General features: G+C 32.5%; 9 protein-coding genes across 12 annotated transcripts in view; 6 read left to right on the forward strand and 3 right to left on the reverse strand.

The window, feature by feature from the left end:
• Positions 1–26, reverse strand: part of LOC108220499 (lanC-like protein GCR2) — a 4,101-nt gene extending 4,075 nt beyond the window's left edge. The window contains exon 1 of the mRNA XM_064093475.1: positions 1–26. This exon is cut by the window's left edge and continues 296 nt beyond it. The gene's annotated coding sequence lies outside the window, so the exon portion shown is untranslated.
• A 12,163-nt stretch (positions 27–12,189) lies between these two features.
• On the reverse strand, positions 12,190–14,554 carry LOC108221339 (zinc finger BED domain-containing protein RICESLEEPER 2-like). Its single transcript, XM_017395222.1, has 3 exons — positions 14,518–14,554; positions 12,348–14,380; positions 12,190–12,252 (listed from the first exon to the last, which is right to left on the reverse strand). The coding sequence occupies exons 1-3, from the start codon at positions 14,552–14,554 to the stop codon at positions 12,190–12,192; spliced, it is 2,133 nt and encodes a 710-aa protein (XP_017250711.1).
• A 5,715-nt stretch (positions 14,555–20,269) lies between these two features.
• Positions 20,270–22,024, forward strand: LOC108203663 (AAA-ATPase ASD, mitochondrial-like). Its single transcript, XM_017372674.2, has one exon. It carries the CDS (start codon positions 20,349–20,351, stop codon positions 21,903–21,905), a length of 1,557 nt encoding a protein of 518 aa, XP_017228163.1. The 5' UTR covers positions 20,270–20,348; the 3' UTR covers positions 21,906–22,024.
• A 7,574-nt stretch (positions 22,025–29,598) lies between these two features.
• On the forward strand, positions 29,599–35,589 carry LOC108223362 (sodium/calcium exchanger NCL). The gene is made up of 7 exons (XM_017397568.2): positions 29,599–30,109; positions 31,114–31,299; positions 32,636–32,817; positions 33,400–33,533; positions 33,626–33,902; positions 34,011–34,313; positions 35,058–35,589. The coding sequence occupies exons 1-7, from the start codon at positions 29,746–29,748 to the stop codon at positions 35,304–35,306; spliced, it is 1,695 nt and encodes a 564-aa protein (XP_017253057.1). The 5' UTR covers positions 29,599–29,745; the 3' UTR covers positions 35,307–35,589.
• A 418-nt stretch (positions 35,590–36,007) lies between these two features.
• LOC108222267 (protein trichome birefringence-like 31) lies at positions 36,008–38,222 on the forward strand. The gene is made up of 5 exons (XM_017396189.2): positions 36,008–36,529; positions 36,806–36,977; positions 37,111–37,310; positions 37,457–37,603; positions 37,742–38,222. The coding sequence occupies exons 1-5, from the start codon at positions 36,150–36,152 to the stop codon at positions 38,091–38,093; spliced, it is 1,251 nt and encodes a 416-aa protein (XP_017251678.1). The 5' UTR covers positions 36,008–36,149; the 3' UTR covers positions 38,094–38,222.
• Positions 38,223–41,878: 3,656 nt separating this feature from the next.
• Positions 41,879–47,797, forward strand: LOC108224065 (uncharacterized). Of its 4 annotated transcripts, none has more exons than XM_017398614.2 (7): positions 41,879–42,050; positions 42,653–43,077; positions 43,160–43,212; positions 43,576–43,613; positions 45,393–45,822; positions 46,292–46,544; positions 47,393–47,797. In XM_017398614.2, exons 1-6 carry the CDS (start codon positions 42,034–42,036, stop codon positions 46,493–46,495), a joined length of 1,167 nt encoding a protein of 388 aa, XP_017254103.1. In that variant the 5' UTR covers positions 41,879–42,033; the 3' UTR covers positions 46,496–46,544; positions 47,393–47,797. The 4 variants fall into 4 exon arrangements, 2 of the variants coding, with proteins under 2 accessions (XP_017254103.1, XP_017254104.1); XR_010292261.1 differs by having other exon boundaries at positions 41,884–42,050; positions 42,597–43,077; positions 46,292–46,549; XR_001807356.2 differs by having other exon boundaries at positions 41,888–42,050; positions 46,292–46,549; positions 47,393–47,531.
• A 1,667-nt stretch (positions 47,798–49,464) lies between these two features.
• LOC108223839 (ABC transporter G family member 10) lies at positions 49,465–51,556 on the forward strand. Its single transcript, XM_017398275.2, has one exon. It carries the CDS (start codon positions 49,602–49,604, stop codon positions 51,465–51,467), a length of 1,866 nt encoding a protein of 621 aa, XP_017253764.1. The 5' UTR covers positions 49,465–49,601; the 3' UTR covers positions 51,468–51,556.
• Positions 51,557–51,630: 74 nt separating this feature from the next.
• Positions 51,631–55,971, reverse strand: LOC108223840 (protein DJ-1 homolog B). The gene is made up of 8 exons (XM_017398276.2): positions 55,791–55,971; positions 55,491–55,694; positions 54,911–55,060; positions 54,634–54,816; positions 53,929–54,009; positions 53,365–53,565; positions 53,144–53,284; positions 51,631–51,963 (listed from the first exon to the last, which is right to left on the reverse strand). The coding sequence occupies exons 1-8, from the start codon at positions 55,929–55,931 to the stop codon at positions 51,766–51,768; spliced, it is 1,299 nt and encodes a 432-aa protein (XP_017253765.1). The 5' UTR covers positions 55,932–55,971; the 3' UTR covers positions 51,631–51,765.
• A 10,057-nt stretch (positions 55,972–66,028) lies between these two features.
• The window catches only part of LOC108223970 (probable beta-1,3-galactosyltransferase 14), a 10,063-nt gene continuing 4,271 nt past the window's right edge, over positions 66,029–71,820 (forward strand). Inside the window, exons 1-6 of the mRNA XM_017398466.2 lie at positions 66,029–66,631; positions 67,135–67,287; positions 67,367–67,449; positions 67,546–67,645; positions 69,419–69,532; positions 70,269–70,411. Coding sequence (XP_017253955.1) covers positions 66,288–66,631; positions 67,135–67,287; positions 67,367–67,449; positions 67,546–67,645; positions 69,419–69,532; positions 70,269–70,411 — 937 coding nt within the window. The 5' untranslated portion in view covers positions 66,029–66,287. The remainder of the gene's footprint in view (positions 66,632–67,134; positions 67,288–67,366; positions 67,450–67,545; positions 67,646–69,418; positions 69,533–70,268; positions 70,412–71,820) is intronic.

Here is a 71,820-nt window from a genome sequence, read left to right on the forward strand (position 1 = left end):
ATTTCCGGTGTCTACTTTCTCTACTTATTGTGTGTCTGTTTGGGGACATAAATATAGCTGCCGTTTGGACAAACTTAAAAGAAATGACTTCTTATTTAAATTAGAGAAGTGAAGCAGAAGTGAGAAGTAAATAAGTAAATAAAGTGTTTAGAAAAGAAGCAGAAGCTTTACACAAACGGGTCAAGAAAAGCAGAAACAAGAAGCAGAAGCTGTTTCTGATAAACAAACAGGCCCATAATTAAGCGCATATTAAAAGCTTGTTTTTTTTCAAAAGTGTATATTTTTACCATTTTTTAGATATAAATATTAAAGAATTGTTTCATATTTATCTATCTACTTCTACTTATATATATATATATATATATATATTAGCCCACGTTAGAAGCTGTTTCTGATAAACAAACAGGCCCATAATTAAGCGCATATTAAAAGCTTGTTTTTTTCAAAAGTGTATATTTTTACCATTTTTTAGATATAAATATTAAAGAATTGTTTCATATTTATCTATCTACTTCTACTTATATATATATATATAATAGCCCACGTTCGTGTCAAGCCTCCATCCTGAGCAAATAAATTACCTAGCTCCGAACATGGGACTCGAACCAAGCACTCTTCATTATAATTACACCACTCAAACCACTTGAGCTACACATGCAATTAATTTTTTTACTCAAAAGCATTAAACTCATACATTAAAACTGTTGTATTTATATTCTTTTCAATATCTTATTTATTTGAGATAAGTTTTTGAGAAACATTTATTTGAGATAAGTTATTATTTCAGGTAAGTCTCATATGTTTTTTACATGATAGATTAATATCCATAAATTAATTAATTACTTAATAAATTTAAATTTGAAAAAGAATTTGAACAATTGGGCTCGAGGCATGTTTCAGACTTCAAAAAATGGATATAATTCATATTTGATTAAAATTGGACGAATTCAAATCTAACTTAATACTTTAAACGAGTACCGATACAATATTAGAGAAATTTAAGTCATGAATGTGAAAAATAAGTACAAAAACTAAGATTTCGATGAGCATCTTTGAAAGGAAAAATTGATGGACTTTCAACATGGACTATGTCATATTATTTTTCTTTAATTATAAGAGGTGACTTATCAAGAGATTACAATATTTTGAAGAACATGAAATAAGATAACTGAAATAATATTTTCATTTAGATTACTTTTTATTTTAAACTTATGAACTCAGAATTCGACGTGTAACCAAATCTTATCAAAAAAAAGTATAGATATAAGAATACTGACAAAGACATCAAATTTGGTGTTAGAAAATATGTCTAAATGATGTGATTTTGGTATTTGAAATATTATAACTTGTGATACAAAGGTGAATTTAGGGAAATTCTATGTTGTTAATCAAAAGTCAACCAAATAATAATAAAACGTGTTTATGAGACCTACTAAAAAGAATTGAGTTATAAATTTTACTTGCTTAAAATAAAATAACACAGACAAATAAGTTATATATATATATATATATATATATATATATATATATATATATTAAAGTCTTAAAACTATAAATTTAATATGCCATCCATCAATGTATAACATACGAGTTAAATAAAATGATTCAAACTATAATTAAATTAATTAATCATTTAAAAATTAAACTAATAAAATATAATTAATTCTGAAATGGATAATCTGACGCGATAAGGTGAAAACTAATATCTGATTAAACGGGATTAGAACAAGAATAGTTTTCCATAATCCAGAATATTGAACACCTGATTTGATATTTAACAATTGAACATGATATGCTACATTGCTCACCCTTCAAAGATAAGAGTATCATAATATTTAAAAATGTGAGTTTGCACAAAGCTAAAAAAGTAACTATACGACTAATTAAACTAAATATTTCTTATTTTCATGAACTTCATGGTGCCTAACTGACATCTACTCTATTTTTGCTATTTGAGATGTGGTTTATAACAATTACATGAAAAATTACTAAAAGTCTTAATCAACAAGCTCAGAAAACCAATGATAAAAAATTAATATTTCATAACAAGACAATATTATAACACGCGGTATCAAAATAATAATTATTTAATATTTTAAATTAACAAAAAAAATATAAGGCATTGAAGTACTATATAATTGATATGAAAATTAAAAGGATGAGCCACATCAAACGTGTAGAAATTCTTCGGGTACAATTATAAGGTTAGTAGTTCAATTGATGTTTTTATAATAAATTAAGGTGGGGTCTTTTACATACAATATATGTTTCAATTATTATTTATACAAGGTGTGTGCAATATATGCTAAAAAATAATGTGTTGATGGTCTGTCCATCATATATCACTTAACTATTACAAAAACATACGCTTAAAAAAAGAGAAATAAATATAAAACAACGCGGACCACACATCTTCATCTAATCATGATTTAGGATATCGTAATTCACATGTCAAGAACAAGTTTTCATATTGGATGAAATAATTTAATAATTTTCAACAACAAATTACAGATCTTTTTAATGAGATATAATATATTTGAATTCTAAAAATTTCAGTATTAATTTCGAATATAATTTTGAACATGTAGATAATATGATAGTGGCCTCTATATCCTAACGAACTTGAATATAGAAATATCAGTTCAAATGTTGTTTTTGATCCATAATTTTTTTTGAATATAGTACATATTATTACTATCAATGCTATTAGATTGCAAATGTTACATTTCATATTTACGTATTCTGTTAAAAAATAAGACGTAATAGTTATGCTCGGAATAATATGATGACATATGTTTAAAAGTAAGGGTTTACTACAGAGAAAAATGAAGTTTCACATAATTTTCTTCAGAAATAAGTCCTTATTTGTGAAAAATAAAGGTGGTGTTTGGCTGTCTTAAAAGTCCGGATTCTGTATTTATAAGTTAGAAGTATTTATTCGTCGGTTTGTGTAAAAAGCCAAGAAATACTTATAAGAAGTTGTGAATACTAACTTTTGTTTCATGACTTCTACTTCTTTCTCAAACAATTTAATCACTTATAAGTTTTAGGTTGCTTTTAACTTTCACTTCATTTTTTTACTCTGAGCAGTAATCACTTATTTTAAATTCACCCAAACGCACCCCAAGATTAGCAAATCGATCACATACTTTCTCAGTACTAGGCATTAGGCAAGGATTGCTCCGACCTTCCACATACCCGATTAGTTCCGACTTGTTTGGATATCTCTGAACCCGATTTATGGAATTTAGATCTGGATGAAGATTTTTATCAAATCCGAAAAAGTTTGGATTTAAATTTGGATCTTAAGTATACTGAGTCAATATCCGATTCAAAATCCAAAATCTTTTCCAAATTTTATCTAGACTCCGAACTCGAAAACAATCTGATAATATATGCATATATATCATAAATTATTAAATAAATTATTATCTTACATAGTTTTATGACAGTAATGAATATACATTATTATATACTTATATATAATAAGCGTAAGGGAGATAATTTGGTTGCATGGTTGTATGGTCCATAAGCTTATCATCCGTTGGATCGTATATTGAACAAATAAGCACCATTAGATTTGAACAAAATTAACTTCTGTTCCATAAGACAACTGATATCTAATTACATGTTTATAATTTCTTTTCTGAATCCGCAACAAATTCTGTCTTTCATGTGTTTATGATTTGTTTTAATCCAAAATAAATATTTCCTACCAGTTTTATTTATGTTTATCAATTATAATCTAGAAACATATAAATTTTTAGAAAAATATTTAAATTACATTATAATAATTATAATATAAAATACATATGTATAAATATAATGTAATAGAAGTTGGCGTCACATACAGTGCAAAATATTTTAAAAGATTTCAAAATAAAAATAAAAGTGAGAAGAGTTAACTTACCTTAACAGTAAAATTCTTCAAATTGTGCTCCCAAAACAAATTTAAACATACACGTTAGGGCTGAGCAAAAATCCGAATAAATCCGAATCCGAAACCGAAACCGCTAAAAACCGCTGAAAACCGATCCGTATAAAACCGAACCGAAACCGAAACCGAAAATTTAAAAACCGAACCCGAAACCGATTATTCGGTTCCGGTTATAACTAGGAACCGATCCGAAAAAAACCGAACCGATCCGATTTTTAAAATAATTATAATATTTATATAATATTTATAGTTTATATAGAAATTTAAATTTTAAAAATAAAAACTTATATGTATATTAGACTTAGTTTTACCTATTCGAATAATAGTTACTGGTTAGGAGCTGGGGAGTCAATTGGGTTGGGCCTGTGCTTAATTTTAATTTGGTTGGGCAGTCTGTTGAATTAGGTTATGCTGCTTGTGCCTCACTCGATCATGTAGTCCACTGAAGCCAAAGAAGAATACACACAAACTGACAAACACAGATGAAAGATAGCCGCCTGATAACATAACACAAAGCCACACATATATTGAATCTAATACTCTTCGACAGTCCGACTCGCGCATCGTGAAGCTCGAATTAAAAGTTCACCATGGATGAAAGTATTTTGCAGCAAGAAGCGCCTCAAAATCCATCGACAGATGAAGTGGTACGTTGATTTGATTTTTCAATTCAGTATGATATCGTTTTTTCAATTTATTATGACAGATTGTGCTTTAATTCAGTTTAGTATGAATTACCCTTTTAATGCTCTGTTTTTTGCTGCTTGTATTAGATACACATAGATTTGGAAAATCAAGAAGTGAAGAGTGATGATAAACGAGAGGAGATATGTGATGAGAAGGCCAAAAAGACTTCACCGGCGTGGGATTATTTTGTGAAAATAGCGGGCTGTCCAGTGGGAAAAGAGAAAGCCAAATGCAGTTTATGTAATGTTGTGATAGGATGTTTTTCACGAAACGGCACTTCGGCAATGATGAATCACTTGAAAACGGTATGTCCTAAATCACCGCTTCGTACTAATCTTGATAAATTGCAAAAGACGTTGCGATTTGAAAAAGTATCAAGTAAAGATAAATTTCACACGGTTGAAACTCACACATTTAATCAAGAGAGGTTAAGAAAAAAACTTGCTCTAATGTGTATCAAAGATAATCAACCCTTTAGGATTGTGGAACATGAAGGGTTTAGAGAGTTGATGAATGAAGCGGAACCAAGATTTAAGATGCCAAGTAGATGGACGGTTGCTAGGGATTGTCTTAAAATATATGGAGAAGAGTTAGTAAAGTTAAAAAAGAGTTTGGTATCTCAAAGAGTCTCCTTTACCACGGATACTTGGACATCGATACAAAACATTAATTATATGTGTCTTACGGCTCATTGGATTAATGATGATTGGAAGATGTGCAAAAAAATCTTAAACTTTCCTCAAATTGGAAGTCATAAAGGGGTTGCTATAGGAAAGATTTTAGTTGATTTATTTGCACAATGGGGGATTGATCGTGTATTTACTATCACATTGGATAATGCATCCTCAAATGATAATGCAATTTGTTATTTAAAGAAATTTCTTAGTGGGCCGGAAGCTATATTAGAAAATAAGTTCCTACATATGCGTTGTTGTGCTCACATATTGAATTTGGTGGTGAAGGATGGTTTGAAAGAACAACATGAATCAATTGCTAGAATTCGAAATGCAACTAGATATGTTAGGTCCTCTCCCGCAAGACTTGATAAATTCAAAAAATGTGTGGAAAGAGAGAAGATAAAATGTGATAAGATGGTGATTCTTGATGTAGATACTAGATGGAATTCAACTTACTCCATGTTGGATGTTGCGGTTAAATTTGAGAGAGCTTTCATAAGAATGCTTATTGAAGATGTTGATTATGAAAAATTCTTTAGGGTGAATAATTTAGAGAGCATGGTTGAAAATCCTAAGAAAAAGAAGAAGAAACTTGTTGAAGGTGCTCCACTTTATGATGATTTTGCTAATGTCAATCGTTTCATTCAATTTCTAGGAATCTTCTATGATGTTACAATGAAATTATCGGGTTCCAAATATTGCACTTCCAATGTCTTTTTTGTTGAGCTTGTAAAAGTTCAAGAGGCTATTATTAAATTGTGTTCAAGTGAAGACATAATAATGAGAGATATGGCTAAAAGGATGAAGGATAAGTATGACAAGTATTGGGATAATGTGGAAAATACTAATTTCTTGTTATATGTGGCGGTTGTGCTAGATCCTAGGTATAAAATGAGTTACATAGAATTTTGTTTTGCCAAAATTTATGGGAGAGGGTCTAGTAAAGATTTTATAATGTGTGACAAAGTCTTGAAGACATTGCAAGAACTTTTTGACTACTATATGAGAATGAAAGGACATGAAAATACATCTTCTCAATTTACAACAAAGCAATCGGATGATTCATGGAACGATGATTTTGAAAAGTATATGGAAGATCGGGAGCAAGGGGGGGTGGGAAAATCGGAACTTGATGTGTACTTAGTTGAAGCAAGAGAAAGAAAAAGTGAAGGTTTTGATATTTTAGGTTGGTGGAAGGTGAATTCCACAAGATTTCCGATACTCTCAGAAATGGCTAGGCACGTCTTGGGTATGCCGGTTTCTTCTGTTGCCTCAGAAGTTGCTTTTAGCACCGGTGGAAGGACAATAGATGCTTATCGAAGTTCTCTTTCACCAAAGACGGCAGAAGCTCTGATCTGTAGCCAAGACTGGCTAAGAACTTCGGATACTGTCACTGATTTGAGAGGAGAACCAGAGGAGTTTTTGCAGCTTGAGAAATTGGAAAATGGTGAGCACATTCTGAATTTTTTGCTTTCTTTCTATTTCTAAACTGCTGCATTTCTGAATCTGCTGCATTTCTGAATATTATGCTTGAGAAATTGGAAAATGGTGAGCACATTCTGAATCTGCTGCATTTCTGAATATTATGTTTCATTTGACAGTTCCTGTTAGTTGCTGTTAAATACTTTGTGTATACTGGAGATAAATTGTGTATACTCATCATTTGTGTATACTGGAGATAAATTCTGAATCCACTCATTTGAACAGAAAAGTTGGCATAAGATCATTGGAAACATTGTTCTTGCAAATGCTCAGTACCTGATTTATATGTACTGTTATCACTTATTAGATGCAATTGTCATCTTTCATATCTTGACAATACTCATGCACTTTAATACTCTTTTTTGTTTATCTCTATTTTCTTATGATTGTTAATTTATCTCTGTTTTAATATTGTGTTTTGTTTATATCAATTTTTTCAGATGAGCTAACTGGGGTTGGAGCTTCCATTCAGCACCTAGACATTGACGAAGATTAGCATGTAACTTGCTTTTGAGAATGTAATAGGCGATCCAGGAGGCATGAAACTGATATGCTTTTGAGGCATGAAACTGATATGCTTTTGAGACATGAAACTGATCAACTGAATGTGTATCAATATTTATGTAAACTTTGGATGGATCATGGATGGATGCATAATTCTTACTTAAGTTTTAATTATTTATGTATAATTATTCTTTCTTTTTTTAAGCGGTTTTATAACCGAAACCGAACCGATAGAAACCGAATCCGAGGATTTGGAACCGAAACCGAATCCGAGGATGAGGTTGCGGTTGAGGTTTTCGATTTCTAAAACCGAGGGCATGCGGTTGCGGTTGCGGTTTTATCCAAAAACCGCACCGAACCCGCATCCGCTCTACACTAATACACGTAGTCCACATCACATCACTTAACATACACATCTGATGCTAAAGATAAATGGTCACGTGGTCAGAATACACAATCAACATATATCAAAATTTATAAAAATATTATTGGCAACTTGGTTAACAACTATTAACCATTATTAAATTATATAATTAATATTTAAGAAATAGATATTTAATAAACCTGAAATAAATGTACAATTACTCATGTATTATAAAAATCACACTCCATGAAAATTATTCTCATTTAAAACATAATATTACAAAATTATCATTTATAATAATAGATTAATAAAACTAAAATACATATACATGCACGTACACAACGAACCAGCAATAATAACAAAAAGCATTTAGTCATTAAAATTATCTACTTGCATGGTATAAATACTATACATTTATTAACATATGCTTTGATACTGACAATTTTGAAAAGTAAGCAGGACACTTATATTTACTTATTTAATACCTGTTAATGCATATACCATATTAATTCACACAATTTAACACATATAATTATTTATTCATGACCAGATGCTTTTAAGGGACATAATATACATGAATATTTATTATACATTACTACCTTCTCAACCACAAGAGTATAAAAGCATACAGATTTTCATATGAGTTTTAAAAAATGTAAATGCATCGTATACATATATATATCAATTAAACACTTTCTTCTTCCTTTTTGTTGCTTGATAATCTTCCTATAAATTTAGTTTTCAAATTTTGCCAATAGTCGATTGACCGGGGTGTTAAATTGTTGAACCATCGAAGTGATGTTCCTAGGAGACAGGTGTATAAAACCTACATCTTGCAATCTCCGAGTGTCAATAAAAGGCCATTCTTCCATAAAAAAATGTTCAGGAAATCATTTGGGTCCTTGGATCTGTCAAAGTGCTCGAGGGGAGGAATTTTTAAACTGTGATCGATTTTGGCTAGCTCGATGGCCTCGGGCAAGATGCTTTCCCAGGGCAGTTTGATTCCTGATTGACTTCTAATGTAGTCCTTAAAGAGTGTAATGTCACTTTTTAGTTTGGCTAGGTCGACATGGGATCGCGCCCCCAGGTCGTCGGCCTCACTTTTTATTGGTTCGTTGGTCCGTCGGGGTCTGATCATTAGGCTGTGAGAAACAGACGATTCTCCTTTGGAAGTTTCGAAAGGGGTCCATGTTGAGTCGCTATGTGGAAAATGACAATCAAACTTTAATACGTAAATAATTTCGCACCCACCCAACACAAAATCTTACATTTACGATCCAAAGGTGCGTGGCAAATAAAACAAAGTTCCTTTCATATGAAAAAAATATTCTTAATTTCAAGATTTTAAACTATCGAACGATGTTTTTAATATTTTATAATTAAAATAATCCAAGGATGCATGGAAAACAAAACATAGTTTCGTTTATAATTATAATAAAAAAGAAACCGTAATTAATATGTTTTAAAATTTTTAAATATTTTATGTTTTGAATTTAATTTGTCAAAAAAAATTATTATGATATCAAAATGTGGGAAATATCAAATTCTCGAAAACAGGGCAACAAAAAAAAATAAAGACAAAGCAAAATCGCACAATTCAAATTTCCGCAACAAACACGGGATACTATTCACGATGCATGCATGTATTACTTTGTAGATTGTCAATCAGAGCTCAGTACGTAAATATTATCACACACAAACAACACAACTCTTTATACGAAACCCACTCAAGTGGCTGCCATTTGCAAATTACTATACAAAACAGTGAAAAGTGGAGAAATAATGGACAACAATCTGCCATATACAATGGCACCACGTAATTGAAAGCAAGTTGGAGTGTGAAGAGCTGAAACCCAACTTTCAAATAGTGTTACATGATATAAAAATATGATAAAAGGGATATCTTATTGGTATTTAGGTATTTAGATGTTTGTCAATAAGTAAATTATATGATGTGATATTGTGAGCAGAATAATGAGTACTGAAGAGAGTATCTAGCTAATGTGTGGACCCAAAGAAGAGTGATCCATATCTGACTATGAAGATGAAGAGCTTAGTGACACAAAATTGAAGGATTTTGCTTAGGAGAATCAGCCCTACGAGGATGAAGATGATGAAGAAAACCTCAATCCCGACAAACTTTAGTTCACTGCATCTTTTGAGGAGTCTGAGTGTGAGGAGTCTAAGTATCAATCAAAGAAGACTTTAATATATACTTAAATATATTTCTAGAAAGATAAATTACTTTGGTGGGTCGTGAATAATTTTAAATGATTTAAACCAATTTTCTAGGGTAAACACTGTATTACGAAAAACTGAAAGAGACCAGTTTTATGTGAAGGAGATCAGTTTTATATTGATTGAATTGTTATAGTCGAATTGATTGATTAATTAAGTTATATGTGATGTTCAAATTATTAAAATAGGGATAACAAAGGTGGGCTTTAGAAAAGTTATTGAAAATCCAAAATCATTACTTATTTCATATGGGTCACACGGGTCATAGATATTATATCCACAACTAAGATTTGTTTAGTTAAATGAAATAAAGTGTATTTGTTTATGTAATTATATTTAATTCAATCAATATTAGTTAATGTGAATCGGTAAGTTTCGGGTGATAGGCATTAATTTAAATTATTTATATATATATAGTTGTAAACCTATTTTTGTCATTCAATGGACATCTGTAAAATTGTAAAATTTAAATAAGAACTCGTAAAATTTGTAAAATTTTAAAATTTCTATTTTGTTCAAGATTCAAATGTTAATTGGTTGATAAAAGTTTCATAAATTTTGACGAGTATGAATGATTTTCCTTGTTTCTTCAAAACTTTATCTTTTTCTAGAACTATATGAAATATAAAAACTAATAACTGTAAACTTTTCTGAAAAGCAGATACATGACGACATCAGTGGGGCCCATTTGGTTGTGACGGTTTATGTAAGTTCTTCCTGTTCATATCCTTTGCTGGAATTATATTAAATTTTTTTGCTACCTTTTACCAATGGGGTTGGGAAAAACTGTTGCCCTACAAGGAAATGTTAGAAATTTATCCCCTCATCTCCTTATGCGTATTCAAAAGTCTGGAACGGACCATTTATGCTCAACCAATGTAACTGAAGTGACTCTAAAAAGAATATGTGATGAGTAGATATGAGGATTTGAATTGACACGGGTACAAAAGAATTTAATCACAAGTACGCATCTCTAGAAACATTTTTCTGTAATTTACATGCCGATTCAGAACTCCATGATAAGTAAATTGAATTTTTTATGCTAAGAATGTGTGTGTGCATTTGTGTAGATTCTGTCATGTCATTAGAGTAATTTGCTTGATGACTTCCCTTATGAGGAGGTTTACCGTCGATTCATCAAAGTGGGCAGTTTTTGTTACCGATGATGATGATGATGTAGATGGCTGGATGAGCTTCATCAAGTCTCGTTTATCGGGTTTGTTACAGTCGGTAGGTTCTTTTGAATATAAATTGAATGTATTATGGAAACCTTTTGGAAGCTTTTTTTTTCCATTAAAAATAATAACACGGACGAATGAAAAAATATTACCGGTCTGGTCTTAACTCTCGTGGTTTTACTTAATCAAGTTATAGTTTAAATCAATTTTCCTGAGAAGCACGACAACTTGATTGAGCTTAGATATAATACCTTGGAGCTCGAGTAAGACACACCTGAGGCTTTACTAGGAAACCAAGCAGAATGCTAAATTATTAAAATCTAAACCACCATTACTCTCTAAATTTTGAAACTAATAGAATTATATAATTTAACAAAATGTAAAATGGATACTTAGGGTGAAAACGAGTCGAACATCTTCGAGTATATATGTGGTCGGATTCTACTCGAATTTATAACTACTCGTTTTTATTCGACTCGTATTCGATAATTTTTAAAAAAAATTGATCATATTCGACTCGAGTTCGATTTCTAATATTCGTATTCGATTCGACTCGATCCGTATAAATATCGAATAATTTATATATATCGAACTTTTATATTTATTTGGATTCGATCACATTATATATATTAATACTTGATTTTTTAAAAATAAATATTCGATTGATTTTCATGACATAGATTAAGCCAGGTATTAAGCAGATCAAAACACATTATTCGATTTAGTCTCTTTCAGTACTTATATAAGAAGGCTCAGTACTTGTCAGTATATTACAAGTCATTTGCTGCATGAACCGGGAGCCAAAAACCATGCCTCCATTCCTACTTGAAAACTCCACCAGAAATATAATATTAAAGTTTAAAACTCCACCAGAAAATATAACATGAATACATGCAATCAATTATAACTACATAGAAACATTGTTACGCAATTTATTCAAATATCAAATATTAATATGTCTTGAGCAACACCAATCCAATATTAAGGTACCAACAGAGCCTTTATTACATCACACCAAATTAAAAACTAAGTCTTAGAGAAGAAAATAAAAGCCAAACTCTGAAACTGATAGTAAAATGAGTTGCCCAGCTACAACTTCTTTATTCCTTCATCCTTTTGAGTTTAATCCAACACCACCGAACCAGAGCAACTAGATGAATCAGTTAACTCACCTTCCTCATCATACTGCAAACAAATTAGTATTTGAAAACAATATATTATTACATATTAAATACATATCTACTAGTATAAGAACAACATAATAAAAAATATTATAATACCATTGGATTCAGAGTAAAATTTGAAATTTTGTAATCAGCTCTAAGCCAATCAGAAGTGCAAATCAAGGCTTCAACAGTTTCTGGCTTCAAAGAACTCCTGTACTGATCTAGCACTCGGCCACCTGCACTAAAGGTAGATTCAGAAGCCACTGTAGTGATTGGAACAGAAAGAATATCTTTGGCCATCTCTGACAATACTCTAAATTTTAGAGTATTACTCTTCCACCATTGTAGAGCATCAAATGACTCCCCTAGAGAGCATATGTATCTTCCTTCCTCCAGATAGACATCCAAATCAGATTTTAAAGGAGATATATGATCAATTCCTTGAGCCCAAGTATTAAACTCAGCAATGCTTTTAGTCATATTCTTACCACCACCCAACTGAACTGCAGAATCAATGTTACTAGTAGACGAAATGGAATTGGTGGACATACCTTTGCAATGATTTGTAGCATAGTGATTATACAACTCATGCAAAGTCATGAGAACTAAATCAGCATTTCGTTTTGCTTCTGCATCAATCAAGTATATTTTAGGAAAACAGAAGTGAATCAAGAACATCTTATATCTGGGATCAAGCACAGATGCAATAGCCATCAATAAATTACATTCTGACCAGTGCTTGTCAAACTTGACCTTCATTTTCATAGCCATATTCCTCATAAATTCAGACTCATCAACACAAGTTGAAAGTAACAACTCTTTGATTTTCCAAATCTCTGGAAGAAAGATATTTGAAGTTGGATACTCAAAGCCTGAAAAAATAGTGGTTGCTTCATGAAACACTTCTAAAAACCGAATTACTTTTATCATTTTTTCCCAATCCTCTTCAGAAGGGATAGAACGAAAAAAAGGATCCCTCTCATGGTACCTTGGAAACACATCTTTATATATCAAAGCAGAATCTAGCATTGCATATGTCGAATTCCATCTTGTCGCGACATCTAATGTAAGTTTCTTAACATTAGACAATTGACATTGCCTAGCTATTTCATAGAACTTATGTAACCTGCTTGGAGAACCCTTTAGATACTTCATACTATCTCTGACATTAGCAATTATATCCCCTATAATGCTTAATCCATCCTGAACCATTAAATTAAGTACATGGGCACAACATCTGACATGAAAAATCTTTCCACCAAAATGTAAGTTGCCTTTCAAGGAAAATGAATCTTTCAAATGCCTAGCTGCAGAATCATTACTAGATGCATTATCCAAAGTAATAGTTGAAATTTTATTCTCAATTCCCCATTGGTTCAAGCATGTAAAAATGGAATCACTTATCATGAGACCAGTGTGAGGCGGGGGAATATGACAAAAGTTAATTACCCTTTTCTGTAGCTTCCAATCAGGATCAACGAAATGAGCAGTGATTGTCATATAGCCTACGGTTTGGTTTGAAGTCCACAAATCCGAAGTCAGGCTAATTGTTCTTACACTAGTAAAAAAGGCCATTAACTTTTTTCTTTCAAGGGCATATATTTTCATACAATCAGCTCTAATCGTAACCCTTGACATCGGTTCAAATCTAGGATTTAGACTCCTCAAATACATGACAAAGAAAGGATGCTCGACCATTCTAAATGGGTACTCATGAACAATTATCATTTTAGCCAAAATTTCTCTAACCTTTTCTCTATCATACTTAAAAGAAGTCAAACTGTTCAACTTGCCCTCAGGATCAACACTAGGAAAAGACAACACCTTTTGATTTGTACCAGAAATTTTAGCCAATCGTACCATACGAACATTCAAATGTCTTCCCAGGTGACTAGTTGAACCACTAGATTGAGGTGCCATATTTAAACCACAATGGTTGCACTCAATTTTCTTTTCTCCATTTTCAAGTTCAGTTTTTGTAAAATCAAGCCATACCTTTGAGGTTGTCCTCTTATTTCTTACTTTCTTTTTTGCAGCAACCTGAGCAGCAAGAGATGATTGTCCATTGGATTGGTCGATGACCCTTTTTCGAACAACTTCAGTAGCATTCTGAGTCTCTTGATTGTCAACTTGGCTGACATTAGTACCTATCATATATCAATAAACATTATCATACATAAGTTTTCACACCAAATAAAGATCAAGGATCGATTACGAATTACAAACTAATATGAACTAATAATGGATAATTCAGATACACAAAGCAAAAGACAAAAATAATCACCATTTTCAACTTCAGCTGATCCTAAATCAATATTCATGTTGAACACGAAATGAATATCAATGGTTGTATAACTTCAGAGGAACTAGATGTACTGGTAAAGTGTATGGGGTTTCTAGGGATAATAATCTTTATATAGGCGTAAAATATCGAATGAAAATCAAAATTAACAACTCATACCTTTGGGATTGAATGATTGATCGCCTTGATTTCGAAGTTTGTGTTGATTTCTTCGAACAGATTGGTATATTTGATACTCCCTCCGTTCCTAAATAATAGTCGCTTTGACTTTTTGCACGTATTTTGAGGTGCAATAAAAACATATTTCTACACATTATTTTCCAAAATTTCTTTTTTTGAATAAAAATATAGATGTCAAACTTTTATTCAGAAAAAAAAAATTGAAAAATAATATATAAAAATATATTTTTTGTACACCTCAAATTACGTGAACAAAGTCAAAGCGACTATTATTTAGGAACGGAGGGAGTAGCAACTATCTGTTTTGTAAAAGAGGGATCAATTATCTGCTTAATTGAGATACTGCATAGCTATACATCGGTGATTGATATTTTATCATATCAATTCCTCTATTCTTTCCTTACCGAAAGACAGCTAAGAGCTTAAGTCACGCGTGTATCATAAATATATTTTATATTTTACATATATATGTACCGTATGTAATTCGAATATAAATGAGCGAATCCGAATCGAATATTTGAATCTAAACCGAGCCGCCGAATCAAAATCTGAACGAATAATATAATGGTCATATTCGACTCGAAATTTATTCGAATAGCAAAATGGATTCGAATTCGTCTGAATTTTATACGAATACAAGCAATATTCGTTTTGCAACGAGTCGGATCCGGTTCGAATCCGGATTACTCGGATTCGTTTTCAGCCCTATGGATACTTATTATTTCTAAAATTATCAAAATTACCTTCATCATGCCTTCGAGCTTATTTCTAAAGAATTCCTTTGACCTTTATGAGAATTAGGCTGAGTTTTTGTCTCCATTGTAGGACACTTCCACGATTGCTTGAATTTATTACCTTTAGTCAAGTTTAAATTAGTTGTACTTGTATATGATTTAGTTACTGATAAACCTTGTGTGAACCATGTTTGCAAGTGCCGAAAAACATATGCAACAATTATATCTTTATACAAAAACTAAACAACACAGATGCACGTAGTAAATTCAAAGAATATAGCAAACATAGTATGAATAAAACTGATGTACGTACCTGTGGGGCCTAGGGTATGTATTATAAAACTGATAAAGATTACAAAATCAGGCGGAATTGTCGAATTATAAACAAGCGTACATAATCTCCACAAACAAACCTACATAATGACAACTAACAAAGAAAATCACAAACTACATTACAGCTAATCTACAAACCGAGGTTGCTATTTTCTGCATTAGTTATAGTTCTAGACAGATACTGATATACATATATTATCTTCAAACGTGTCATGAATTATGTTCGCCAGCACTTAACAATATTTCAATTAAACACAAACATTGGGGCTGTAAGTATAATGAAAGTCAACAAAACAATTATAATGAAATTAGCAACTACTTGAATAATCACAAAATCATTTCATAATTACGAAATCCTTAGGATACTTCAGTGTATATTGTGTGTGTGTGTCAGAGAGCGGAGGAACGAGAGAAAGAGAAAACAATAGCAAAATAGAGACAGAAAGAAAGAGAGCGAGCGAGCGAGCGAGATAGAGAAAGAGCAAGATAGAGATAGAGACACATAGAGAGAGAGGGAGAGGGAGAGGGGGGGAGAGAGAGATTAAGGTAACCGCTAACTGCTAACTTAGAATTTCTATACATTTAATGAAGACATTAAGGTAAAATAGAACTATAAAAAGAAAAGCTCCTCATCCAAGCGGATTGAACATGCTAGTGCGTGTAAGTTTGTGGGAATAAAATTAGGGCTAAAACATTATTAATGGTAATATTTTACTAGGCTGGACTATGCTATACAAGTATAGATATTAGGGCTTAAATAAATTGAACGGTTCTCGTTTACTTATAATGCTTTTGTGTATTTAAGTCGCGAAGAAAGTTTGAAGAAGATTTGTTTAATTGCTGGTACTTTGTTGCATGATTGATGTGACTTAGTTTATAGTATCGTTTAACGACGAGGACTAAAGATTCATTTCTCTCATGAGTACTTTTTTATACAAATAATTGATTTGGTTTTAAATTTTTTATATATTACAACTAATTTAAACATTAATCTAATAAAAATTATTTAAATAATTAAATAAATATGTCAGAAATCATGAATATCCATCATTGAACCTATGACACATATAATTCTGAATTCTTTGATACGTTAAGAAAGATACTTACAGAGAACTTGTTGTGTGCCGCGTTGAATCAAACTCTGCTGTTTGCATAATTTTATGGTCTGCATAAAAAGGTTAAACAGATTATGTCCTGACTGCATAAAAATGAATTGACTTTGCAGGAATAACAATCACATAACATATTGGGATGTTCGTATACTCCAGTTAATTCAAGTATCTCTATAAGTATTGACATATATATGACGTATATATAGAAATAATTACAATACATCTCCAATATTTAGAGTTGTATAATTATCATAAGATTCAGGGTCTCAACATAAATCCTCCAACAATAACGGTTTAGCCGACCATAATAATAAAATAAACAAAAAATATGGGGAGATTAAGATACGATACAAAATATAAGGTAGACTTATAAGTATATTTTGTTGGACAATTGTGATAATAATACCCATTCCACAATGTCATAATACCGGCCAAAAATTTGCATAAGGATTATTAAATAATGAACATCCAAACGGAATATATCTGCAAATTTAAGATAGCTATTGTATAAAAAAAAAGGTTTTTTACAAATTAACATGTAAATATCAACAAGTTCATAATAAAAATAATTTACTTAAATTAAACTTAAATTTTATTATTTATAGTTTAATATTTTAATATAATAAAACTCACGTGGATATAATTCTCAGCTTAAAAAGGATGCCTGAAGATTAAAGAACATGATGTAAGCAGCCTGGCGTAATCATTAATCACTACTTCACCAGTCAACCAAAGCTATGCGGCTCCTTATATTTAATTATCGGATCATATTTTCTACTAGCTTTATAGCGACATTTCCATTGAAATTACGAAGAAATGAATGGAAAATGAACAAAATGCACCGTATATGGTTCAATTATGGTGACGAAATTACCATTGTTTTTAATAAAAAAAGATAAATATTAAATTATTTTTGTTGCAAATTTTTCCAATAAACGTCCAAGTATGTGGATAGCATAAGTTGAAAATTAAGCGAGGAATCTGCAAGCGGCAGTACGAAGACAAAGGCTAGCGTTAGCAGAATAAATTACCATTTTGTATTCCGTCCCGACCATATTTTTTACACTTTTATTTTTAAATATCTCATTCAATTCTTTACTACTCTGTTTTTTTGTTTTTATACATTTTTACTTTTTTTGGATATTTCACTATACATTTTATAACTTTACTAAAATAGAAATTTTTTTTAATAGCAATTTTTTGAATTACATATATTTATATTTGATAATATATTTGTCATATATGTCCTTTGTAATTGATTATATATTTAGTTATTGAATTGTATAATTCGTTTATACCTATAAGACTTGTTGTATTTTTACTTTAATTATTATGTTCTTTTTGAGAGAGTGTCATAATTGATGCTTTTTGATCGTATATTAGATTTTGTTTGTCGTTTATTAATGATTGTATCATTTTAGAGGATTTTGTTTCGGTATCTAGCATAATCATTCATACTTGGCTCTTTTTTTTTCCTCCTTTTTTTCTCTCTCTTTATTTTCTTCCTTTCCGCGGCTTTTTGTCTTCCATCAGGGTTTTGTTTTCGATCATTGAAGTTTTATTAGCTAAATTTCCGGGGCCATCTCTACATGACCTTTGGTTAGTCGGTAGACTTTTTTGAATGAAAGTTTTCCTTTCCTCTTAGCTAAATTTTCGGGGCCATCTCTGCATGACCTTTGGTTAGTTGGTAGACTTTTTTGAATGAAAATTTTCCTTTCCTCTTAGCTAAATTTTCAGGGCCATCTCTGCATGACCTTTGGTTAGTTGGTAGACTTTTTTGAATGAAAGTTTTCTTTTTTTTTTTTAGTTTCGCAGATTTTGCTTTTCTTCCTATTGTTTTATTTTAAATATCAAAATTTTTATCTAATTTTCGTGGAGCGTTTCAACATGTCCTTTAATTAGATGAAAATATTTCATGTATGAAAGAAACTATCTCTTCGGTATTATATTTCAATACAATTCACAGACGTGAAAGTCTCATGACAAAGAAAAATCTAAACCATCTGGTACTTTCATATAATTTTTTTCATTGTCTAACCCAAACATAAACACTCAGTTACAACGCAGGAGTATGAAATTACTAGATAAACAATTCTCCCATTAATTTTTTATATTTTAAATAAACACATAATAATATTCAAAAAAATATAAATTATTTTAAAATTAATACGTTGAATTCTGAACCCTTTATCAATCGTTATTTTAACCCGTCAACTATCAAATGTTATAGTCATAACCATATCAAATTTCTAATGTAAAACAAAGTTATAGAAGCTGTTTAGGATCACTTAAAATAATTGTTTGCTATTTATAAATAAATAAGAAATTAATTATAAGTGAAAAATAACTTTTATTTTAGGGATCTTTTTAAAAATACCCATCTGTAAAATTATTTTTTAAAAAATACTACCATCTTTTTCATTGTTTTTAAAAATACCTTTTCATAAATTTTTTTTTTCAAAAATACGATTTGCAACTTTTGCAACCTCATTTGCAACTTTGGACGGCGCAGCCGTAAAAGTTGCAAATGAGTTTGCAAAAGTTGCAAATGAGGTTGCAAAAATTGCAAATAAAAATGAAAAGTTGCAACTGTTGCAACTGTTGCAACTGCAATTGCAACTAGTTCAACTGAAAACTGTAAGTTGCAAAAGTTGCAAATGAGGTTGCAAAATGAGGTTGCAAATGAAGTTGCAACTGCGGTTGCAAAAGTTGCAACTGCAGTTGCAACTTTTGCAACTTCATTTGCAACCTCAGTTGCAACTAAATGCAACTGAAAACTGTAAGTAACAACAGATGTATGGTGTGCCCCTAGCGGGGCCATTAGATTACAATAGAATCAACTGAATGCAACCATATGCAACTGAATACAACCATATGCAACCATATATGCAATTACAATTCCTGATTTCAAGTTCCAGTTTTCAAATGTCATTTTCGACCTCATTTTCGGAATCGATATATATATATATATATATATAATGCAACCATATTCAGCTGCATATGAAGTTGCAAAAGAGGTTGCAACACGGCTGGCGCCGCCTGTAGTTGCAAATGAGGTTGCAAAAGTTGCAAACAGTATTTTTGAATATTTTTTTTATGAAAAGGTATTTTTAAAAATAATTCTGGAAGATAGTATTTTTGAAAATAATAAAAGAAAAGATAGGTAGTTTTGTAGATTTCCCTTTGTTTTATATATCTGGATAAACTAACTTAAGTAAATTTATTATATAAACGATACGAACCGACTTATAAATTTATTATGTCATGCGTGTTAAATATTTAATAGTCCGAGGCACCTTCTGCGCAATGCTTATTTACACAAGTGGAAACTGATCGGTATCTGCCTGGAATATAAACAACACTACTCTAAACTCTCATCTTTCTATAAATAACCTTAATCTTTCAGCAATCTCTTCAGAGATTTGACACATTTATTTATCTACAAATTAAGAATATGATAAGTGGTGAAATGTGGACTAGCATAGGCTCTGTGCTCGCAAGCCTGATGTTTTTATGGGCTATGTTCAAGCAATATTTTCCATATGATATCAGCCGTTTTTTCCAGCGATATGGTCATAAACTTGTCTCTTTCTTCTACCCTTATATCCAAATCACATTCCATGAGTACTCTGGCGATGGTTTTCATCGTGCCACGGCCTATGTCGCGATTCAGCGTTACTTGGCTGCCAATTCCTCGGGGACAGCCAACAGACTGAAGGCTGATTCAGTAAAAGACACTGAAACACTTGTGCTTAGCATGGATGATCAAGAAGAAATCACCGACGAGTATCGAGGGGTTCGGGTATGGTGGGCTTCCAGCATGACCACGCCTAAGGCTCAGTCCATTTCTTTTTTTCCCCGGGAGGATGATAAGAGGTTTTATACATTGAGTTTCCACAAGAAGTATCGCGAATTGGTCACTAAGTCTTACTTGACTCATGTTTTGGCTGAAGGGAAATCTATTGCAGTGAAGAATCGACAGAGAAAGTTGTACACGAATAATAAGAAGGAGACGTGGTCTAGATATGGGAGGACTATGTGGAGTCATGTTGTGTTTGAGCATCCAGCTAGTTTCGAGACTCTTGCATTGGAGGTGAAGGTGAAGATGGATATCATGAATGATTTAATTACGTTTAGTAAGGGGAAAGATTATTATGCGAAAGTTGGGAAGGCTTGGAAAAGAGGGTACCTTCTTTATGGTCCTCCGGGTACTGGGAAATCTACTATGATAGCGGCTATGGCTAATCTGTTGAACTACGATGTGTATGATCTTGAGTTAACCTCTGTTAAGGATAATACAGAGTTGAGAAAGTTGCTTATTGATACTTCTGGGAAGTCGATTATAGTGATTGAGGACATTGATTGTTCTCTTGATCTCACAGGGCAGAGGAAAAAGAAGGGCAAGGACGGGGAATCTGAGGACGAAAAGGATGCTGTTAAAAAGGCCGTTGAAAATTCAGGGACTGATGATGGGAGCAAAGTGACTTTATCAGGGCTGCTGAATTTCATTGATGGCCTTTGGTCTGCTTGTGGAGGGGAAAGAATTATTGTCTTTACAACCAATTATCTGGAGAAACTTGACCCTGCTTTGATCCGAAGAGGGCGTATGGACAAGCATATTGAGATGTCTTATTGTTCGTTTGAGGCATTTAAGGTGCTTGCAAGGAATTATTTAGATTTAGAATTTCATGAACTATTTCAAAGAATTGAAGAGTTGCTTGGAGAAACTGATATGACTCCTGCTGATGTTGCGGAGAATCTGATGCCTAAGTCTGCTGAAGAGGACGGTGTGAGTTGCTTGAATTGTTTGATAAGTGCGCTAGAGGATGCAAAAGTTGCGGTAGCTAAAGCCAAGGAAGAAGAGAAACTCAAGGCGGAGGAAGAAGAGAAACGCAAGGCCGAGGGAGAAGAGAAAGGCAAGTCTGAGAAAAAAGAGGATCTGAAAGAAAAGAGTGGTGAAGAAACATCAGGAAGCAAGGATGTGAAAGAAAATGGAGCAGTGGTTATCTAACTTTTATCTGCATTGTATAGGAGACTGTTGAATTTTAGCTACTTGTTTGTTGTGATTTTCTGAGTATGCATTGTTGTATATGATCATATGCTAATAAAAATCTGTAGCTTTACATGAAACTGATCATACTTTTCTCTCAGTGTTGCCTTATTAGACTAATGTTTCTTCGGACTGATTACTTGAAAGTTACCTGCGGGAAATAACATTGCATTTATAACCCCTGGTGCTGCAAACATCAGGTCTAACTCAAGATTCTCTAGTTAAATTACCAATACAGCCGATTCTGAGCTACCAACCTGGGAGCATGGCTCGTGATGGGTTCTTTGACTTGGGGTATACAAACGTGTAGTGACTGTGTAGTTGTATAAATCTTTTATTCTAGTAAATTAAAATTTAAGTAAGAAATTTGTATTTATAAAAATAGATTAAAAAATTAAATTATGAATAATAGACAGTCGATACATTTTAAATCAAAAATCCAAAATAGTAGCTTATTCTAATTTTGAATTAAGGGATCATAGTAAGATGCATTAAAGAAGGGGGAATGTCCTAGATATTAAATGACCTTTCCTTAGTGTTCGGCTATACCAAGAATCTTTTTTTTTTTGTCACACTATACCAAGAATCTTTGAATGTATAGTGTCCTCTGGCGTTCTAACTCAGTTCCAACCATATACTTGTCGCAATCTACCAAGCTAGTACGCTAAATTCTGCAACGTATCTTAATTATATAAATGAATTTTCTATATATTTTTGAAAACATATCTACTATATATTTTTATTTAAATAATTATAAAATTTAAAATAAATAATAAATATTTTTAGAAAAATCTAGATATATTATCTAAAATACTAGAATTCACCACGTTTCATTTGGTTATAGTATCGTTGAAGAAAAATGTGTATAACTTAACAAGAAAAAATATTTACTTTCTCGACACATTTTTTGAGGTATTCATTTGATATTTTATATGACTTTAGTGATCAAAATGATACCTCTTAAAGATCAATGAAAGAAGTGATATATGACCTTCACTTCAGTGACCAACTTGATACTTAACCCCATATAAAAGAAGATAATATTATTATATGATTATTAATATACAACCGATGATATGTTTCAACTAAATATATTAATGTTATTTTTAATTACTCCATGTTAGAAAATATAAAAAAGATTATAGTTTTAGTTAAAAAGGATAATTGATTGTATAAGCAGGCCCATAATTCGGTTCAAGTACCGACCAACCAAACTTTTAATTGATTATATGTAGGGATGGGCATTCACCCCGCCCCGCTCGACCCCGATTTTGGGGAATTTTCGGGGGCGGGGCGGGGATCGGGTAAAGTTTTATTAAAAATTCGGGGATCGGGGCGGGGTCGGGGATTCGTGTCTCCCCGACCCTGATTGTGTGTATATAAAAACAATAATATGTTTGTATATATTATACTAAATAAATAATTAAAAATAGATAGTTTATATAGTATTATTAAAATTAAAAAATAATCTTTATTTTTATTGGTCGATTATAATTATATTTGTAATATAATATATTTTATAATTTCAAAATTATCTTTTATTTATATTATAAATCAATTTTAATATGATTTGATGTTGAAAATATGAGATAATATCATTTTATTAGTATATTAGGAGTTATTATTTTGTTTTTTTATTAAAAAGTATATTATATAACATAAAGTCATTATTTTTTTATTAAAAAATTAAATTTCCTGAATCCCCGCGGGGATCCCTAATTATATGTTCGGGTCTTTTTCCAGATTTTGAGTTCGGATCAGGTTTTGAGTTTTGGATTTTGAATGAGGTTTCGAAGCGATATACTTAGTGGGTGTTTGGCACGGGCTTATAAGCCCGGCTTCTGGAATTATAAGTTAGAAGCACTTATTTGTACCGTTTGTGTAAGAAGTCAAGAAGTACTTAAAAAAAGCTACGAATGTTAGCTTTTGTCTCACGGCTTCTACTTATTTCCCAAACACTTTTATCATTTACTAGCTTATAGCCCGTGCAAGGCACGGGAGCTTTTTAATTATTTATAAACTTTTTAAATATATATTAAATGGTGTGAAAAAATTTACGATCCGATGGATAAAAATAATTTTGTAGGAAATATTTATTTTGGATTAAAAAAATCAAAAACACATGAAACACAGAATTTGTTTTAGATTCAGAAAAGGAATTATAAACATGTAAGTAGATGTCAGTTTCCTTATAGAACAGAATTTCTAATCTAACGGTGCTTATTTGTTCAATATACGATCCAAGATAAGCTTTTGGACCATAGGACCATGCGACCAAATTATCTCCCTTACGCTTATTATATATAATGCCAAAGTATTAAATTCTTTCTAACAAATTTTAAATTATTTTAAGTAGAATATGTGACGCCAACTTCTATTAGATTATATTTATAAATGTATTTTATATTAGAATTATTATAATGTGATTTAAATATTTTTCTAAAAATTTTTATGGTTCGAGATTAAAATTCATAAACACAATTTGTTTTGAATTAAGAAGATGAATCATAAACATACAATAAGATGGTAGAATTTGTTTTGGATTAAGAAAAAGTTTTTGTATTCGTTCCTCACATAAATCGGGCTTATTAATTTTAAAATATATTAGATAAAAATAATTTTGTGACAGTGCGATTTATATGATTCTACAAATAAAATTGGTAGAAAATATTTATTTTGAATTAAAAAAAATCATAAACACTTGAAATACAGAATTTGTTTTGGATTCAGAAAAGGTATTATAAACATGCAATTAGATATCAGTTGTCTTATGGAACAGAAGTTAATTTTGTTCTAATTTAACGGTGCTTATTTGTTCAATATACGATCCGATGGATAAAAATAATTTTGTGACGGTGCGATTTATACGATTCTATAATTAAAATTTGTAGGAAATATTTATTTTGGATTAAAAAAACCAAAAACACATTAAAGACAGAATTTGTTTTGGATTCAGAAAAGGAATTATAAACATGCAAATATATGTCAGTTTCCTTACAAAACAGAATTTAATTTTGTTCTAATCTAACGGTGCTTATTTGTTCTAATATACGATCCAACGGACGATAAGCTTTTGAACCATAGTACCATGCGACCAAATTATCTCCCTTACGCTTATTATATATAAGTATATAATAAGTCTTAACTTGTTTCTAATATCTACTCCACTTTTTTACTTTAAGCAATAAGCACTTATTTTAATGTCATCCAAACGGCCCCTTAATATCCAAATCCAAATCCAAATCTAAATATTCAGATTGGGTAAATTCAAAATTTCGAATTTCATATTTGTATCCGTCGGATCAGATTATTTTATCATCCCATATATCATTCATTCCGCACATGATCAGGAGGCGAAGATGCTTAAGGTCATTTTACGCTCGAATTTTTCATATCCTTTCGTTTTCTGTTTATATCCATCAATTTTCCTCTGTTATTATATTATACGTATTATATTATACATATACGAGGACACTCTTATTTACTTGCACAGATTGTATATGAGCTTTTCTCTCAGCTCTCGGTCTTTATTTTCTTTTTTTTTTTTGTTTCTCCCGGCAAATTAGATGGGCTATCTTTGCAGAAGAGTCAGAGTTATGATATTTGAAAATTTTAGCTGTAACTTTTTAATTCAAATATGTAAATGATAGAATTTGAATGTATTCTATTTGTTTTTTTAATAAATTTATACAATTGAACAAACTCGGTTCGTTAAAATCAGAGTGCTCCCGTTTTAAAGAGAATGACCAATAACACAAATATTCAGAACACGAGTGTGTGGGGGTTTCAAATACGTGACAGAATCACTAGATCAATTGTCATCAGTTCCTTCATCACAAAGGAACTTGCGATACATTTATGAAAACAAAAGTTTGATAAATTTAGAAAGCAAATTGAAGTTAATTTAACAAGAGGAATGGTGGTAGTGTCTTTCATTAAATACTCCCTCGGTTTCATATTACATGTCCATTATTGAGGATAAAAAAATGTTTCAAATTACTTATCAATTTCCACTTTCAATGAAATGTAGTCAAAATTTGTATTTCCAAGATGAGGTTTATAACAAATCTTATTAAATTATTTTTTCTAGATCAAAAATCTACCATATATTATACTCCCTCCGTTTCGAATTAGATGTCCACTTTGAAAAATTCACACAGTTTAAGAAAAGTAGATGTTCACTAATTAATTGTATTAAATGATCAAAATATGTGGAGTGAGATTGATCTAGGAAATATAAATGAGAGATATGTGGACTAGAATTGACTTTGGAAATATGATTTTGCATTGAAAGTTGAAGTGGACAAGTAATTTGAAACAAATTTTTTTTCTCAAAGTGGACATGTAAATTGAAACGGAGGGAGTACTTCGTCAATGCAATAAATATAATAATAAATGAATGTTTTTTAAGAAAATTAGTTTTCTTTAATATGCGTAATTTATTCAAAAGTGGACATTTATTATGAAACGGAGGGAGTAACATAATTGAGTTTAGTGCGGCTCGTTACTCTAGCTTTTCCAATAAAGTAAGTCAAGAATTGTGTACAAAATATGGAATATTGCCATTTCCGATAACAAAAATTTAAGTCACAATTTGCGTTTACATCGTGGTACTCTGCTGGTGTCGGAGTAATAATGTTAAGTATGTAATAATTTATTGGTCACTCAGCAGTCAGCACAGTGTATATAATAAATATAGTCTGATTAATCGGGAATCACTTGTCGTCATACGATCGGTGTTACTAAAAAATTAGAAAAATAAAGCCATTGTAATTTGTACATCTTTACAGTGTTAATCAATATTTGTATGAGTTATGAATACAGAGTTTTAAGATGTGTATATGGTTTCGTCCAATTTTTTTATTTGTAATATTTTCAAAATGATCATATTTCGTAATACATACAATCAAAGAGTAAGAAAAATTAATAATATATGTGATTTATCTTGTAAGATTTTTAGATTATATACAAACGTGAATGTAGCGTAATTATTTATGAAAAGAAATTTATAAAAGTTTTTCTATTGTGTGGTAACGAGCACACACAAACAATTAATTTTTAGTTAGTCGGAGCATTTTAAGTGGCAAAAATTTTCGTATATATAAGATGTCATCACTTATTTTAGTTAAATGGAAATTTTAATTAATAAAATTTTTTACACATAGAGCCATTATTATTCATAAGATGAGAATTAATAAATATTATATTAACATGTGCTCATGATCATACACGCCAGAATCCGAATAAAAAAGCATAAGAAGCGCAGACTTACCGCTAGAATTAGGGCTGTGCATTCGGTTAACCGAAACCGAAACCGAATTTTTTTTCGGTTAACCGAAACCGAATTGTATATAAAATCTCTACCGAATACCGAACCGAATTAAATTCGGTTTTTAACCGAACCGAATTTTAAATTTCGGTTAAAACCGAAAACCGAAATTATAAACCGAATTTCTTAAATAGTGTATGAAAAACCAAAATTTGCTGTCAAAGTTAAAAATAAAATAGCAACAGACAAGCAAGCAGCCAAGCAGGTAAGATTTCAGTCTTTAGTCTTCACTCTGTAATCTAAAGACTTTACTCTTAATCGATACAAGAATATATACCTGGAGCCTGGAGGCTTTGAGCAGCAGGAAGCTAATGAGTAAGATAGTAATCGCCTATGCTTATCTGTAGTTAATGAACTGGGCTCTGCTTAGGAATTTAGATTTAGGTCATATACTCTCAGACTTTCAGTAGAAACATGCCTATACTTATAAGAATATTTATATTATTAATTAAAAATATTAATTTTTTTATAAAATATATGAAAAATCGGTTAACCATTCGGTTTTCGGTTAACCGAGGTTTAAAAACCGAATAACCGAAAAACCGAAATATCAAAATTTGGCTACCGAAAACCGAACCGGAATTTAAAATTCGGTTAACCGAACCGAAATTATTTCGGTTTTTCGGTTCGGTTTTCGGTTAACCGAACCGAATGCACGCCCCTAGCTAGAATACCGTTGATATGGTTGTTAGAAGTGTACGAAATACGTAGACATAAAACGCGGGGCCGGCGATACACGCTAAGGAATATAATAATTACAAATGGACTAGAATTCAAAAAGAGAACCAGAGAATAAGCAGCTCCAAAGTCTAAAGTCGTCGGGGTGGTGATCCATACCATACAAATTAAATTAATTGCCCACTGGACTAGGCTTAAATTAATTCGTTAGGTGACTTGATATGATAAGGATTATGTTTAAATTATTTATTTAAATATTTATGTATTATTAAAAATATAATAATAAAAACAAAATTAATAAACTATATAATATAGAACTGAACTGATATTAATATAATCAATAAAATCATAAAAGTAAAATAAATTCCATCTCTAAATATTATTCTGAATTACGTAGTCGTTTCGACTTAGAGCAAGTCAACCGTGCCTTAAAATGATGTCCTAAACTAGTATTTAAGGCACTTAGGGTAAAAATGCAATCCAACAGTGTCTGAGTGGTGCCTTAAAACACTAGGACACACAATATGTGCCTCATTTTTAAGGCACTACTAGCTTGTCTTAAACTATTTTCATTTATAAAATATTCACTTCTCTCGTGGCAAAAAAAAAATGTTCACTTCTCTCCTTTTTCACTCCTTTTCACACTTGTCTTACATATAATTGTATTCAAATATATTAATATTTTAGTAATAGGGTATCAAGATAAGACACATTATTGGAGTAGATGTACAAAAGTGATGTTCTAAACTATTAGGACACTATATTTTATAATACTAGTTGAGAAGCCGCGCGTTGCGGCGGCCTATAAAAATTATATTAATAATTTAATATTAATATTTGGAGAATAAAATAATTTTGTGGCTGTCTATAAAAAGTATAAAATTATATTCTGAAATTTACTTCTAATATACCCGAAATTAAAAAAAGTAGTTCAAATTTTTGATATTTTTAATCCAAAAATTCCAAAAAATTAAAAAGTGGAACAGAGGGATGTGAGAGGCGCCACATACACGCCCCCTCGCTTCTACTTTAAAAATTGATTAAAATCGAGTAAGAGAACTATCACCAGAAAGAGAGGTAGGTTTGTGGCATTGAGAAAGAGGAGGTTGTGTTTAGATGATGTAAAACCCTACGGGATATTTATAGGTACATAGAGACTTGTGTGCTACTCTTTTCCATAATTAAATAATCTGAAACAAAATCAGATTAAAACTTTCAAACTACTATATTCCATAAATAATTTGTCTTTCCCATAATTAAATAATCTGAAACAAAATCAGATTAAAACTTTCAAGCTAATATATTCCATAAATAATTTGAAACAAAATCAGAGATTCAGAAACTTGTTTCTAATATACCTGAAACTAAAAAAGATAGTTCTAATTTTTGATATTTTTCATCCAAAAATTCCAGAAAATTAGAAAAATAGAACGGAGCGATGTGAGAGACGCCACCTACACGCTTCTCGCTTCTCCTTTATATAAGTATATTGATGATTTATAAGGCAATCACTAGGACACTGTTGGACTTGCTCATAAAAGTTTAAAATGAATCCTGGTTTTAAATCTCAAAAAATAAACGCGCCTAAGTACAACACGGACACACGGTTCATACACTGATACGCGCGGACACACACAGTTCCACTGTACTCTCTTCTTCTCTCGTGTCTTAAAATAAACTACAAGCAGTTGAGTAAGACGTGTAACTATAAATCAACCATTTTAATATATCTCGATGCACTCGCATATAAAAACGTCAACACTTATCCACACTGTGCGTTGCGTATAAACAATCATGTCCAGTAAAAAGCTTATTCTCCTGGCCTTGATATCAAGCCTAGTTCTTGTTCCTCAAGTCTCTGCCAGAAGAATTGCTTCAGATCTCGTTTCCGACGGAGCCTCTCGGATTGAAAATGTGGGTCAAGTACAAGGAGAAGAAGAAGGTTCGGTTTGTGAGCAGACGTATGGATTCATGCCGTGCACAGACACGGGGCTGGGGAACTTGTTTCTTATAATTGTGTATGGATATCTCATGTATGTTGGAGCTACTTATCTTTCCGACGGAAGTGAGCTTTTGTTGGATATTCTAGGCCCGGGGATCATTGGCGGACTTTTTCTTCCCGTTCTCGGCGCACTTCCCGATGCTCTGCTCATTTTAGGTAACTCCGCTCCCTCCCTCCCTCTTTTCGAGTTTAAAATGTTCGAGTTTCGAACAGGTTGTCCACATTAAATTAATATCATAAAATATCTTGGTAACTCCGATCACTTCGTCTGTTCGAGTTATTTATGTCTTTTGTCTCGAATAGGTTGTCCATGTTAAATTAATATGATAAATTTTATGTTAATTTTTTTGAAAATTTTTGGTAATATATACTTTATTTATTAGAATTGAATAAAAGTTGGGTTTCGAGTGCGACGAAGAAAAGATGGAACGGAAAGAGTACTATCTTGACCTGGTAGTTTGAGATTTTTGGAGTGCATGTTTTCTTAGCTTTGCTTCTAATTTAACCTTTCTAATTCAAACAATGTATAGGTTATTTCAAAATGGTAAAGTTGAGTGATAATGAATGAAAAGTCTAAAACAAGAAAAGGCAACAAGGGGACCTTACATAACATGTCCTTCTTATCCTTATCCCTTGTACTTTGTCGCAGTTTGTTAAGGAAATTATTTTATTCTTTGGTGTTGAGGTTTCATTTCACAAGTAAATAAACTATTTTATTTTTTTCTTGGAAAAGGAGGCTCCATCCAAATTTTGTATAAGAATGCCCCATATAGCTTCTTCATAGCAAGCTAATGGAGGTACATCCAACCTCTGTGAGCTTAAACTAGGCTTATTGAGTTACTGCCTATTAAGGCTTTGGCAACATCAGTTGACTTTGTTTTCTGAATTCTCTTTTCTTTTCAAGATTCATTTTATTTAAAAGAATTAGATCTATAAAAGTCAATTTGTGTTTCTAAATTGTAGTGTTTTCTCTAATTTCTTTGGTTGTTAGTCTATTTGACTTTATGGTTTATTTGAGTAAAAGTCGAATGTCTTTTACTCCATATATTCGCATGACTACAATTAGGTACCCTGCAATTTTGGTAAATTTTTGCAAATATTGAAAGCATTTTCTGCGTATAATTTTTTCATTCTATCTGATCAATGTCATTACTTTTCAGTCTCTGGATTATCTGGAAGTGTCACAACTGCTCAAAGTCAGGTTTCGGTTGGAATGGGGTTGCTAGCTGGATCCACTGTTATGCTTCTCACTGTCATATGGGGAACCTGTGTCATTGTTGGCAAATGCGACATAGAAAATTCTGTTGCTATAGACGGAAAAGATACCAAGGGATTTAGCTTAAGTGGTTTGTCTCTGCACTCTGTGAAATCCCGTTGCATTGAACATTAAATTGCATTTGAGTTAATTTCTTAGTACTAAAAAATTGCTCAACCTGCTTAGAAATATTATCATAATAACTGCTGCCCTCTTAAACCCCTCTGGATTCACTCTAGAAACTAGAAAGTGATATACTGGCCTGATATTATTTTCAAGTGCTCTTACAGAGTCTGGCAGTTGGCAGCTATATAAAGAATATAAGATTGAACAGTTGGCATTTGATGATATCATTTATCAACTCGAAACTTTTCTTTTTCATTTACTTTTGTGGTTCTTTATTTCATACAGAAAATTATATTGCTTTACTTATACATGACAACACTCCACATACAATCATCACATACTAAATATATTATTTGGAATTACACACCCTATTTCTTGCATAGTTATATTGTTTAGATTTCTTACATTTCATTTAGGAATGACCAACGTTCTTCAAGACTCCTCTTCAATTGTATGATTGAACAACAAACATATGCCAATACCATTACAATTACCAATACCAATAAATATTTAAACTAAATAAATGTGGATAGAGAGAATCGAACTCAAGTCCCCTCCTAAACTGAGCTCTGATACCATGTTAATTAATCAGTTCATCAAAAACTTAAGGTGTCAGTGAGAGGCCCCAACAGAACTTTGTATTCTTCATTTCTTCAACAACATTCATTACATATAAATAGGTAAATCATATAAACTTGATGCACAACTTTTAGAAATCATATAAAGCTTGACGTTTGCATATACAAAAAAGTCTCTTGTATATGTTTCTCACATTTCGCTCGTTATTGGCGGTACTCTTATGTTGTGTTTGGTTGGGATGAATGGAGTGGAATGGAATGGGATGAGTAAAAATAAATGGAAATAATAGAGTATAGGAGGGAGGACTTCGAAAAAAATGAGTGAGTGTAAATTTTGTATGATAAAATTTGGGTAGAAAATAGGTATGATGAGGAATGGATCATACCTTCCGAAAATGGAGGGTTTGAGCTCTAGTTAAGGGTGATAGGAATGGAATGCTGGAAGGAATGAAATTATTATACATTCAACTGAATTATAATTCAAATTTCATTTCATTCCCTCCATTTTCATTCACCCCAACCAAACACAACATTAGAATTGTACCGCTGGCTTTGTATTGGTTTTTGATTTTCCTGCCCAGTTGCTGATTAGACTAGCCTCAAAGATAGCCCCATTTATGGTTTATAAAATTTTGTTATACTAACCACTTTATTACCACTTCAATATTTGAAAATCCTTTTTTTTGGAAATTATATGACAAAATAGTGACTCTGCCATTGCAGGTTCCGGTGTCAGTACTGATATTTGGACAAGTTATGCCGCAATGATAATGATTGTATCACTGATTCCTTTCGTAGTTGTACAAGTTCCACAAGTTTTGCACTCAACTGCAGGAAGGCACTTAGCAGTCTTGATTGCGCTTGTTATCTCCGTCTTGCTACTAGTTTCGTATTGCATGTATCAGGTAACTTGACAAAATTAACAACTATTTTAATGCTTTTTCCTATAAGTAATTGCCAGTATATATTTATGTGTGTGTGTTTTTCCCTTCTGCCAGCATGCCTATATATTAATGCATATATTTTGCAATATATGTTAACTTTGGGCAGGACATAAGCTGCTTTTGCCTCTTCTAGAAGCACTCTTCCATCTTTGTTTTCAAAACTATGTCAAGTAATTTTTAAAGCAACTAATGCAACTTTTAAGAGGTTAACTAAAGTATACAATTTCCTTGTCAATTCCACTTGTATATTAATTTAGGTGGACTTTATATTTGATGTGCTTATGTTGTAAGAAGAGCAAGATCAACCTACCTATCAAAGACAATGATTATCTTTTGTCAGCGAAGCTTATCTATGATTTTTTTTTAGACTTTTAATTTTTCACCTCCTCGTATGCCCTATCATTCAGTCAAAAGTTGACTTATCGTACAGTGACCAACTTAGCCTATTTACCCAATTGTTAATTAGCCTGGTTTAGTTTTGTCATGTCAAGTCTTAAGCTCCATTCTAATGGGGTTGATGTTACTCCAAATATCATCATGCAGGTATTTCAGCCTTGGATTCAGAGCAGAAAGCTTGCTTATACAAATTATAAGCATGTAAAATATGGAATTCTAAAGAGTGCAGTCGGGAGACTGTCAACTGATCAGGGCACGCCAGATACAGAATTCATAAAAAAGTTTGTGTTTGTACTTTTTGCTATTAGCAGCTCTTTATAGTCTTCCCATTTTCTTTTTATAAATCGGTGCATGTGTAACTGACTTTTTTCAGGCTTTTTGAGCAAATGGACCTGGACGGTGATGGATATCTTACAGCTTCTGAACTAAGAGCCTTAATTTTAGGAATTCAATTTGATCAAATAAATCTGAATCATGATGATGCTGTGGCTAAACTAATGAAAGATTTTGACAAGTCTGCTGATAATCAAGTTGATTTACCCGAGTTCATCGATGGGATTGCAGAATGGCTTAATGATGTAAAGAAGTCAAAGGCTTCCTCTACTGTGACTAATTCTGAAACAATCAAGTATCTGAACGACTATCACGAGGTTCGTGATGTTTCATCACAAATTACACACACACACATATTTCTTCTAGTTTTCACCGGAACTGTATTAGCTACATTAGAGTATGATCTTTAAATTCTTTGGTGCCAGCAAACAAAGAGGGAATATGGTCTTTTAGGGGAACAAAGTGATGAAGCTGTTGAGGTTATAGAAAACCCTAAGTGGACAACCACTAAAGCTATACTACTGTTGATGCTTGGGACTGTTCTTGCAGCTGTTTTTGCTGATCCTCTGGTAGATGCTGTTGACAATTTCTCCAGTGCCACGAGTATTCCTTCGTTCTTTATATCATTCATTGCTCTTCCCCTAGCAACTAATGCCAGTGAAGCAGTATCAGCAGTTATATTTGCTAGCAGAAAAAAGCTGAGATCTGCATCCTTAACTTTTTCTGAGGTTTGTTTCTTCATTGATTTAGTATATCTAGTAACCCCGAGTCTATCTGTTCTAATCTCACTTGCCGCTAGCTGCATAATTTATTTCAATACCTGACAAATTATTTTTAGGATTCCACTGGTCTGGCTAGTAAATATTTTAGAAATTGAAATTGCGAAATCAGGACTTTTTTTTTTATATGCATTTCAAGCTTTGTACTCGGAATGATCACATCTAAATAATCTTGTTCAAATTTGAAATGCTAACAGAAAAGCTAAGTTTTACTGTCCAACACAGTAAAGTAACAGTAGAAATGCATGAAGTATTCAGGCCCAAGTAAACAAAAAATAATCTGTGTTATATGAACTAGCTCATGAATCGTGGCACATACTCCCCAAATAGTCATTATGGAAATTGTGTTATCATCTTTGATGTCATCTAGATCCATTCTTTGATGAAGTTCCACTTTAAAATTTCAACTGCACCGACTTGTAAAATCCAGTAAACTATAAATTGACAATACTAATAAGAATGCAGTCTTGGATGTTTGAGGGTCTTTGTATATGTTATTAGCCTCAGTCAAGAGGTGATTAATGTAAAATTGAGATAATTAAGACCATACTTAAATCAAACTTCCAGTATATTATTATTATAGTTTACATACCTGATTCCCTCTTGGGCAAGAAGGATATTTTTGTTCTTACAGCCATGGCAGAATCATCAAATTTTTCCTGATGACTTGAAATTGTTGCTGTGGTCTTGCAGATATATGGAGCGGCAACCATGAACAACATTCTGTGCCTGTCGGTCTTCTTGGCACTTGTTTATGTTAGAGGACTGGAATGGGACTTCTCTTCTGAAGTTTTGGTTATTATCATTGTTTGCATTGTGATGGGTTTGTTGGGTAGCATCAGCACAACTTTTCCTCTTTGGACAACTTCGATAGCTTTCATGCTTTATCCGCTCTCCTTGGTGTTAGTCTATGTCCTCGACTACATTTTTGGATGGTCGTGATCAATGACAGAATAACGATACTCTCTCAGAACTACTTTTCAACTCTGTCAAAAATGAAATTCGTCGGGGAGAAAAAACACATTTTTTACCCACAATCTCAGTTGACTATGACATGGCAGTTAGGCTAGATATTGTAGAAAGCTCTGGTATCTGTTTTTTCTGTTAAGTTGTACTAACTAAAGTAGCTCTGTAAATGATTTACTTTCTTACCTTTTTCTTTGTTACTACAGATCTCCAGGAGATTTTTGATGATATGCATAAATGGATCTTTGCTTTTGACAAATGCTTCATTTTTATTTATTTTTTGCTAAATCAAATGCTTCATCTTACTTGTCACCGCTTATTTTCGTGCCCAAATTTCCTAGTAATAATCTATTAATAATTAATTTTAATCCTAAATTAATTATTTAAATTTGAAGTTGATTCTAGTTGCAAGGTGCAACTCCATATTTTGCCAAAAAAAAGACTAGAAAAATCATGATTTACAATTATTTTAAAAATAAAATATTTTTAAAAACCCTAAACCGATAAAGAGCTTATTGATTACTTAGAATATGATTATGAAGCAAATTCTAGTTTCATAAAAAAAAATGTTTAAGTTGAGCAGAAAATGATGCATGCCAAGGCTAGATACCACCAACCAGCAGTTACATGACAAAGACAGTCATTACAAATGCTTCCTCTCACCCAATTTTCTTTTGTAGATGCTTCAAACACAAGCCATTTCATCCATATAATCAAGAAACAAACAAGAAAGATAAAGTTGTGTTAAAAATGAGTGCATAGACAGACAAACTTCAAGATTCAGTTTCTTCTGCTGCATCATCCACCATTTGGAACACAATGACAACACAAGCTCCACCTGATCGCAGGCTCGGGCAGCTCATATTTCCTGTTGCATTGACATCTCTTCTTGTACTAGGCATGGTTCGAGTCGTGTTTGAAAGTTTGAAGAGCAGAGGAAATGTTAGTATCCTTGATCTTCTGGGATCACATCACAGCAGAGTTGTGAAGCTTCCGATCATGGTGTCTGATGAAGAAGTCATTCCTGATGGCTGCAATGTTTTCGAAGGTAAATGGATATGGGACAATGTATCTGCTCCACATTATACTGAAGACAGTTGCTCTTATTTGGTTAAACAAGTCACCTGCAAAAGAAATGGCAGAACTGATTCTGAGTATCAGAATTGGAGGTGGCAGCCTTCTGCTTGCAACTTGCCAAGGTAATTACGATATCTAGACATACTCTGGTAGACTTAACTAGAGGTGTAAAAGTGTGATGACATATAAAACCGTACACGTACCTAGTTCAAAAGACTCCCGAAAAGGGTTCTGAGCATGTCCTGCGACTTTCAGGTAAGTAGGGTACAAGTACAACATAGAGTAATTATAACTCTGATTTTGATGAAACTGTCTCTTCCATGAATTGTTATTGGTAAAACAACTTTTAGGCTATATCATAGCGCATACTACCTAAAGACCTGTAGTTTGTTTTAAAGGTTTAATGCCTTGAAGTTGTTGGAGATGCTGAGGAACAAAAGGCTGATGTTTGTTGGAGACTCGATTCAAAGAGGCATGTTTGACTCAATGGTCTGTCTAGTACAATCAGTAATTGCTGATGGAAAGAAGTCGCTTGTCAGAATTCCACCTCGGAAAATTTTTAGAGCTGAGGTAATGTGCTTGATTATCCTTCAATTAGAGTAGTCACTAATTAACTGATGTATATAAAAAAGTATTTTTCATATTTATAGATGTTACAGTTCCTGGAGATCATATTACTGATAAACAGAGGTGTTTCTTGTAGGAATATAATGCATCAATTGAATACTACTGGGCTCCATTCTTAGTAGAATCCAATTCAGATCATGCAACAAATCACACTGTACTCAAAAGATTTGTCAAGCTTGATAGCATTGATAATCATAGCAAACAGTGGGAAGGTGTTGATATTCTGGTATTCGAGAGTTATGTATGGTGGATGTATAAACCTTTGATCAATGCAACGTAAGCCTCGTATTTAATAAATTTATCATCCTTTATCTGATCTTGCATGGCCCGTGATAACTTCATTTTTTGGTTAAACAGTTCATTCAAGATCAAATTTTCAGGTTTGATGCATCTCATTTCTTGCTTTACTCTGTGTTCCTCAGATATGGATTTCCATACAAAGTCGGCGAATATAATGTGACCACTGCATACAAATTGGCAATGCAAACTTGGGCAAATTGGATTGAAAAGAGCATCAGCCCAATCACTCAAAAAGTCTTTTTCATGAGCATGTCCCCCACACATTTGTGGTAAAAACTATCACCTAGTTGAACTCATTGTTTATAATTGTTAAGCTCTTAACCACTTAGCTATCCAACCGTGCTCATTTATAATTGTTGTTTAACTTGAATATTGTTGCAAAGTAGAGATAACTTTTTCATTTACAGGAGCTGGGAATGGGAAGCTGGGACAGATGGAAATTGCTTCAACGAGACACGTCCGATCGAAAAGCCATACTGGGGGACTGGTTCCAATCTTGATATCATGGGAACAATCAAAAATGTTTTAGGAAAGTTAAAGGTCAATGTGAGATTGCTAAACATTACTCAATTATCGGAGTTTCGAAAAGATGGTCATACATCAGTGTATGGTGAGCGTAAAGGAAAGCTTCTAACAAGAGAACAAAGATCAGATCCTAAAACATATGCTGATTGCATTCACTGGTGTTTGCCAGGAGTTCCTGATACATGGAATGAGATTTTGTATGGACATCTTTTACAGGATTATCGCACTTCCTGATATTGTCAAAAGTAGATGCAACATAGGCATTTACTCTGTCACACGATTTTTTGAGAAAAATCTCAGAAACATTTTTCCTCTATAAATTTGGGCTTCTCCGTGATGGTTTTAGATACAAAAATGAATATATTGAAGGATACTACCGCTGTACCGCATCTATACTATACTATTAAAGCCGAAACATTAAAAGTTTGGTCGGTCGGTCGGTACTTGGGCCAAAATACGGGCCTATCTATATAACCAATTTTTCTGGGCCTATTTATATAAATAATTATTCTTTTTAATTTGGGCCAAAATACGGGCCTATCTATATAACCAATTAATAATAATCCTTTTAAAACTGAAATATTAAAAATTTGGTAGGTCAGCACTTGGGTCAAAATACGGACCTATCTATATAACCAATTATTCTGGGTCTATCTATATAACCAATTATTTTTTTTAATTTGGGCCATAGTACGTGCCTATCTATATAACCAGATAATCCTTTTAATTAAAATATATTACTTTTTTATATTTTTGACTAAAAAACTTAATCTTCTAAAATAACATTGAGAAACATGGTAATTACTTTTTTAACTAAAATATATTATCTTTTTATAAATTTTCCAACTAAAAAATTAATCTTTTACAATTAATACGGACATGGGCGACATATTTATACGTAAAGATGTGTGCCAAAAGTCTAAAAGTCAAATAATAAAAAATAGAGGGAGTATTATTATATTGGTCGGGCGGTCGGTACTTAGGCCGAAGTACGGGCCTATCTATATATATAACCAATTATTCTTTTTAACTAAAATAAATTATCTTTTATATATTTTTTAGATAAAAAAATCAATCTTCTAAAATAATATCGAGCAACATAGTAATTGTCTTTTTAATCAAAATGCTTTATCTTTTTTAGATTTTCTAACTAAAAAAATCGAGTTTTTACAATCAACACGGGCGCCATATATATAAAAATATAATATCATTAAATATAATTATTAATAAATAACATGTGATATTATTCAACCAAAATACATTAATAACATTATTTTTAAATACTCTAATGATCTCATATTAAAAGAAATATTACAAATCTGTCATATACTATATATTATTACACTATTAAAGCCAAAAATAAAAATTCACTTGGTTGGTCAGTTAGTTGAGTTTGGTGAATCGTTTGGTATTCGACCCACGGAGCTCTTAAATTTATAACATGTTATAGTATATTTTTTATTATCAATTAAACCAAAACATTAAATTTAGGTTAGTATGATGGGGAGGTATTTGGTTCATGCGTATGTTTTATACCATATTATTAATTATTAATAACTAAATATCAAAGGTTGATTGGTTAGTTTATATCTGAGTTTATAGGCCACCTTAAATTATAACATGTAAAAGAAAATATTTTAACATTCTCATTAAAATATATATGTTCGACCTACTTTTTAATTAGCCATTTGACGGACTTAAGTATGAAGAATTTATCCAACTGTTAAGTAAAAAATTTATTAAACCATGTTATTCTATCATAATTTTATTTTTACAATAAAATTAGGTAACTTTAAAATATATATAATAAAATAACAAATATGTTAACCGCCCGTGCATTGCACGGGTTATAAGCTAGTATAAAATATATATCTCATTGATTTTTTCTGAGATACAAAACAGATTAGAACACTTAGTCTATAGGTGACTAGGATCATTCTAGATAGCTAATTAACAATCTCATAAGAATAAATGAACTTAGACTTCTAAAGACTCCGAGACTCTTGACTTTTCAACTTATTGTAAAATTGTAAAATTGTGAAATTTTCAAGATTTTTCTAGATTAATATTCAACACTACCCCCTAATCTGGTAAATTCTTGACTCCAAGCAAATATCGAAAGCAATTAAACTTATCAACTAACAGTGGTTTCGTAAAAACATACCCTAGTTGTTCTCCAGTATTGCAATGTGAAATTTTCAGGTCACTATCTTCAACAAGTTCTCAAATAAAGTGATGATATATTTCAATATGTTTTGTTCGACCGTGAAAAACAAGGTTTTTTGTCAGTATATCCATCCACTCGTTGTTGCATATCTACTAGAATTCTCTTTAATCATATTACTTCGCAAGTTGTACTTGTAGTTGCCACATATTATGTTTCTGCAGAGGATAAGGTAACTGTTTTTTGCTTCCTTAATGACCATGAGATGGTTTTGTGCCGAGACTAAACATATAGTCAGTAGTACTTTTTCTATCATCCATACAACCTTCCCAATCACAATCCGTATAACCTACCAGCTTACTATCTCATTTTGACCTGTAGAGTAGCCTATAACATTTTGTTCCTTTGACATATCGTAGTATCCTCTTTGCTGCTGCAAAAGCAAGGAATATGTGGCTCATGACAATAATCTGCAACTCCTTATTGCAAAAGCAACGAATAAACATCATATATTGAGCTTGAAAATTGCAAAGCAAAAGTAGGATGTTGTAGAGGTGTTAATGGAAGGTACTGAAGAGGTAAAGGGGAACCAGTACGATCTGCTGATCTCCAGATATGGACTTTTAAATCTCCCACCTGGTAAATTTATTTCACAAATCTATAAGAGGTTTATACTATTGTTGAATGAACTGACTCTACATGGTAGGATATATCCCCAAAAGGGAGATTAACAGAAAGTTCACATTTTGTGGTGCCACCATATCTAGTCAACAAGACTAAATCCATCTGTGAAAGAAATGACTTCAAGACAATGTCTCTTGAAAAATTGTACGAGAAATTGAAGACATTTGAGATGTGACTTGAACAGAGAAAGATAATATATGATTGATATCGTCAAGCACATTAATTTCAGAAAGAATCCCTAGTACAAGAAAGCATCTGAAAGCAAATTTCAAGACAAAAATGATTATTCAAGATCAGGGTCTGGCTCAAGTTGTAGCAATAGTTTTAAACCAAACATGATCGACAAAAGAAAGATAAGACGCTACAACCGCAATAACCTACGACACTTTGCAACAAAATGCAGGAAATCCAAGACGGCTCCTGTCAAAGAAAAACCACCTCATATGAGAAGAAGAATTCATATGAGGATTTGAAGAAAGAGAATAAAAAGCTGAAAGCAAAGTAGGAAGCGATGATGGGTAATGAAAGAGTCTACAATTTTGAGGAAAAGGCTGGGATGACATCGACTTTGTTAAGAGCTTGTCCAGAATTACTACACATATGCACTCATGACAAACACGACAGAAAAAACTCCATCTCATCGGGTATCTTTTGACAATTTTTTTGATGACATGTCTTTTGCTGATTATAAAAAGATTATAAATGAACTAGGACATGAGATGTATAAACTACCCAATAGTATATTAGCTTTAAAATGAGAACACTAATCTCATTATAAAAATAGTTAAAGTCGAAGAACGTATGGACGAGTTAGTTTTAGAGAAACAGATTAACTTAAATCTATATATTATAATGTAATATTTTATATTGTACATATATAATTAATTCTATGGATCCAAATATTTCAAATTTATTTTGGATCAATTCAAAAACAATTCGAATCCCAAAAATCCTAATTCATATTCATATTTAGCATTTTTCTTTTATTATATTGTAAATGCAATACCTATGTTAGTGAGTGAAAGATTAAAACCTGACCAAACATTAATGTGTAAAAATAAAAAAAATTATTGTTGAGAAAAGACGATAAATTATATGACGAAAAATATTATTTTTTCCGTAATAAGATACCGAATAAAACATTAAAACCTACTAAGGTGGTTGTGAAAAAAATCTGCCACAAACGCAGACACTCTTATCTCCTTGGTTATCTGTGTTGCCCTCCAGTACTTTGTGTATATTTATGTATCTTCATCATCTACATTTCACAAATTGACCTTAATCGCAGAGCTTACATATCTCACTCCATCATTTATCTCTCTCAGAATGTTAATCCCTGATCTGTAAGCATCTCTTTCTCCTAATTTTATGCCCATTTTATCTTTTTATAAATTTAGACTGATTTTACAAACTTCAGGTTTAATTTTTGAGATTGTTAGGCTTTTTGTTGGTGTATATTGTAGTAGCTCACCGCGTACACTATTTTGTGCTTTGTTGCTAATATCCCTTGTATAGAGAGTAAGATTTTTGCAGACCTTACTTATAATTGTAGAAGGGAGGTTGTTTCCGGAAAGACCCTCGGCTTCACATATTTGTAATGCTCCATATGTTATTGTACTTTTGTGATGTATTTGTGTTCAGCTACACTCAAGTGGAAACCACATTTTTGATTGTATTTAGGGTTTGGTGGGTGGGAGTGATAATCGGGAACGGAAATGGGGGTATGGGAATGGGCATCACAAGGGGTGTGTAAGGATGATTTATCCACCGAGTGGGATTGAGGTTCCCATTCTATAGAACAAAATTGCTAATATAAACACCAACACATAGCTTTGAGAAGCTTATTGACCATGAACCAAACACCCTCATACTTGAACTTTTTTTGTCAGGGAAATTGTGTTTCTCTGAAAAGCTATGATGATAACGCCTTTTTGAACTTCTTCAGGGGATTGTCTTTTGCTTATGCACCTATCAGCGGTGTGCCTAATACATCTCAGTTTCCGCAAATGGGTTATATGGTGGAATGCTCAATATATCAATCAAACACAAAATTACTTAAATGTGGGATATCTGTTATAAGGAACATGCCTCCCTCAATAACCTCTTTTACCTCTTTCATTGGAGGACACTCATATAGAGCATTGACCAGAAATTTTTGTCTGAGGGATGTATGGCATGCAACACAAACTTGTGAGCCACAGTTTGGTGGGAAGTCTTCGGAGGGGGAAACTAAAAGCGAAGAAGAAACCCACTTTAGCTGTTTTGATGACTTCGATTTTGAAGATGATCCAGAACTTTTAAGAAGGAGAAGGATTGGATTGGCTAACAAAGGGAAAGTGCCGTGGAACAAGGGGAAAAAACATAGTGCAGGTAATACAGTATATATAATCCTTTATGTTATCGTCAGAGCTGTCTCTCAGTTGTGGGATTATGGTTTCATCTTTTGAACCAGAAACTCGTGCGCTGATCAGGGAGAGAACAAGAGCAGCCATGAGAGACCCCAAGGTGAAGTCATGTAAGAATCTGTCAGTTATTATCTGTTTCTATTATAATTGTCTTAAATACATTCTAGAAATATAGTCTTATTTCAGTTTGACAACTTTATATTGGCTAAGTGGCTATTTCTCTTTCATATGTTGATTGGGCTTGGTTATATTTTCAAATGGGAATTTTGAAGAAAATAATTATGGAATCTTATCATGCATATCCCTTTATGATACTTGTGTTTTATCTTACCAGCTTTATCAGTCTCTATTAGTTACATGTTCATATTATAAATTTCTGACTTTGCTATTATTATTATTATTATTATTATTATCATTTTCTTTCTTTCTCACATTTTGTTTCTTTCATATCTGATTGAATCAGGTCAAAGAAAAGATGGCTGAATCTCCACGAACTCATAGGTATACTTTGTTCTCACTATGTAGTACAAGGTGATGATGTTATATTGCCATATTGTGATAACCTATTAGCCTCTCTAACTTGGACATTGTTTTTATGTAATGCTTGAGTATGGGTGTAAAATGATCGGGGCATAAGCGACATCCTTTATACTCAAGTATTGAATCTTTTTATTTTTAATGTGTACAACTGTGGTCTAGTATCATATTATTCCGATATAGATTGATCTCGAGTATTAAGGCTTGGATTTAAACCGAATTTGAGCTGGTACCATAATTCTTTTTTTTTTTCTAACTAGGTATTTTATGATCCACCTAATATGAGTCAAATATGATCCACTAGTACTAAGTACTCCCTCTGCCCCCTCCCCCCTGGTAGTTTATCTTGGGGATGGGGGCCTGACATACATTTTAAGGCTCCTATTAAATGTAGTTTCACAAATTATTTTAAACTTTTTTTCTGAATAAAAATATAATATTTATTGATACAAAAAAAATAAATTAAAAAAAGTTATGAAACTATATTTGTATGCACCTTTGAAATGCGTGCCAAATAATGTTAGAAAACTGTAAAGAAATGAGAGGGACGGAGATAGTATTGTTTTTATTTGAACTATATAAATTATTATCATTTATTCTAAGAAATAATAAAATGATTTTAAGAAATAATAAAATGATTAGTTAGTAGTTACTTATGTGCTGAAAATATAATGTACTTGAACCATTGCAATATATTCGAGTTGGATATAAGTCAGTACGGGATAGTGCAGATCAATTTACACCCCTACTTGAGGTTCAGGGTAAGAGGGGAGTGGCATACTGTGAGGGGTGTGGATTCTGGGGAATAAGGCTTTTATATTTTGGTTGTTTATGGGGTAGCCAATGGTTGGAGTTTTACAGGTCAACAACTATAACTTGATATTGTGAATACCTTTCTCCGAGTGACAAGTATATCCTCATTTTTAGATAAAAGGACTCTGTACAGCTATCAGGAATACTTCAATTAATGTTAATTTTTTAAAATGTAGAGATTCTTTAAGAAAGAGATAATTAGGCTTTTATATATATATTTTTAGTTTTTCTATGATGAATATAATGTGTTTATGACTTGAAGATTTAAGGTAACAATGGTTTCTTTGTAAAGCTTCATAAAACTATCAGGAGTACTCTTATAGATTTTAAAAGTATAGAGACTATGATTAAAATGACATAATGGCCCTTTGAAGTTTGGCAACATTAACAATCAAGATACGAAATGTACCTCCGTGCCCTAAATTTGGCACTTATACATCCCCACTCGTATACTAATCTTCCTATTTTAGCCTTGTCATGTCACACCCACACCCATGTCATTAACTTGGCTCTGATGAGATTATTTCATTTCATGTCGCTCTCTAGGTGTAAATAGGTAGAGGCAGATCGATGCACTAGGAGGAAGGATCCAGTGATAAAATTTTAGTTGGAAATATAACCCACTTCCATAAAAATAGTCTGCAAGTATAATATAATAATCATTACTTTATATTGAAGTACCAAAATTAAGTCCAGATAACATGTACCTAATATAATCAATATTTACTATTTCTACTGTATGGATACTGTACACCCTTATGGAAATTTCCTGGATTGTGCACTGATTACAGGGTTAGTAGTCGTAACACATGCTAGTTAAATTTTAGTGGGAGTTTGATTTAAAATCTCATTGTACTCATGGAAAAGTGCCTGAATGTCAAGATCAGAATGCAAAGATTACTTTTCAGGAAATAATTTTTTCTTTTGCAGTGACCAAACAAAGGATAGAATACGCTCATCGATTAGACGGCTTTGGGATGAGCGATTTAAGGAGAGAATGGCTGGGGAAAAATTGTTCTTAGCATGGGCTTCCCGTATTGCAGAGGCTGCTAAGCTAGGTGGAAGTGGCGAAGAAGAACTTGACTGGAATAGCTATGAGAAGATTAAACGTGAGATAGCTTTAGAACAGCGTCAGCGGGCAGTGGACAAGGTAACTGCAAAGGAGATGGGACGCATACGCAGTCAGAGAAAAGCACAGGCAAAAGCAGAGAAGCTGATAAGGCTTGCGGAAAAGAGAGACGTACAGGAGAAGGCAAATTTTAAGGGTGACAAAAAGAGAAAAACACACAAGAAGTCGAAAGAAGAAATAGAGGAGTTGGCTGTTGCTCAAGAATTAAGACTAAAGGAAAGATTGATAAAGGTAAAACGGAACACCTCAACACAAATAATTATTTCCTCTTGTCAAATTCATCCCCAATTTAATTAGTCTATAAAATTCGGAATGTTAATTTGGTTGCTGGGAAGGTGGAGTGAATAAAAGCTTCTGTTGCGTCTCAATGCATGAAAATCTGGCTAAGGTTTTTCTTTCTTTCTAAAGAATATAACTTTCATAGGCCTTTTCTATATAAATGCAAAATGCTGAACAGTGAAATAATGTAGATGATTTCGATATTTCTAAATTTGCGCCTTTATTGACAATTATTTTCTCTTCTATTTTTGCCAACTTTTAATAACTATGTTTGAACTGAATTAAATCATATGTTCTTTAAGGATTTGTAACAAAAATCATGCATCTTGACTTTGAAGCATTCTACGCAGGCGAGCTTTTTATTTTGTACTCACCTTGTTAGCAGCCTACTTCTTATATTTTAGCACTTGCCTGTCTATAGATGCACAGGAGAAAATCCACCGCCGGTCAGTTGACCAATCAAGATCACCGGTCTTGGGAAAAAATTGATTTGGAGTCAGTTAAGAGAGATCAGATACACAAGGAAGTTTCACTTGCAGACCAGATCCGAGCTGTGAAGAACAAAAGAACTCTGACAAATTCATCTTCAATTTGTCTATCTAGTCAGAGATCAGATGATGAGTGAGATTGATCTCCATGATTTGCTGCAAACTAATACAATTGATGAACGAAAGGTAAGGTGATCATTCTTTTCAACTATCTTGTCTAGGTTACCAACTTATTTCATTAAATTGTTTTGATAAATAAATAATAAATTACTCGTTTTGATAAACAAACATTGGTTAGAATTAAATTACAGTATCTTAAATTTTAAACTCTACAGTAACAAAAAGGTTCTAGAGTAAAAAGTAGATCCTTATTATAAAACTTGTATTTCTTCTGTACTTACAAGTGTTATAATTCATTTTCTGTAATACATCCTCATAAATCGGGCTATCAATATACTGAAGGCTCCTGTATTAGGCTACATGCAGTGGACAAACATTCCCAAGGCAAGGAAGAAAATTCATATTATAGTCGGAGTTTTTAGAGCAATATATGATTAAGTTGTCAAACAACAATTTTGGCAAGCCTAATTGAGAATTGAGAATCTACCTGGAGCTCTTAGATGAATATTTAGCATTCTTGGATTTTCATCGATCCCCGGTAAGGGACGTCTTCGTCTTGTATGGCATGTTGGGGAATGTTTTGGACTATAGTTTATCTGAAAAATAAGGATAATCGTTGTATATGTTATAGGAGCTTATATTAATAGTGGGTAGACTCCCAGGGTTGGACTAGTATATTCTTACACTGAATTATGGTAAAACAACTGTGCATCATATGATAGCCTGAGACTCTATCCCCAACTTTTCCTGTAACACAAAGGTCCCCTTTAGTTCAGTCAGTTTTCTAGGGAATATTTGGTAAGGGACGTCTTCGTCTTGTCTGTTTACGTAATATTTATGACATCGTTTTGTCCTCAACTTCCTATTCCATTTGTCTAGCATTCTTAGATTTGTTTATCAATAAAATTGTGTAGGTGTTTAAGGAGTTCAGTCCTTAAGCTACAGCATAGCATCATCACGGGGCCATAGCCTACCTGCTGGAATGATAAATAAGGTACTCAATGCTAACAAGTTATATTGTCATGCAATGCAGGACAAAATAACTGTCATGAAAAGCATTTTACTTCCTTGTTCATGCTAGTCATTTAAAAGCAAAAATGTACTCTTCAAGGCAGGAACCAGACAACCAATGACGTACTAATTGACTAACTAATGATCTTGATATGTTCTCCTGTGCTCTGATTATTTTTAGACTTGTAAAATCATTGATGAGTTTCTATCTTATATTATGATTCTGTGGTGATCATTCTGATGTAATATATGTAGCTCAAGTATTTTTAAAGAACTCTGGTTTCAAATTGCAAACTGCAGTTTCGATATCTCTGATTAGACTACATTATGTCTCAATTTTCATACTACAATATATGTATATAGCCGCCAGTAAAAACCCATGAATGGGTGGATACTTTATAGTGGTAAACACAATTTTAGGGCTGAAGAATTATAAACATAAATTTAATTTTTAAATTATCCCAAAGGGCCCAGTATGTTTAACCTAGCAAGCAACCTTTTGAAATAAGTTGAAAAGTAATTGTAATTTGCAAGTATAACTCAATTAGGACATAATAATACTTTGGTTGGATTTTGCTTGGTCTGTTTTGAGCTGTTTGAAATACGATTGTTTAAATATGTTAAATATAGAGCTGTGATTATTTTAAGAAACTAATAGTGCCTATTTTGAGACACTGGACATCAATTTCTGGTTTATCTTTAACATTTTTTTATCTCCATGTCGTATTAAATTATTATTAATAGCTTTTACTGATTCTCTCTCTCTCTTTATTATAAACTCCACTTACACTAATAGTGCCTGAGGATTCGGGTCGTGTACTTTTTGTGACGTGTATTTGGTATTCAAATACAAACACAACACTAAATAAATTCGTATACCTGAAATATATGAAATATATATATGAACATGACATGAAAAAATAAACAACATGACACGAAGTACATAAATTTTTCTGTGTTTTTCATACAAGACATGAAATGTGTAGAAACGAATAAAATACAATATTAAATATATTTTAATATTTAATAATATATTATAATCAGGCATGAGCTGGGGAACTAACGTAATAAATAATATGCAGCCATGTATTACACATTTGGTATCACGACTGGAGAGTTTCGTCTCCGAACACATTCCGACCCCCGAATAGGGTCTTAAACTACGAACGATAACTGATTAACTGGAATATCTATTGGTAAGAAATCATGAAAATTTAATTTTTTATAAAATATATTATATATTTTAATATACTTTTGATTAAAATTAATTTAATATATTTATATCATATTTTTCTTTATTTTATATCATATTTTAATCACCAATCCGAGTATATATATTTTATAACAAAAATAAAGATAAAATCATAATTATTATAATTAATTATATTATAATATGTAACAATTTAATTAATAAAATAGAACGATTATTTCAAATTGCACATATTTACAAATATAAGATATTAATCTTGAACATTATATATGTACTATATGATTTGAGGTCCCCTGATTCCCAAATAAAATTCTCGATTTTCCAATTAAAACAAGGTGGAATCAGATTAGGGTCCATCAGGACATGAAAAATGCACATGCCTAAATTTAGTTAGATAAAAGTTTTCGATTTAGGTGGAAGTAAATAAGAACGGAAACGCGAAAAATAAAAATAATTAATTTGTGAAACTCTGAAATAAAAAAAAATGAGTATTATATCCTTTAAATAAGCGAATGGGTCAAATGTGTACTAGTATATAGTATTGGTGTGTTTGTGTGTAGAGGTGCCAGGAAGATGGTAACGCAACCAATACCAACCCTTAACCCTGCATGGTCAACATGCCGTTCACCAGTAATACAAACACATCTCCACAAGAAACGAAACATTCACCCTTGCTTTGTTTTCTTAGATCTCAACCCATGCCAAATCTCCACCAAACATTTCTCATTTCATTCTAGAACCACCACACCACACAAAGCCCCCTGCAAAACACTTGATGCATTCTTCATAATACATGCAAAGAACCAACTTTGGTGTGTTAGCTCATCTTCTACCCTCTTGTTATCATTTTCTTTACAACTATCACAATATATCCCTTTTGCTCTATTCCGTCTTCTTTCTCCATGGAACTTCCGGTAAAACACCCGGTTTCTAATGGACGGGGTGTCCTCCCATATACAATAGAAGCCAAGAAATTATCATACTCATTTCATAGCTTGTATGCTGATTTCAGCTTTTCATCTTGTTGGAGGTCTCAGAATACATGTCCCAAGTACATTTTGAAGGATGTATATTGTGAAGCTAGGCCCGGGGAGATCACCGCGATAGCTGGTCCAAGCGGGGCAGGGAAAACATCATTGTTAGAAATCCTTGGTGGGAAAATAGCTCCAAGTAAGATCTCTGGAAAAGTTCTCATCAATGGTGTTCCTGCAGATGCTAAGAGTTTCCGGAAACTATCTGGATTCGTGACCCAAGATGATGCGTTATTTCCACTATTAACTGTGGAAGAAACTCTCATGTATAGTGCTCTGTTAAGGCTACCTGGGGGGAGAAAAGAAGCTGGAACTAGAGTAACAGTACTAATGAGAGAACTTGGATTAGATCATGTTGCTGGAACAAGAATTGGGGAAGGATCTAATAACGGGATTTCTGGTGGCGAAAGGCGCAGAGTTTCCATTGGAGTTGAATTAGTCCATAATCCAGCTGTTGTGTTGATTGATGAACCAACTTCTGGTTTGGATTCAGCATCAGCTCTTCATGTTGTGAGTCTTCTCAAAGCGATGGTGGTTCAACAAGGTAAGACGATTCTTTTAACTATACATCAACCTGGTTTTTGGATTCTTGAGCTCTTGGACAGACTTCTTCTGCTATCAAATGGATTTGTTTTACATAATGGCTCACTGAAACTCCTTGAAGATAGGCTCAAGTTTGTTGGTCATTTCATTCCTCCACATATCAATGTTCTTGAATTTGCAATTGATGTCACTAGCAGCTTAGTCATACAAACTTCAGATGATTTCAGCAATCAAATTTTGCTCAAGAAACAAGAAGATCTTCAAGAAAGTGAACATGATTATGATATGAGCTCTCTCTTCCACGCAAACAGAGCTGAAGAGCATAAATCTGTCGCAAGCCCAAATTCTCACTTGGAGGAGATTCAAATTCTGGGGGAGAGATTTTTCAAAAATATATTCAGAACGAAACAACTATTCTTCACAAGGATCATACAAGCCTTGTTTACAGGAATAATACTAGGAACCATCTTCATCAATGTTGCAAATGATCAAGGTAACCTTGCATTACAGGCTCGAATTGGATTTTTCGCATTTAGTCTCACTTTCTTGTTGTCATCGACAACAGAAGGCCTCCCGATATTCTTGCAGGAGAGGAGAATTTTCATGAGAGAGACCTCGAGAGGAGCTTACCGAGTATCTTCGTATGTCATATCAAACACCCTCATCTTCATTCCGTTTCTTTTAATGATAGCTCTTCTGTACACTACTCCCGTGTACTGGCTTGTGGGTTTAAGACGAAATGCAGACGGATTCATGTATTTCAGCCTGGTGGTTTGGATGGTTATCCTCATGTCGAACTCATTCACAGCCTGTTTCAGTGCTCTGGTGCCTAATTTTATCATGGGAACCTCAGTGATTTCGGGGTTAATGGGTTCATTCTTCTTGTTTTCTGGATATTTCATATCGAAAGAGAATATACCAAGATACTGGATTTTCATGCACTACCTGAGTTTATTCAAGTACCCGTACGAGTGTTTTATGATTAATCAATACGGAGGGGAGGGAGGGAGAAGAAAATGTATACAATTTGAAGGGGGCAAATGTAAGATGTATGGAGAAGGGTTCTTAAAGCAACAGGGTTTGAGAGAATCACAGAAGTGGAGCAACTTGGGTGTGATGCTGGGATTCATTATAGGGTACAGAGTGCTCTGCTTTCTGATTTTATGGTTCAGATGTTATAGAACCAGAAAATAGTTAGAGTCTTACTTATATACTGGAAGCATACTAGGCACAAGAAACTGTATTCATTATTAATTTTATACACACCCATTGATTTTCATTTACACGTTCCCATACTCTTCCTGTTTCCTGAGGATGTATTATTTGATCTCTCTCAAATAAATTTTCAAAAAAAACATCATTAAAAGGATCTCAGGGTGTAGTATTAAAGACTCAAATTCAGTTCCCACGCCCGGAACTTGCTGAAGAGTTTAACACAAACAAGTCTAGAATTTATTTTATTACAAGGTAAGATCTACCCTAACAGACATTATCAAACAAGCATAGTTTTACCTAATTCTAGTGCTTTCTGGCGACCAAACAGCTTTTCCACAATGGCGAGTGAGAATTCCAAGGCAGAGCCTGGGCCTTTGCTAGTTATGACATTGCCATCAACCACAATCCTCTTATCTATTAAACTTTGATCTGACAGCTTTTCACACAATGACGGAAATGCAGTAGCCTTCTTACCCTATATAAGTAACATGTTCATAAATAAACTGAAGAAAATTTACAGCAAACAAATTGGTGCAGAAATTACTGCCAACTACACAAGAATAAGGCACATATGTTCATCCACAAATGTCGCAAAATTTTAAACCAAAAGGCGACATTGCAGATAATATGCTATGTTACTCAGACTTGGGTATGGAGTGTCGGACACGACACATATCCAAGTGTCGGACATGAATACTTTGATAATTGGAGACACAGGGATACTGTCCTATTTTTTGGACACGGGTACTGGACACGTCATAGTATACTAATAAACAAGTATGGTAAGTTAGACTTCTTAACAAAAAATAACAATAAAACTTAAACTAGACATGATTTTGCAAATTAGGCTTCTGTACTTCAATCCCATTCTAGCTTCTTTCTTTCTTCTCACATATTTCTTCTGAATTGTAAGTTTGACTCATATTTCATCTTTAAATTGGTCAAACTGTCCACATTTTGGTCAAAGGATCCGACACCAAATAAGTGTCGTGTCCGGGTGTCCGACACGGGTATGGCAACCAAAATAGAAGAGTCAGAGTAACGAGTAACATAGATGATATGAATGTAATAGGATCCCATATGTCATGACTATCATATCCTGCCAGCGGCGACTGGGGGCGGTGGTAGTGCAAAACTGCCAACTAACTCCCAAACTTGTGAAAAAGAAACACTTTAGCCCCTGGACTTTCTATTTTTACAAAATCTGTATCGATATTTCCTGTATTTACAAACTTAGCCTTGCGGCAGATTTTAAAAAGTTTACACTTTTAACCTTCGAGTTTAATTTTCGAAAATTGTTTTTAATTATTTATTTTAATTTCAAAAATAGTTTTTGATTATTTCTTTATTCAAAAATAAATCTAAATTAGTTTATTAATTAATTTAAATTAGTATTTAATTATTTTAATTGATCATTTAATTTAAATATTAATTGATTAATAAATTAAATATTTATTAATTGATAAAAGAAAAAAAAGCCCTTTTTTGTTAAACAGATGAAATAATATACTAACTGGACATGGTACATGGGAAAAGATCTGTGTCTGGGTGTTAGTGTCAGTGTGACTTCTGTGCAAGTATGTCAAACATAGCTGCCCAAAGGAGAAACCCGTTGTAAATGTAATGACTATTGGACAAGGCAACATGAAAGATACCTCAAGCAAGCCATGGGGCTCCAGAACCAGAGCAGGGGACGCACATATAGCTCCGTAGGGTTTTCCAGACGATTTCTGCTTCTTAAGCAATTCAACTAGAGTTTCTGAGCTAGCAAACTTTTGGGCACCTGGAAGCCCACCCTACATAAATTATCACAAGTTCTTCACAACAGATGCCTCAACATATCCACTATCATGTGAAACGGAAACTCTTTACTTACTGGTAATACAATTAAGTCATACGATAGCTTAGAAGCCTCATCAATGAGCATGTCTGCTACTATCTTCAATTTACGAGTAGCTACAGTCTCTAGAGTGTCTTCGACAGATGCTACTATAACCTCAGCCTTTGCTCGCCGCAGAACATCGATGATTGAAATAGCTTCCATTTCCTCTGACCCATTAGCAATTGGGACAAGAACCTGAACAGAAAGAAATCTGTAACAATATCCCAAACACTGTAGCCTAGATAACCCTAACCCTCATCAAGAAATTAAAGTTTCGAGTCTCGGTGGAGACAAATATGTGCATGAATATTATAACTTTTTGCAATTCACCTTATTCAGTACAATATCATAATCATAATTGAGAATCAACAGTCCTCCCAATATGCCACAAATGAATAAAATTCAAAGTGAGATGCTAAATAGCTTCAAATAACCAAAACATATGTAAATTTGTGTGATGGTCAAACATAAAGGCAGAAGTGGACATACCCAATATAGAAAAGGCTCGAGCCAGAAGTATAAAATGAGCAAGAATTACTGTCCATAGCACAACCTTACCTTGGGAGGATCACTAGATATCCACTTGACTGTGTTTAGCTCAGCAATAGTATATTCATCCCCAGGATTGGAACGCATCACCTGAGTTGAAGAGACAATTTATTATCTACGACACTCCAGGCTTTCTAAAGCATTAACAGAGGCAACCTAATAGAAACAATTAATGAACAAAGCAAATAAACGAAAAATTGATCTGTGTGTGATATTTTATTTTTCAGAGAAACATATTACTACAACACATCACTATCTTATATTCAAGTAGTACTCGGTAACATAGAAGTGAAATTATTCCGAGTAAACCTACACCCATAGATATAGTACGGTATAATATATCATGGCAACTGCCAATAAGCCTATATTCCAGCAGTACTCTGAAAAAGGGTGTCACTGTGTGACAATGTCATTTTGAGGATATCTGTTTATTTTATAAAAGGTACACAACAGTCGGTAAACTGTCTCCTATTGCAGGAATATTTGACTTGTTTTTACATGCAATTTGGAATGCTTGAACTGTCAAGTGATATGACTGGTGCCTGCCTCTTAGAGAACCGGCCACTCTATACTCTATCCTCAATAAATTACTATGTGACAGATTGATTGGCAGCTGAACTTTCAATCTTTAAAGACTCTAGGTTAGAGGAATGAGTAAAATGTAAAAAAAAAAAAAAACACAAACTAGCTAGATCCTAGATATGTGGAACATACTAGAGGCCCAGTAACACTATCTGCTTTGTCTTTTCCAAACAACTGCTCAACTAGTGCAACAGAGAACTCCATAGTGGTGCCTGGACCACGACTTGTTATTGCTCTGCCATCCTGTTGGACTCGTGATTCCACCGTAGTTGCAGTGGAAGATAACTGCTCCATAAATGACGGATAACAAGTAGCCTATCAAAAGCAAAGAGGTTAGTAATACAAGATTCAGTAACATAATACACAGCTTGATGCAGTAACGAATAATAGACAACATAGCAATTCATACTTTGAGCCCCTTGAGCACTCCCCATGATCCAAAAGCAACAGCTGGACTCGCACAAATGGCCGCATAAAGTCGACCCTCCGCAGCCTGTTTCTTGACAATACTTTCCAAAGTTGCACATTCTTTAAGAGTGGATGCACCAGGCAATCCTCCCTAGGCCAAACAAAGGACATGTCATACATACCGAATCAAAAATCTCCTGAATTTTAAATTCTTAAGTTATTTAGATATTGGCCATGATTAAAAGATAGAGGTTTTGAAAAAATTAGTGGTTTGATCGGATGAATCCTCTATTATTAGTATTTGGTAGTTAGCAGATTTAAATAGAATCCGCTAATTTTTAAGAAGCTACTTGAAAGATCTTTTTCGATTAGAGGATAATCAATAATGCAAACAGCTATTTACCAAACAGTTTCCTTTAAAAACAGCTAATTCAAATATGTGAGCCAAAACAGCTCATTCAATCCGCTAGTCAAAACAGTCAGTTCAACTCACTCCAGCTAACCACTAACAATTAGAAATTTGCATAAAAAATGTATAGGATAAAACATTATGGAGAAAGAAATGTGCTAGGAACACATACAGGTAAGGCGATGAGATCGAAAGTAGTATTAGCACAGTCTGTAATCAAAGCATCAGCTACGATGTTGACACCGTGACAAGCATTCACCAGAAGCTGCTTCTCCACCGAAGCCACGGTGACATTAGCTTCAGCTCGACGGAGGATATCTATTATCATCGCCGCCTCAATCGGCTCCGTTCCGTTGGCAATCGGTACCAGAGCTTCCTATATCCAATTAATCACATTATTTTAGTTAGTGTTGTAAAACTAAACTAATTCGATAATTATATAACAATAATGAATACAAGAACTACTTGCTACCTTAGCCATAGCTGCTGAGATTGAGAAACGCTTCGATGAAAGTGAAGGTGTTGTTAAGAAGGAAGGTTTGGGAGTGAAATTGAAGGAGTATTCTCGATGAGAGACAGGAAATGAGAGAGGACTGTGGGTTTTTATTATCATTTTTATAATATTCTATCTTTACTTTATTTTTACTACCCATGCGGCCATGCCCATAGTATGGATATACATAAACCAAATCACGGATCACCTTCTATCTATACTAGCCTTTAACCCGTGCAAAGCACGGGCGGGAATATAGTTCGTGTTTTATTATTTACTAGATTTTCTTGCCCGCGCTCCGCGCACGGGTGTCTAGATATTGTAGTTGTTTTTTTGTGACGTTGGGAAATAATTTTTATGATTAAGAACAGAAAATCAAACCATCAAATAATCCAAAATTTAAAATTAAATTAAATTGAATAAAACGTCATTTAAAATCAACATAGTCCGGATGAAAAACTCAGTCTTATATATAAAGGATTTGAGCATATTCTCAAATACTTTATTACATTATTGTTTCATAAAAATCTAAATATTTTAGTACGATTATTCAGCTATCTTGAAGATGTTATAATCAGAGATCTAGCAGTAATACATATTTATCATGATTAAGCCTAGAACGACATAAAAACTTTATAAATTATTCTCGTATTGTTTTGAAATCAAAAATACAATTATATGATTCCGCGTGAATGATGAGCAAATTAAATAAATATCTATGTCTCACTGCTATATACCGCACTCAAACTTGGATTAACATAGATTGATACAGTAATTCATCAAGATTACTGGTGTTTCTAAATCGTCTTGATAAATATGAATCGCAGATATAACTTGATATATAAAGGCTGATGTAGTAATTCATCAAGATATGTTACAGGAATATAATTTGCAAATATTGTGATATACTAAAATGGAAGATTACACATGGATTAGCAAACTTCGTTCAAAAAAACCAGATGAATTTACTTCGTCCATGATATGAAAACATCAGACTTATCACCCATTATTTCTTCATGCATCATATTTGTATTACTCTTGCAATTCTCATTTTGAGCAAGTGCAAGTTGGACTGTAAGCTCCGACTTCGGAGGTACTTGAAGAAACAATTTCACAACCAGGTGGTTTAGTATCCTTCCGTAGTCTTCCTTTCTTCAATGAGAGTATAGACGAATTTTTCCATCCTTCATATCGATTATCAGCCAACAAATTTAGACATGTTGTTCCATGTATTGGTCAGACTACATAGTTTGTATTTTATCAAGCATTCAAAGTTGACGGTTAAAAAACACCGATTAGTTATCTCAATTAAATACAAATGCTATAATGTATGTATATATTAAGGGATAGTCAACGTAGAATTATAATTGATTCACTTCACTTGACTTAAATATAATCTTTCTAAAAAAATATATAATATATCTTTTATTAAAAATATATAAAGATTTCATCTCTACACTTCATTTGATTAATAGTTAAATAAAATAAAGACGTCTTTAATGGAGAACTAAACTAATTATATCATTGCTTATTATATATGTTACATAAATGAATAGATATTAAATCAATAAATTAGAATCACGGATTATAATTTATATACTGAGATTTCAAACCGCATTGAAACTTTAAAATTTATAACGGATAACCTATACTTAATTGAATCTAAATGTTTCCTAAATTTAGGAGATACACTATATTTAAATATACATGGAATTATATTATGGAGTGAAAAAAAAACTATATTTGTTTGAAATTATAACAAAAGGTCTTAATTTGAAACGCAAAAATTAAATAAAAAAATATTTTAGTAATTAATGTCAAAATCAGTGGAAACAACTAATATATTTAAAGTATTCCATTATCAAGAGCTAAAATTTTGAAGTGAACAAATATACACAATGGAGCAAATATTATAAATTAAGCTAGAAATAGTGCAGACCTATTTCATGACCAATTGTGTTATTCTGTTTTTGACTTCGAGACGTCATCCCTTGTCGAAGCATCGTCGCAAGAGGCTTTGATGGATACTACCTGATGCATACACGGATCAACGCGATTCGTGTAAGATAAGTAGAATTCTATTATAAAATACAGTAAATAATCGCAAAGCAAAGTCCGTAGATAGAGAAATTAATGTGTAAAGAAAGCCAAGATCAGTAGTACTGCCGCAAAATCCGACCGAGGACACGAATCAGTTTGAAAGCCAACGAAGAAAACATACCCATCACGATTAGAGGCGTGGAAGAAAGAATGGTTTCGAATGTGAAATTCAAATATTTTGCTTTGATCTGATAAGAATATTATATGCAAATAAGTAGCAAAGCTTAAATCTGAACTGACGTCGTGATTAGTGGCACGATTCAAGGATGCGTGATTAATGCTATTTTGAAATTATGATCTTGATATGATGACCGTGAAATAAAATTTAATGTGCTCTTAGATCCAATTTCCGATCCTCAAAAGATATTATTTTTCAAACAAATTTAAAAAAATTCAAAACAATTAAATATCAATTAAATGCTGCTTCACAACATATTACCATTACGACGCTCTGTTACTGCTCTGGTATATAATTTTGAACTAATTTCATATTTATTTTAAAACGAAAAATTAGAGAGTAAAACATATATAATGACACATCTCATATTTTTTTATATATAAGAATTACTTTATTAAAATTGAAAAAAAATAAAATAATGAAGAAAACAATAACACATAAATAACTTTAACAAAACAATAGTCAAATCATAATTTTTTATAGTATAACATATTTAATCGTGCATTAATACCTTATTCTTTTTTATATAATCTCATGAAAATATTTTAACTATACTTTATTTTTAAATATTTTAAGAAAAGACGATTAGCAGTTTAAGAGGTAATCACCTTTCCAATTTATTGAATTTTTGATGTAATATCATACAAATAATCTTCTAAGTGCTTAGGAAGTCTTTACAAATTTCATTCGCAAAAAAATAAGAAGCTAACGATTACAATTAAAAATAGGTAAATGTACGAAAATATACATGTAGATGTGAAATAAATTAAATGTATAAAGATAAGAAAATTATTGTTTGAATTTTTTTTAAATATATTTTAATTTTAAATATTTTAAAAAAAAGAGATTAGCAATTTAAGAGATAATGCAATTTGGAATTTTTAATTTTTCATGCAACATCGTACAATAAAGTCTTCGGAGTGCTGGGAAGTCTTCCCATATTTAATCAGAGAGAAATTGAAGGTAATTACTTACAATTATAGATACGCAAATATATGGATATATACACATACATATGAAATCAATTAAAAGAATCAAAATTAGTAATGTAAAGTCTGTTATAATTAGTAAACTTCCCGTGCAAGTTATACTTATTATTTAACTAACATAGAGCTTGAAACCATATTTAGAGAGGAGGAGAAAAATAAAAAAGATTAGAGGATTAATTTGAATCTAAATTTTTAAAATAGATGATAAGAATTGATTTGATTTTGAAAAAAATCAATGCTTTACATATTAGTTAAGACAATTAAAAACGAAAGCTGGAATGATTGCTTAATTTATGGGATTGTGTGGTATACTTGACATAAATAATTTATGTGATGATAATTTAAAGTACTCAATGAGCTGACTTTTATGACTTGGCATTTCTAGAATAGGAAGCAGAAATCAAGGCTGAAAATATGAGATTACATATTTAAAGTACTCATTGAGCTGGATTTTATTACGTGGCATTTACGTGGCTTTTCACGAATTACGTGGACTTGTTGACTGGGCATCATTGATTAGGAATTATAACAAAAAGTCTTGATTTCGAAATCACATGTATTGAATATGGAAACCAGTATATATTGCACAAAAAAGAAATTGTAATAATACCGGCCAAAATCAGTTAAACCAAATAAATTTTGACTATTTTTCCTTATTTATATATGGGCTATAACAGGCTAGACCCATGTATCCAAAAAATTAAAAAATCAAATATATAAAAAACTTTCTTACCAAAAGCTAAAATTATGGAGTGAAAAAAAATACTATATTTGTTTGAAATTATAACAAAAGGTCTTAATTTGAAACGCAAAAATTAAATAAAAAAGTATTTTAGTAATTAATGTCAAAATCAGTGGAAATCAAACAGAGTCAGACTTCCCTATCTGGATCTGAGCTATAACCTAAATCCATGTATCCGAAAATTTAAAAATCTAATATACAAAAATTTCCTTATCAAGAGCTAAAATTTTGAAGTGAAAAAGGACTCCATTAATTTGAAATTATAAAAAAAGGTCTATATTTGAAAATTGAATATAGTGAATATGGAAACAACTATATGTTATACAAAAAAGGATTAATGCAAAAATCATTTAAAATCAATATTTTGATTACTTTTCCCTATTTACATATAACAAAAGGCTAGATTCATGTATCTGGACGGAAATTGCGTCATATTTAATCTCGGTGGTTCTTGTCAAACAATAATGACCCACGGTAAGATGTAAACAAATAATCTAGCTAAATAAGCAGATCCTGAAGAAAAGTGAATATAAATCTTCACACGATGAACATCCGATAGTGGCCTGGACGAATCATCTATATTCAGCAGCTGCAAGGAAAACTCAACAACAAAAAGTGTCTCAATAAATGCATTAGAGGACATATATGCATCATAATCACTATCAATACGAATGGAAATTATGCAAAAATAATGTAAAAAAATTAATTACAAATTATGAAATCAATTAAAATTGTGAGGACGGATCTCTCCGCTTTTCTTTGTAGCAAACTATCAAACACGTTAAATACAAAATCATGTGCTGATTATGATACTTGCACCGTTCAAGCAACAAACTTCAGAACCCGTACACCAATAATAGAATGAACAAATATACATAATGGAGCAAATATTGTAAATTAAGCTAGAAATAGTGCAGACCTATTTCACGACAAATTGTGTTATTCTCTTTTTGACTTCGAGACGTCATCCCTTGTCGAAGCATCGTCGCAAGAGGCTTTGACGGATACTACCTGATGCATACACGGATCAACGCGATTTGTGTAGGATAAGTAGAATTCTATTATACAATACAGTTATACAGTAAATAAGCGCAAAGCAAAGTTCGTAGATAGAGAAATCAATATGTAAAGAAAGCCAAGATCAGTAGTACTGCGGCAAAATCTGACCGAGGACACAAATCAGTTCGAAAGCCAACGAAGAAAACATACCCGTCACGATTAGAGGCGTGGAAGAAAGAATGGTTTCGAATGTGAAATTCAAATATTTTGCTTTGATCTGATAAGAATATTATATGCAAATAAGTAGCAAAGCTTAAATCTGAACTGACATCGTGATTAGTGGCACGATTCAAGGATGAGTGATTAATGCTATTTTGAAATTATGATCTTGATATGATGATCGTGAAATAAAATTTAATGTGCTCTCAGATCCAATTTCCGATCCTCAAAAGATATTATTTTTCAAACAAATTTAAAAAATTCAAAACAATTAAATATCAATTAAATGCTGCTTCACAACATATTACCATTACAACGCTCTGTTACTGCTCTGGTATATAATTTTGAACTAATTTCATATTATTTTAAAACGAAAAATTAGAGAGTAAAACATATATAATGACACATCTCATATTTTTTATATATATAAGAATTACTCTATTAAAACTGAAAAAAAATAAAATAATGAAGAAAACAATAACACATAAATAACTTTAACCAAACAATAGTCAAATCATAATTTTTTTTATAGTATAACATATTTAATCGTGCATTAACACCTTATTTTTTTTATATAATCTCATGAAAATATTTTAACTATACTTTATTTTTAAATATTTTAAGAAAAGATGATTAGCAGTTTAAGAAGTAATCACCTTTCCAATCTATTGAATTTTTAATGCAATATTATACAAAAAATCTTCTAAGTGCTTAGGAAGTCTTTAAAATTTTATTCAAAAAAAATAAGAAGCTAACAATTACAATTAAAAATAGGTAAATGTACGAAAATATACATGTAGATGTGAAATAAATTAAATGTGTAAAGATAAGAAAATCATTGTCTGAATTTTTTAAAATATATTTTAATTTTAAATATTTTAAGAAAAAGAGATTAGCAATTTAAGAGATAATTCAATTTTAAATTTTTAATTTTTCATGCAACATCGTACAATAAAGTTTTCAGAGTGCTTGGAAGTCTTCCTATATTTAATCAGAGAGAAATTGAAGGTAATTAATTACAATTATAGATACGCAAATATATGGATATACACACACATATGAAATCAATTAAAAGAATCAAAATAAGTAAAATAAAGTCTGTTACAATTAGTAAACTTCCCGTGCAAGTTATACTAATTATTCAATTAACATACTTGAAACCGGAGGAGAAAAATAAAATAGATGAGAGAGATACCGATGAATTTGAGTTTTTAAAATAGATGATAAGAATTGATTTGATTTTGAAAAACAATCAATGCTTTACATATTAGTTAAGACAATTAAAAATAAAAGCTGGAATGATTGTAAGGAATGAAAGAAAAAATAGGATACATACCAAAAATGACAACCATTCAACACGAATTAATTATGTTATAACATCCAAAGAATAGGAAGCACAAATTAAGCCTGAAATTATGAGATTACATATTTATAGTAACCAATGAGCTGGATTTTACGTGGCTTTTACGTGGCTTTTAAAGAATGAGGTGGACTTTGTGACTAGGCATCATTTAGGAATTATTATATAAATAGATAATTTAAATTTTACATCATTTTATTAGTATTTTAGTATTAATGGATTGAATTTTAATTAAATTATATTATTCAACTGACTATATATATATATATATATATATGTATGTATGTATATATATTAGTACATTTAATTTGAATTTAATACACGTAGATTTAAAAATAAAATAAATTAGAAAATTCAAATTTTTTCCAAACATAGCCGATCGTATAATAACTTTGAAAGATTCAGTAATCTAATCAATCAAATTTCAAACGTAATTTTGTAATCTTGGTTTTTTTGACAACAATAACTTTTAAGATTAGAGTTAGAAAGAGTTATGTAATGGTTCGTGTTTATATTGAAATAGAACACATTAAAATTAAAAAGAGTTATATGAAAGTTCTTGTTAAAAAAAGATATTCAAAATTGTATATTTATAATTTTATTTATAACATCATTATAATTTTTTAATGAAATATTATATGATAATGTATTGTTATGAGTGTTTTTAGTATTTGAAACTGTTTAACAATATAATACTAATAGACTCCACATTTGTAGACTTGTAGTACCAAAAGGAGAGTACCAAACCAAAAAATATAACTAAAACCTTGGACTACAAATTACGAAAAGGAGAGTACCAAACCAAAAAATATAACTAAAACCTTGGACTACAAATTATACCCATGTTGGCTTATTATAGTATAGTATAGATAGTATAGATATCTTTATATTTAGAGGTTCAGCCCCTTTGGTGTTGTTTTTAAATAACAGAGTGATTTTTTTGTTGCAAATGAATTTTATCAATACTCTCAAAAAGTATGTTCTCATGACCGCAACTGTTCTAATAAGCTCACAACTCAGGTACAACAATATATATTACGTGAATTATGTTTGGAATCAATTCATGGTCCTTCCGATTAAATAAGGTGATGCAAAATATGTATACATTACTCATTCTAAATTGTAGCAAAAATGTTTCTCTCAAGTATCTCGGTGTTCTCGTCCGTCCTTGAGAATTCGATTTCGGCAAACGGTCTACATACCCTTTATTTAGAGGGGAATGAAGTCTAATGTAATTTTTATGGGCTATGGGTTTAAGATATAGAAGATCAATCACGTTTCCAGCAGTTTATTATCATCTGAATGCTAACTTGTAGTTGTTTGAAGTAATCTAAATGTTCTTAGAAACTTCTGACGGTATAGAATTGAATCTCATATGTAGACATATAAATGTATTTGAAGTAGCGCATCGATAGATATCACATATATATGATGTTTACCTGTCAAAATCATTGTAGAAGTAGACTTTATCAATTCCTAAAATATGGGAACCAATTCTTATTCAATTATAAGTCTGCTACCCGGCAGTTGCAACTAGAAGCTCGAACCACTAGAGCTTATGAACCCGGACCATAATCGAAACTCATTTAAAATCAAGATATGATCGGACGTCATGTAACTCTTTATCCGACTTCCAAACGGAAACCTCTATAAGCAGTTGCAAGCACGATACATTTTCATAGTTATCATCTGAACTCAAACCTCAGCTCATAAGACATTTTCTGGGCTTTATAACACATCTTAGGCTCTCTAAAAGATCATGAGCCTTGATTTATCTATATCAAAATAGGGCATAACAATTTCAATAAGAGGAAAAGTTGTATAAAAGGGTCTCTAACACATGAATTGGAGGAGACGTAAATATATTTTGACAATTAATCAAACAGATATTCCAACTAATTTTTTGGGTACCCATGTTTTTTTAATAAAAAACAGAAAACTCCAATAACGTTTTGCAGACTTTGGAGACAACTTTCAAGTACATGATCTTATATAATATTAGAAAACGCTGATAAGAGAAAATAGGAGTATGTTTTGATTATGAAGAGGAAAATGCTGATAAAAGAATAGGAATTAAGTGATTGTTCAAGCACTAATATTGTTAAAACACCCATCTCAAAAATGTTAAAAAGTCTCATATAATATTGAGTTGGAGTTTGATGAAGAAATCATAATTATTAAGTAATAAGTTCAAATCTGTTATTAACGAATAAAAGTCATTAAAGATAATATGAATGGTAATGTATACATCGACAAGCAAAATAATTATACTTAATTCATGAATACACTTACAAAATTATGTCATAATTGTGATTCTATTAGTCATTGTTATGACCAAATTTGATCATCATGTTGAAAAGGTCGCGCCCACTGCAAATATGTTCCGAGAGGTGCGGGCCCTGGAAGAGGCATGTCTGATCAGGCTGGCTTGATGTTAAACAGTGCTATATCTAATGTTAGGACGTGCCTGAAGCTGGTCTCTATGCGTGCGCGCCTTTAGGGGCGAAGTCTTTAAATATTGATGTTTTGGCGTGCTGAGTGGAATTTCTTCTATTCGTGAGGAGAGAGAGTGATGTCGTAAAGACAACCCCCCCAAGGTGGATACGAAGACTAGTTCCCGGGCTCATCCGGTGTGATATGTGATCATCAATCCTGTATTCTGCCGAATTAACCCTCGTGTGGGGGCTTGGGGTGATCACAATTCTTATCGAAGGCCCTCCGGGGTGGTATGAAGAACGATCGTATGCTTGGATCCTGTATTCTGGTGAGTTACCCTTATCGGGGGATTGAAGTGATCGTATGTCTCCATCTGCTAGAGAGAGACCTTACCCTGTATTCTGGTGGGTATCCTCACCGGGGTAAGGGCGCGTCCTTACACCTCAAGGATGGTCACAGCTCCACCGGACGACTCCTTCCATGATACGAAAAGTAGCTGTTAGTGTTATCTCCGATAGTTAGGGATAATGCCGTATCCGTGATGTACTTGGATTAAGAATTATGTAGTTGGCCTCAAGACTAGTCCTGACTGGAGTAGGACTCTCCTCAGAAGACTAACAGATAAGTCACGCCACTTGGTTAAGACTTATCTCTAAAAGGCCTAGTTCAATCGAACTAGATATCCTTAGGACTACGTATGGCTTGATCCCCTATAAATATAAGAGTACTTAGGCATATTAGGGGGGACACGAGTTGAGAGCACAAGGAGGCAACTCGAAACCCTAATCTCAATCACCTCGAAACACACAACCACCACTCTCCGGTAGATGGCTTGATTCCGACCATGAACCTCATCTTTGTTCATTACCAAATTTCTCCATCAACAAATAACTTTTCCCAAAATTGATAAAAAGAATACTAAATACTCAAAAACTGTTATTCTTTTTCCTTTCAGATTCTAGTTGTCTATATTTGATTAGTTCATTCATATTATAATCAATGAGACCTTTTTATACACATAAATCATCCAGTCATTTGTTTATCACGTTGCTGGGAACAAAATTTAAAATATATTTTAATGATAATATTATTTTGGTGCAAATCGCAAAACATATATATGCTCAACTAATAAATTTGTCAATGGCTACTAATTTTGACAATTACTAATTTACTACAAGTCCACTCGTAACTCGTAAGGCGCGCCTTGCAAAAAAAGGGAAAAAAATCTAGAGCGAGCTGAGGGGTTAGAGAAATATTTGAGAAACGGACAGCACAGCAGACATTGTGAGTTGTAACAACCACCGCGACCACCAACTCCGAGCAGCATCACTGTAAGAATTACAGCTCCCATCTGAATCCAGGAACAATTTTATCATCTGTATCATAATCTGTAATATAGCAATAGTATTACAGTAGTAGGAGTTTGAATTTAGGATACAATACAATAGAAGACATGCCTTCGACTACTAGATTCTTCCACGCTCGTTCCTCGACGCGGACCAGATCGACGGCGCTGATTGCTTGTTTCCTGATTGGATCACTTGCTTTCATCCTCGGTTTATTCGCTATTTCGCGGCAGAACATAGGCGGAGGGGGATACAAGTGTAGTAATGTTAAACCTAGATCTGTTTCTGTTGTGTGGGATAGGCATCAGCAGGATAATCTTGGTTCTGATGATACTAACAAGAGGCATAAGTCTATGGGGTTTGTCGGAATTCAGACCGGCTTCGCCTCTGCTCAGAGGCGCAAATCGCTGCGCCAGACTTGGATGCCTTCCGATCGCCAGTCCCTTCAGAGGTTTATATTTACTTTGCCTTTTTCCGCTTTTCGTGCCTTGTAATGTGTATTTCTGCCTAATTACTAATTACTTTGTCGGATCATGTTTTACTAACCAGAAGTTATGTTAGTTTGCTACCACACTCTTGCAACAGGCATATTTAAAGCTTTGCGGTTTAGGGATTCACATTTCCATTTTGGTTATTTTATATAATGGATAATTGGTTGGTGAATTCTATATTGTTCCATTATTAAGTGAGATCAGATGATTAAGCACTTGCGCATTATAAGCTTACTTCCTTGAAAGATTCTCGGTGGGCACTACAAATATTTGATCATCAAAGTAGAGATTTTTGAGTTTTTTCCCATAGTTTCTCTATACTCCCTCTCAAGGCAACTAAGAATCAGCATTGTTGTTGGCAAAAAAAAGAAGAAAAAATCAGCATTGTTTTCTCTGCATACTCTTTTGTGCCTTCTTGTATGTACTATGTTGGATGATCATCTACTCTAAATGGATTTGGCAGCCTGGAAGAAGCCACTGGCTTGGTCATCAGATTTATTATTGGTAGAACAGGAGATAAAGCAAAGATGTCAGAACTCATGAAGGAGGTGGCAGAATTTGATGACTTCATACTCTTGGATATCAAAGAGGAGTATAGTAAGCTCCCATATAAAACGTTAGTGCTTACAATAATTTCATCTCGGTAGTTTGTGTACAGAATCCAATGCTCAGACAAACTTGTGCATTTATATCAGGTTGTCATTCTTTAAAGCCGCCTATGCACTTTATGATTCTGAATTCTATGTCAAAGCTGATGACGACATATATCTGAGGCCAGGTTGATAATTTTAGAAATGTATACTTTTTACGTCATTGCTCTTTTTTTCCATTTGCGTGAATATAATTATTTATCCCTGGTTTCGGTTTTTGTTAGATCGACTTTCACTTCTTTTGGCCAAAGAACGTTCTCACACTCAAACATATCTTGGATGCATGAAGAAGGGTCCTGTTTTCACTGATCCGAAACTAAAATGGTGAGCTTCAGTTTAAATTTATGTATGTAGTGAAATTCATACTATTAAACATTTGAATTTGTCTCGTCGTTATTTCCCTTCTACTTTTAAGATGGCCCAGGTCCTTGAGTTCTGTCCTTATTAGTGGAAGAATCTAAACAGATGATATTTGACCACCAAAAGGTCACAATGCAGCTTGATTTAGAGTTAAATTACTATCTTATATGAGCCAAGCCTATATGAAAAGCATCACTCAGTTTCAAGTTCTAAAAGAAGCATAAGTAGATGATAGTAAATGAAATGCAGTGAAAGACTTTGTGCTATGTAATTATAATGTGTTGAAAGTAGAGCAAAAGTGAATGGGAATAAAAATTAGTTATAACTGACTGTTTTTTTGACCGTACTATACTGTTCATGTTACCTTAAAATATCTTATTTCTTGAAGTAGGTTTAAAACTCACTTTTGGTCCGTCTATGTGAAAAGCAAAAGTAATTTTAAACTGAGTTAAAGGTTGAATCCTGAGAAGTAGGAACTAGAAATTTACAGTTATCTATTCGAAAGTTGTACTTTTGACTTGACATGAATCAATGTTATCCTTTTAGAATGCATCTTTTAGTATTTTCTGTATATGATTGGTATCTATTGGTTTTTGTGTATTGTAAGTATTACACTGTTTGTAAATTGATTCAAACTGATAATAACTTTTAAGTTGGTAACTGCTGCTTATAAGTTGTTAACTTCTTATTTAAGAGTTTTGACTTTTAAGTAACAATTAAAATTTTAAGATATGCCAACAGGGCCCTAAGAGAATAGAAGGTTATATTTAGACTTGAATAATGTTTTGTAAAGGCTTTTTATCACTTCACTTCCTTTTCATCCAGTATATGCAGTAAAGTATTAAGTGAAATTTGACCTCTTCTTATCGTTCCAAAATGAAGTGGGAGCATGGAAGCAAATGATCATATGTCCACGCCACTTTGTTTTTTCATGTGCTCTGTTCCCTATGTTAAAATTTAAATTACAGGAGTTGGATATTCAAGGAGCAAGCTTTATGAACAATCAATCGAAGCTAAACAAGCAGTTCAGCTTATGCTTTTTGGATGAATGATTCATGCTTGGTGGAGCTTATTCAGAAACCATTAGTATAAGCTGATTTACGAATTTCCATGGCTAAAAATAATGTTACTAGGAACTCGGCTGGAAGCGTCCAACATGGATTTGTTCAAGCGGAAGACTTGACAGTGTTTTTCTGAATTTTTTTTTACATGTTTTTGGCATAGTATTTAGTGTCAATACCTGTGTCCAGGAGTAGAGGCCTAACATGGGTACGGAGATGAAGTTGGAGAGCCTGGTTAATGAAGATTAAAAACCTTTCGTATGGATTGTTCTTACCAGTTCAAGGCTCGGACAGGAGCTTCTAACTTCTTGCTTATTGTGTTATGTCATGTTTCGGATAGGTAGCTAAAGGAATTTATATGTGGGATCGGAAACTGAAGGAATATATATTGATAGACTTTATATCAGATCTTTAGTTAGCAGTCTATAAAAGAGGTTCTAAAGTTTACTAAGTTTAGCAATAGTCAAGAATCTTGCACCAGGATATATTTATGCACTTTAAAAATAGTTGCTAAGAATCTGCGAGACCGATAAGTTAAATGTCTAACATAATATTATCCTTTACAATGTCCTGCTTCACTTCTTGTTTTTCTTTTGTAGAGGTGAAAGTTACAACTAGAACACTATATTGATATGATAATATTTGCGTGGTAACTGGGTCTGTTCCTTCCATACAGGTATGAGCCACTGTCAAATTTGCTTGGGAAGGAGTACTTTATGCATGCTTATGGTCCAATATATGCTCTTTCTGCTGATGTTGTTGCCAGCTTGGTTGCTTTGAGAAATGACAGGCAACTACTTTAATCCCTAATGCCTGACTTCCAGTTTGTTTGCTTGTTTTTTTTTTTGTTTTTTTTTTTTTGGGGGGGGGGGGGGGGGGGGGAGGCTATTTGGAGGCATACTTTTATATGATGTTATGTTGGATACTTTTTACTGTCTGAAAAGGATATTTGCTTTCTCTGTCAAGCTAGCTAGACAGGAGGGGGAGGGGGTCTATCGGGGTACACAATATTCTATGATCTGTTGCATTGGTTTTGCTGGCTAATTATAGTTGTTTAACTATTATTACTGGCTTGGGTGTATGTATGTTTTGGGCGTTGTATGCATTTCTTGGTAATTGGGTCCATCGGTCTTGTCTAGCAAGCTACTGTTTATTTATTATGGTGAGGGGCGTGACTCTTTGGGTTTTGAGATGGAGAGTAGGAAAGACACACACACACACACACACACACACACACTCTGTTAGGTTAGAATTCCTGCACCTCCAGAAGGTAGTTAAGGACATGGTCTTTACCCTCTGGCAGCTGTGTGTTGCTTCCCCTGCAAGGTGTCATGTGAATGCACCGTCACCTTGCTTGAGGTCGATCATTATCGTCATCTCTTAAGTGCAAGTCCGGAGATCACATTCTGGCAATACTAGTAAATTTTTTACTTGAAGGAATCGATTTGAAGACTGGTAACATCCATACAGCTGATATGACCTAGAACATACAAGTCTTACGAAGTGAAGTTTAAATCTACTTTCAGCTTCCGGATGTTCAGCAATGAGGATGTAACAATTGGTGCGTGGATGCTTGCTATGAATGTCAATCATGAAGACAACAGACAATTATGTCAACCAGAATGTACTTCCACATCTATTGCTGTATGGGATATTCCAAAATGTTCAGGTTAGATACTCTATCACTTAAGTACTAGTAATTAACTTTGGCATTAGGTACAGATGTGCAATGCGTGACATAAATTTATGACAACTTTTAGGTGGTTGATATGGTGATTATTCTGATTATATCTATCATTCAGCAAGGAGCTGAAACTATATATGAACATACAATTCATAGATATTAAATGACAGGTGTCATCACTATCTGATATTTCACATTTTATAAGAATGTCATGCTTACGGGAACCGAAATAACTCTTCTATGTGCCATTGATTACTTCCACAACTTGTTTGTCTTCAGCAAGACCTGTACTTGCTGATGACATCTTATTGCGAACTACCATGGTTAGGCCTCCCACTTTCTCTTGTATTAGACCTAGCAGTTCTATCCAAATTATCAGTTTGAAATTGATATACCTGATTCATTGCGATCATAACCAAACCTGTACTTGTTTATGACATCCTATTGCCAAGTACCATGGTTAGTCCTCCTAATATCTCGTTATTCTCGTCTGATTTCTCTTGTATCAGACTTGGACCACGGTCTTATCTGAATCGATAATTGTCTGATTAGTTCTGATCATGTTGGACTGAACCCAACCTGAACTGTTGGATTTGGTCCAAACTTGGCTTCCAATTCTGGGTTGCTTTTTTATGCAAAGCGAACCGCAACCTGAATAAAAACCCAAACCACATCAATATTATAAGTGAGCCTGGGTTCAGATGAGGACAATTGATAGTGAGGAACTAATATGTTTTGTACAAAAATCTATGTTGTGTTTACACAACTTATTACCGAAAATTGTTGCTGGAATCATCATAGTAGTTTAAAACAGTTTTTTTTTTTAAGAGGCACATTCATTTTTGTCGATATAGATATCATAATTATTTAAAATATAATATATGTTTATTATATGTTTTTGTTGGAGTCCACATTTTAAGTGTAGTATTGGAGTCCACATTATTCAAAATTGGATAGAATATAATCTAATGGTTCCATTATTTTTGTTCTACAATATTATTAAACGTCTAACAACATGAAGATTATGTTTTACGATGTAATCAACATGCACAACAATAACTTTTATAAATCGGAGCACGCTATGTTCTACATTGTAATTAATAAGCATAATTAATAAGCAGAAGAATGATGTTAATGATTATTATAGCTTAAATGTTAATGATTAATTGATTATAATTTTTAAGATTACCTATAAATGACAAATTATATATAAATTTTGATAACTAAAGATATTATTTATGATTAAATTAAAAAATTATAACTGGTACTCCAAGACAGCAGGTTAACTGTGGATTCCATAGAACCTAACTCTTAGGTTAGTTTAGAATATTATTGCTTGGGTTTCTGATAAACAGTAAGAAACTGAAACCCGATGGTTTGGTGTTGATTTATAT

The sequence above is a fragment of the Daucus carota genome, chromosome 5, assembly GCF_001625215.2.
Source record: "Daucus carota subsp. sativus chromosome 5, DH1 v3.0, whole genome shotgun sequence".
Taxonomy (NCBI): domain Eukaryota; kingdom Viridiplantae; phylum Streptophyta; class Magnoliopsida; order Apiales; family Apiaceae; genus Daucus; species Daucus carota.

Excerpts from the sequence above, each read along its gene's own strand:
- LOC108221339 (XM_017395222.1), bottom strand. The coding sequence starts at position 14,554 with ATGAATATTGATTTAGGATCAGCTGAAGTTGAAAATG. Across the intron at positions 14,381-14,517 it reads ATCAGCTGAAGTTGAAAATG|GTACTAATGTCAGCCAAGTT; the intron begins GTGATTATTTTT and ends GATATATGATAG. Across the intron at positions 12,253-12,347 it reads ATTTTACTCTGAATCCAATG|TATGATGAGGAAGGTGAGTT; the intron begins GTATTATAATAT and ends ATTTGTTTGCAG.
- LOC108203663 (XM_017372674.2), top strand. The coding sequence starts at position 20,349 with ATGATAAGTGGTGAAATGTGGACTAGCATAGGCTCTGTGCTCGCAAGC.
- LOC108223362 (XM_017397568.2), top strand. The coding sequence starts at position 29,746 with ATGTCCAGTAAAAAGCTTATTCTCCTGGCCTTGATATCAAGCCTAGTT. Across the intron at positions 31,300-32,635 it reads CAAGGGATTTAGCTTAAGTG|GTTCCGGTGTCAGTACTGAT; the intron begins GTTTGTCTCTGC and ends CTGCCATTGCAG. Across the intron at positions 32,818-33,399 it reads TTTCGTATTGCATGTATCAG|GTATTTCAGCCTTGGATTCA; the intron begins GTAACTTGACAA and ends ATCATCATGCAG.
- LOC108222267 (XM_017396189.2), top strand. The coding sequence starts at position 36,150 with ATGACAACACAAGCTCCACCTGATCGCAGGCTCGGGCAGCTCATATTT. Across the intron at positions 36,978-37,110 it reads GGAAAATTTTTAGAGCTGAG|GAATATAATGCATCAATTGA; the intron begins GTAATGTGCTTG and ends TGTTTCTTGTAG. Across the intron at positions 37,604-37,741 it reads ATGTCCCCCACACATTTGTG|GAGCTGGGAATGGGAAGCTG; the intron begins GTAAAAACTATC and ends TTTCATTTACAG.
- LOC108224065 (XM_017398614.2), top strand. Across the intron at positions 43,078-43,159 it reads GGGGAAAAAACATAGTGCAG|AAACTCGTGCGCTGATCAGG; the intron begins GTAATACAGTAT and ends CTTTTGAACCAG. Across the intron at positions 43,213-43,575 it reads CAGCCATGAGAGACCCCAAG|GTCAAAGAAAAGATGGCTGA; the intron begins GTGAAGTCATGT and ends TGATTGAATCAG.
- LOC108223839 (XM_017398275.2), top strand. The coding sequence starts at position 49,602 with ATGGAACTTCCGGTAAAACACCCGGTTTCTAATGGACGGGGTGTCCTC.
- LOC108223840 (XM_017398276.2), bottom strand. The coding sequence starts at position 55,931 with ATGATAATAAAAACCCACAGTCCTCTCTCATTTCCTGTCTCTCATCGA. Across the intron at positions 55,695-55,790 it reads TCTCAGCAGCTATGGCTAAG|GAAGCTCTGGTACCGATTGC; the intron begins GTAGCAAGTAGT and ends AATTGGATATAG. Across the intron at positions 53,285-53,364 it reads ATGACTTAATTGTATTACCA|GGTGGGCTTCCAGGTGCCCA; the intron begins GTAAGTAAAGAG and ends TAATTTATGTAG.